The sequence below is a fragment of the Gymnoscopelus microlampas genome (genome assembly GCF_963454915.1).
Source record: "Gymnoscopelus microlampas genome assembly, chromosome: 16".
In the NCBI taxonomy this organism is placed as follows: Eukaryota; Metazoa; Chordata; class Actinopteri; order Myctophiformes; family Myctophidae; genus Gymnoscopelus; species Gymnoscopelus microlampas.
The window spans coordinates 34,869,832-34,931,519 of NC_139953.1; the positions used below are offsets into that span (position 1 = coordinate 34,869,832).

The window sequence follows — 61,688 nt, forward strand, 5'->3', positions numbered from 1 at the left end:
TGGCCATTTGAAAATAGACGATCTAACACGCTCACAATATGCATTGTGAGCTTGTAGATCCACTATTTCCAAAATTATTTTATATATTTCATACATTTGAAAACTTGTGACATTCTGCATAAATATTTTCAATAATTTCTATTTTTGGTACTTTAAGTAGATTTTTATACCAATACTTTTCTACTTTTACTCAAGTAAATGTTGAATTCCGGGACTTTTACTTGTAACAGTATTTCTGCATTGCAGTATTGATACTTTTATTTCAGTAAACAATCTGAGTAATGGGCACTTAACACATCTCTTCTGGGTCTCACAACGCGTCGCGAGCTTGTAGATCAGCTATAGCCAAATAGGGCTGAAGTGGATAATGTATGTTTTGTAATGATGATCAAAATCTACAAAGTAACTAGTAACTACAAATTTTAAATGATTGCAGTGGAGTAAAAGTATAATATTTGCCTCTGAGATGTAGGGAATAGAAGTAAAAGTATTGAAAATTGGAAATACTCCACAATTAAAAAATACCTCAACATTGTAGGCCTACTTAAAGGAGGAGTTCACCCAAATAAATTACTTATTTTCTATCAATTGCACACCCCATGAAGCCTTGAATTCATGGATTTCAATCAAATTATTGGCTTAGGAATGCCACCAAAACAATCATGGGGTGTGCAATTGATAGAAAATAAGTCATTTTTGGGTGAACTACTCCTACTCCTTTAAGAGAAGTTCCACTGCTCCTCAAAAGGACAACTTTATTTTCCATCCTCGATGACGAGCCTACTATTATTATTGCATGTGGAATAACTGCAAGCCAATGTTCAGAGCCATTGTCAGTATTTGTCTTAATTTCTTGAGTTCCTATTTATTTTATTGCCAATAATTCAACTGTAAGCCAGTGTTTTTGAGACATATTGTCTTTTATTGCTATGCAATAAATAGTAAAAAGAAATTCTACATGCATAAATAATAATACAAAAGCTAATAATAAAATCAAATGAAAATAGAAAAGTTAATGTCGAGACCTGTCTTGTTTTAGTAGTGCTGATGATGTCATGAAAAACTGTATTTGGTTAGGTCAAAGCTATGCTAAATCCACCCTTGCCCACTATTAGCTAATATCCGATGACTAGGTCACTTGTGTTGCGCCATAAAAAACAAACGCAACAAACCAAAACAACACAAAAGGCACTGGTCTGGTTCTCCTGGTTTTACTAAGACAGGGTTCAAATCCCTGTGGTGCCCTGCTCATGGTTTGCGTTGCATTTCCATTTCCATGGTGGATTAGAAGCGACTATAGTCCACATAGCACTTCAAACCTATTTGAGAATAGCCGATCTGTAGATCGGCTAGCTATTTTCAAACAGCAATGCAGCTCTCCGGGGAAAAGCTCATTGTGCGTATATGAGCATGAGCGCGAGAAATGTGTTTGGATTAGGGGTTGTAATATTATTAATTTTAAATTGTATTTCCATATGCTGTATTTATTATGCAGGCAATTTAGAGTTGATTTGGTAGTGAGCATGAGCGCGAGAAATGTGTTTGGATTAGGGGTTGTAATATTATTAATTTTAAATTGTATTTCCATATGCTGTATTTATTATGCAGGCAATTTAGAGTTGATTTGGTAGTACCATTTGTAGCGACTTTTTTTGGTCCCTAACATTCATCGAGCTCTGGACTTAGTCAATTTATTTTTTCACCATTGGGTCACTACCGAAACGAAAGTTGGTCACTACCGAAACGAAAGTTAAATCCGAAAAAATCACTAAGTGTGGAGGCCAAAATCGTCCCCCCTAAAACCTGTTAGGAGTACGTTTCAGGCAATTTAGAGTTGATTGGTAGTACCATTTGTAGTGACTTTTTTTGGTCCCTAACATTCATCGAGCTCTGGACTTAGTCAATTTATTTTTTCACCATTGGGTCACTACCGAAACGAAAGTTGGTCACTACCGAAACGAAAGTTAAATCCGAAAAAATCACTAAGTGTGGAGGCCAAAATCGTCCCCCCAAAAACCTGTTAGGAGTACGTTTCAGGCAATTTAGAGTTGATTGGTAGTACCATTTGTAGTGACTTTTTTTTGGTCCCTAACATTCATCGAGCTCTGGACTTAGTCAATTTATTTTTTCACCATTGGGTCACTACCGAAACGAAAGTTGGTCACTATCGAAACGAAAGTTAAATCTGAAAAAATCACCAAGTGTGGAGGCCAAAATCGTCCCCCCAAAAACCTGTTAGGAGTACGTTTCAGGCAATTTAGAGTTGATTGGTAGTACCATTTGTAGTGACTTTTTTTGGTCCCTAGCATTCATCGAGCTCTGGACTTAGTCAATTTATTTTTTAACCATTGGGTCACTACCGAAACGAAAGTTAAATCCGAAAAAATCACTAAGTGTGGAGGCCAAAATCGTCCCCCAAAAACCTGTTAGGAGTACGTTTCAGGCAATTTAGAGTTGATTGGTAGTACCATTTGTAGTGACTTTTTTTGGTCTGTGGTCTGGTCATATGAATGACTTCTTAGTCTATTTTTAGAGGTAAGAAAAATAAAAGCACCTAATAACAACATATTAATTTTTATTAAGCAAAAAGGTAGGCAGAAGTATAATGTGTCATGACGTTAGCACGGAATAGCTGGTAACATCTTAATAGGCTTTGTTAGGTCTTATTATGCTTATTATGCTCTAGGAATTATGTTCCACTAGACCATACCCGGTGAAGGGCGCCCTTCACCATACCCGGTGAAGGGCGCGCGTCCCCTCGTATATATACAAAAAATTGCTATATAAAAGAGCAAAATAGGCTTGCTATTTTCTGTTGCCCTGCAGCAGGCTTGAGTATATTTTTGATGGCATTTTACACCACTAACAACATTAATCAGAGAATCGCACGTCTTTGTCACAACTCGTGTTTTGTCTTTTTTTAACCAACACAGTACAAAGTACTGGACACACAGATGACACACAGGTCATAGATGACTCAGGTCATAAACCTGGAAATACAGGAAAATAAACATTGTATTACCATATATTCATAGCATATATGATTCACAATTAAACAGCAGGTAATGTAGCACAGTCTATCACAGTAGAACCGAAATAGCAGAAAATGACTACAATACCCATGAGGCATTCTGAACCATGAGCCAACAACGCGTCGCCCCAGCTACCATTAAGTTAGTGTCCAAGTTACAATACACAAAATACACCAAAATAATACTTTTCAATGGACTACTTGGGTAGCACTGATAATATTAACCACAGTAAGGTTCATAAAGTGTGTTGATGAAACGTTTACATTGTTGATTAAGTCACGATGACGACGTTAGCATTAGCCGCATGCTAGCGCCAAACGTCCGTTAGCTTAGCATCACGCTAACGGCTCATAGTAACTTTGTTTGGCTAATAAACATTAATCCCAACTAACGCCAACACAGTAATGGATGTAAACATACACAGACATGCTTTGGACATTATTATCAGGTTGCATGTTGGTGGTATGGGGTTCGTTTGGTTTGGCCTCGTTTTCATAGACCTCGTTGCTTGTTTCTCTTGCGAAACCTGTGGCCATGTTTCCCATTGAACCCGGAAAAAAACCCTACGTCCGCTGCCACTACTGCTCCCGGTTTGGCTACAATGGGAAACATGGCCACAGGCTGACTAAATAAGCGATTTAAACGGGTAGTTTCGCTGGCGACCTAAAATATTATGCAGCCGACCAAACCTTAAACATCCGTGCGGTTTAGAATCTACCATTAGTTTTGGGATACGATGTATACAAAAGGGTAAACAGCGGAGCCTTGGCGGACGTTCGCCCGATCCTGGAAGAGAACGACATAGAACCGTTCTTTATGGAGCTAATGTGCATCGTGTGTGTGTTGGTTTGGCCTCGTTTTCATAGACCTCGCTGCTTGTTTCTCTCGCGAAACCTGGCACACAACGACGCATGCGCAGTTTGATCGGAGACCCAAGACCCCATCCACCCACCCACCCACCGTCAGCTTACTAGAATTATAGTAGGATAATTAGCGTATAACTGTGTTTGTTTGTTTCTGTCTAATAGCAGAGAACACCATTTCTAATAACGCCTTTTGTTACGTTTCATTCAATTTCTAATTAAAACAATTAAGGGATAATAGTGGAAAATAAGGGTATAACAACGTTTGTTTCTTTCTAATAAAAAAACATTATTGCTAATTAGAAACACATTATTTGTAATAACGGCTTATTATGTCAAATTAGTGTACCGTAAATTGTGCTGCGACCCACAAAAATAGGTGTGAAGAGAAGTCACAACCTAAACCATAAAACGCTGCCCAAGCCATAACTGAATAAATCACTTGTACATAAATATACTGTACTTTACTTGCACATACATTTACCGTAGGCCTACTTTACTTGCACATATGCTGATATAGATATTGGATAGTGCAGTATGTGTGTATAAATATATTTTTACACACACACACACACACACACACACACACACACACACACACACACACACACACACACACACACACACACACACACACACACACACACACACACACACATTATGTGTGCAGTCTTAATATGCAAAGTGTCATGTGCCAGTGTTTCAGTATTGAGGTAGGGGTGCTATGTGTGTAGATATGTGCTGTGTGGATTTGTTCCTTATTGCATTTTTTTTGTTGGCCAATTGTGGTGCCCTTACAGTAGTCCTATATGACACCTCACAAGGTGTCATGGGTGTGATGTGATGGCGTAATTTCAACTGCTCTGTTTTGCACATTCAGTTTCTATACTCATTATGATCTAATGGGAATGCACATTTTGTAGCCCACACAAGCTTAATACGACAATAGGCAGTATAATGTCTGCTATAAATACGACATCCCCATATTTTGGCAAGAGGCCGTCCCCTATGATCTGTTCAAAATAGTTTATCTCAGCCTCTGTGTCTGGCCTCAGTGGAAATGGATGGCATAATGACCAGGAATCAGCTTAACAGGTGCTGGTGAACTCCCCAGCCGGGTCAAATGAAAAGTAGACCACAGGTCAAAAACAGGTCATCCATACCTGTTCCAGCTAAATCTCAAGGTGTTGACACTCAACACTCACCTACTGTATAAAGTGACAGCTTCTCTGAGCCATTTAAATAACTGAAACGTGTAAAAGTGTATTAAATGAATGACACTTAAATGAATGACACTGATTACATAAAGTACTCACAAAAGGTAATGGCGACTAGAGTTTAGTTTTTCCAACATAATACATTTTAAGCATATGCTGTGTTGTAAAGTCACACAGTTGTGTTCTCTGTATTCTGGAACTATAAAACACAAATTGATGACATTTTAAATTGTCAAATCCTTCAATGAATCTTGCTTTGTCAAAGTGTTCTGACTCTTCTTAAATGCCAACATGCATGTGGTACTTAACAGCTTGATACAGCACAATCATTTAATGTGGTTTAAAAGAGGCCTGACTTGAGTGACTTCTGATATAAAAATGTGTCCTATACCACCATCTACTGGATAAACTCTGCAACAACTTGGTACCAAAAACTCCTGTCAGTTAATTTTTTTTAATACCAAATGGGTTCCCAGATTGGGGCTACAGTAATTCAGATTATTAGATTCTAATTGACATTTTCAAAACAAATAAACAAACCACACAGATACACAAATCATACACACAAACTGACATCAAACAATTCACATCGCAATTAGGCTAACACACGTTCCGTGGTGGAAAAGGCTTGTGACGTGAGGTTAGTTGGATTGGACTGTATCGGCAGTGTCATGTGTAGCTCTAATGCCGCCTCATTCATCCAGCATGGCCTCAGTGCTGACCTGTGTTAAGAAAAATGTTAAGAGAATGCACGCGAGGAAAATATGTTACTGTTAAGTGTACACAATACAATGGATCATGTTAATGTATCCATTTGTAACTTTGAGAGTATACAAATGTAACCAAATGGACCCTGACATGTACCCTTGGTCACACTGAGGATTTGTCAACTTACCCTTAGTGACAGGCAGACGTGATGACAGTCAGTCCAAGCAGGTGACGCCTCTGCATGGGCAGATACTCTTCTGTCACCTCTTTGCTCTTCCTGTTCAGCACAATGATGGCGTCCCTATGACAGAAGGCATTGTTTAGAAAGTTTGGGTTAACCACTTAAATCAGTATATTTGGTTATTAGACATTTTCATGTCAAGGACCCCTAAATGTATTTCCCCACGGACCCCTATCTGAAAATATTTTGTGTCATCTAGGGCCCTTAAGATTTGTGTAAAACGTTTTTTTTTTTTAAATAGCCGATCTAGAAACCCACAAAGAGAAGAAAAGATAACGAAATGAGACATGCTGGAACACAATATTAAATCCAGATGGATCAAGTGTCTAATGAGGGGTGCAAATGTTAAACAAAAGCCTGTTTACATGCTCTCAAAACCAGCACACATGTTCGTTTTAGTAGATGGAATTTCTTAGATGAAAGTTCTCCCATCTAATTTGAAATTTAAAGTTGCAATCTGGAACTTATTTTAATCTGCACAATCTTCCATGGTTGGAGTTGGTCTCCCTACTCTTTGGTGTCAGGTAGGACGGCTATCAGTTGACAACTACTGCCTGAATCTCACTGCGCAATACTGTATTTCACCTGACAAGTGGGGATGCCTTATTCCAGTGGGTTTCAACCTTTTCTGGATCAGGGCCCACTTGACAATCTCAGGGGTGTTCGCAGCCCACCCATCTCACCATCTTAAGTGGTCAGATGGGTGGGCCGTGTTCATTTTCAGAGCATGTTTATTTTAATGATCACTCAATCGATTTTGTTCCGGATTGGATTATTCCTGCCATTGACGAGATTTCTCGTTTTTCTCCGCATGGCTCAGCCAGCCATCGACGAGATTGGACGAGATTTTAGCGGCGCCTTTGATACATTTTGTCATCGATATGTGTTTATAATGTGTTTATAGCCACGTGTCACGTGAAGCTTGACCAATCACTTTGTTGACGCACCTGACCAATCAGAACGTTGACGGTGAACACGGACAAAGTCAGGTATAGAGCAGGATCCGCTCTATACCTAAAGGTATAGAGCGGCTAGCGCCGCTAAAAATAAACAGAGACAAAATTCACATTTTACTTATTTTTGCAATGTTATTCTATGGCAGGGAAGGGGGTAGATTGTGTATATACTCTGGCAGTTAAATTAATATACTTGAAGTTTCTATTTATCACAATGGAAACTCATTTTTCAAGGTTTTTGTATTAATGTTACATTATCAATCAAATGTTTGGCCAATTATTTGGGGGCCCATTTTGCTGCCTTTTCAGAAGAGTGGTATAAATGTGGTCTTGAGTGCAGGAGGCAGGAGACCTCAGGTCTCCTCCTTAGAATCCCAGTCCAGGTAACTGAAGTTATGGATTGCAGCATTAACCACTTGTACCCCAGCATCCATATTCTGGGGGGAACATTCGGCAGAAATAGCTGACCTACAAGCTCAAAATGCCTCCCGTTGCGGCAGACATTTCACAACTTGAGCCCAGCAAAGGGCAATGTTGACTGTGAAATGGTTATGTGTCCACACAACGTCACAACGTGACGTGTTGTGAGCTTGTAAATCCGCTATTCCTGGCGAAGAGATATGGGTTAGAAGGAAACAAGAGAAGACCAAGTACAGTTGCAACTCAGGTCTGTTTCACTATAAGACTAGAGGGTTTAAGTGGTTACCGTAATAACACATTTGACATCCTCAAAGCCTTAATATCCCTGAACATTGATTTAAAATATTTAGACATATCTAAAGACATTTGAGATCTAAATTTTCCAGGCCAAAACAACTAGGGGAAAAAACAGTGAAGACATTGCAGTTTGTCCCAGTCTGTGTAGAAGATGTTGTCATTAAGGAGAACCAGGCTGAGGGTCATATGGGGCTCCTCGGCCCATATGAAGCTCTCTCCTCCTGCTCCCATCTGGTGCAACACACTCCACTCTTCTGGTGCCTAAATAAACAGTTAAATGTTCCCCATTGAGACACTCATTGTAGTGTTTAAAAGAATGCAGTGGTTTTCAAAGTGAGGGCTGCCAGGGGGCGCCCAATTTGCCCCAATTGAATGTCATTGTCAATAATGTTTGAACATTTTGAAAATAGCTGATCGATAAGCTCACAATGTGTCAGCTATTTAAGCTTTTTTTAAATATTTTTTAAGACATTTCCCAATAGGGGAGCCACAGGCTAGGGCTATGTGACATGGACATATTTAGGAACAACTGTGTACAATATCAGAGTTTTTAGTGTGCTGCATGTATTTGAAGGCAAAACCAATGACCACCAGTAATGACAACACCGTACCTGCATCAGCCCAGCACACATTGTTGTCAGTGTCCAGGGCAGACCGAGACCGTCCTTCACCAACACCCTTCTGTTGTGACTCTGCACAGTGCAGCTCTCTATCCTCGGGGCATCCGGTTCCACTCTGTCCAGTACAGCTTTCTAGGGGTTAAAAATAAATAACGATTTAACCCATTAAGACCTGAGGCCGATTCTACAAAATGCCATCTAAATCAGTAGTTCTCACACTTTCAAGATTTTTAAAAAATTGTCAAAAATAGCAGATGTACAAGTCCGCAGCGCGGCACGAAGTGACACGCTGTGAGCTTGTATATCTGCTATTTTTGACAAAATCTAAAATGACACAGAAGCTTTCCTGGTTTGGTGGTTTTAATGGGTTAATTACAGAAGGACAGTTGAAGTCCTTTTATAGATGAGACATCAACACACTATGGATTATTATGGAACCGGTCTGGCTTAAACAAAGCAGGAAGGAATGAAAAGTATTTACAAATATTTAACTTCAGTCTCAAACAAATGTTCCCATTTTTCCTCAGCTACTGTACGCTTTTCTCTACTTTTTTCTTCCATTTTTTTTCAGTTGATTCCTTCATTTAGACACTTTCCACTGTTCATTTTAAAGTCCTCTTAGATATTTGTATATTTTGTTCATCGCAAATAATGTTGCTTAACTTCCCCATTAGACAATAAAACCTCAAACTTACATTTAAACTGTGTAAATCATTAAAATAAAACACTGGATTAAATATTTGATTGTTACCACTTTAGAATAACTATACATTATAACTAGTTAGATCATTCACAAAGTGTTAATGAGTTATCAATGTCTTGTTGAATGTTTGTTAATAGTAGACAACTTCCAGTACAAGAAGACCCTCTCTACTGCCAACTCCTCTACTATCATCAGTACTACTGGAAAAGGCAACACCAGGCCCTCTGTAGATACTGTAGGCTATTTTCGAAACATAACATTTCAAATACTTTATAACAACATAAATCTGGCATAAAATGTTTCAGATGGGGTCAATTTACAGAATACAGCACATTGAGGACATTACCCAGTGTCAAGAGTCCACTATGAGGGCTCTGGGGTTGACCAGGTCTGTGTCGATCAGTACCCTCCTGTCAGAACCTTTCAGACTGGACGCCTCCAGCCTGTCTGTCCCACTGTCCACCCAGAACAAGGTCCTGGACCTCACGTCCACCACCAGGCCCTCTGGGCTAGACAGACCTGGACACAATGTACCAAGTGTTGTTCATAAACATTGACTCTTTGTCAGTGGTGGAAAAAGTATTCAAATGTTTTACTTAAGTAAAAGTATCAATACTGCAAATGTAGAAATACTCTGTTACAAGTAAACGTCCAGAATTCAAAATGAACTTGAGTAAAAGTATAAAAGTATTGGCATCAAAATGTACTTAAAGTGCCAAAAGTAAAAGTATTCATTATGCAGGATGTCCCATTTCAAGTTTTCAAACGAATACAAATCTTTTAGCTGATCTACAAGCTCAGAATGCGTCGCATCACGACGCATTGTGAGCTTGTAGATCTGCTATTTTCAAATGGCCGAGATGTATAGGGCTGAAGTGGTTAATGTATGTTTTGTAATAATAATCCAAATCTCCAAGTAACTAAGGTTTTCAAATAATTATAGTGGAGTAAAATATAAGATAAGTAATAAGTATAATATTTGCCTCTGAGATGTAGTGGAGTAAAAGTACAGAAAATTGGAAATACTCCAAAAATATCTCAAAATTGTACTTAAATACAGTACTTGAGTAAATGTACTTAGTTACTTTCCACCACTGCTCTTTGTGAACAACAACAGTATATCTGTTCTTGAACATGATATCTTTCATCAAAGCCAGATGGTGCAAAATTACATTTGTGGGTTAATTTATGTTTTATTAGTTTTTTATTGAACCTTTATTTAGCCATGCAGGTGAGTCCCATTGAGATGGAAATCTCTTTTACAAGGCAGCCTTGGCCAAGAAAGCAAAGCAGCAATTACAACATAAAATAATAATAAAGAAAACACTTTAAAAATCTCTGAAATGGATGAAGTCTTAAAAGAAAATCCCCTAAAATATCTTGGTAAACATTCAGTGAAATCCAGATTGTTAATTATCTATGTGAGTTAGGGTCCATTTTTACAGTCATTGTCAAAGTAACACTCTGGATTTTGCTGTGTAGAGCAACTTCTGATGACAAGTTGTATCATAGCTCTCTGCTTTCCAGCTTTATGGAGGACAGAGAGAGTTATCTTATATTTCACGCACTCGTCTACACTATAGAGCAATAACAACTAGAAAGGGGCATATCACAGAGCGAATCTCTGCCAGGCTGGGTTGCCTAGCCAGGTTCATGTAAGTCCCGGGTTGCAGCCGTCAGGACTCGAGGAATTTGGGGGAAATAGCATTTCTATGACATATGTCATGACTCATGTATGACATCCACTATGGACAGAAGTGAAAGTGCTTTTGGAGGTGCACTCTATAGAGGCCAGAGAGTGTGAATATAACCAAATGTAACCCACATATGGTCCATTTGTGCATTCTCTGAGTTAGCGCTGGGAGGGAGTATTTACTAGTCTTACGATTCCCAGAAGCCTTCTTCAAGTATACACCCCAAGTGTATTCAAACTGTTTTATTGTTCTTATTCTTATTCTTATTAGGAATAAAGACAAAACAAGAGCATGTGATTTATTTATTTTTTTTGCGTGTAAGAGCGGCTGACCCGCTCACCCGCAGCCCGCATAATTGCCTCTGAAATCCTGACTCGACCCACCCGCGCCGCGGGTTGACCCGCGGGTCCCACGGGTTACGGGTCGGCCCGCTCATCACTAACGGCCACGTTACACTAACCATAAACAAACTCGATACAACCATATATAGGCAAGACCACGGCCATGTCACTCTGACTCAGACATAACCATAAACAAACCCGATATGCCCATATGGAGATTCGGTTGTCCAGAGCCACAGTTCCGACCGTAATGCCCATATATTGCCCAAATAATTTAAATGAATATAATGTTATTCGAATCTGTAGCTGTGTCAGAGGATGTTACGACATAACACACCTGTGGTAATTTTAGGTGGTCTCCCTGCTTTTCTGTTGAGAAATGCATATCCTTTGGTGAGGTAGGACACCAAGTGGTCAACAAGAGGTTTTGCATGAAGCTCAAAGCGTAATATCTCCCCTGCCTAAACAGTCTTAGCTCAGCAGGGGAAAGACCAGCATTCAAAACACTGTTGGCATATAAATCTAGTAGATTGTAGTTTAAAACAGGAACCATTTTGTTTTCATTTGTATCGTACACTCTTTGGAGTTAAACGAACACTACGAATTTGACTGTGTACCTTCAGGGTCAACAACACAGAGGCCTTCTTCTTGACTATCTGCGGGCCTTCCAATGGCAGAGCTCCGATCTTCTGACCCTGAGAGTACAAGATGGCTGGTCTGGGTACCGGCGATGCCACCCCAGAACCAGAACGGACCAGAGGCAGAGGGTTCATCTATGTCACGCTGGAAAGGCCTGTCAGAGAGGTTCAAATGAAAGTTGCTTCAAAACAGATGGCTGCCGTGTGAATAATGGTCTGTGCACGTCAATGAGATCATTAATCACTCACTTCCTCGTTCCCCTACAAGGTTAGTTATAGTTGTTAAAACTAACAAAACAACCAAAACTAGATGCGAGAAAATTTAAACGAGGCTTACTATAACTTACTGAAATGGTATTATTGTACTGTATTTACATAACTAACAAACAATCATAGAGAAAATATTTTCATCTTTGTCAATTTATTTTCATACATTCTTCTTGTGTTGATTCGGATCAACACAAGAAGAAGTATCCCATATTACAATTACAAAAACGAAAACTAACGTTAAAACAAATTGAAGCTGAACAGAAAATGAAAACTTAAAGTCAAAGTTCCAAAAAATGTATCAAAACAAATTTAAAAAAGCTAAATTAAATTAACCTTGCTCTCCAAGGACCTCCTAGTCACAATCCATATCATTTATAGCTTCCATTGAAACCAGGGAAGCGACATGGCTCCAATGTGAATCTCGGACGTCACGTGACCATCCTGTGACGTCAGTCATCTATGATGTACAGTATCTATGACGCATGACTCCAAATTTAGACACGGCTTCAGCACCATCATCTCCACACTGACTTCCATTAAAGAAGATAAATATTTCAAAAATCCACACTGTATAAATATACCCAAGAACTCATTTCAAGGTTTATACAATATATCCTCAGCCTTGTACAGCCCAGTCAAGATATTTTTGACATGAAAATCTCCCTCCTTAAAGCCAGACATTGAGAGCACTGATAATAAGTACTCCCAGTAGTATTAGGAAACACAAGTGCCTGGAACCCAACGGAGCGTATAGTGACCAGAGATGGAGCAGCAGTGATGAGGTCCTCTGTTTTCAGAGCTGCATGTGTCATCACCACTGGCCAAAGATCAAGTTTTGAAATGGACACTTTACTCCCACAGGGCTCTACACTAGACCCCCTCCTGTTTTCACTCTACACCACTGATTCTCAACCTTTTTCATTTCAACGACCCCAGTCTGATATGCCTTATTATCAAACACAGACCCCAATCTGATTGATTTATATATGATATTTTAATCTCTGGGAGACAAATCTACACTGTAAAATCTGTTAATTTAACTCTGAGAGTGTACAAATGGAACCAAATGGACCCGTAAGAGTCCATTTGGTTCAATTTGTACACGCTCAGAGTTACAGACCTTTAAGGTCATGTTGTGAGCTTGTAGATTGACTATTTTTGATGAATGTTTGCCCCAGAATAGAGACACTAGGGTTCAAGTGGTTACGGCAGACTCTTTGGAAGTTCAGATGGTTGTGACACCGCGGCAGTGGCCCATGATGGATGCTATAGTGCTCTCACTCAGTACATAATTATCTGAAAGATAGATGGTCTTCTTCTCGCTATCTCCAGATAAGAGCTGACAGAGGGGGGCAATATACACAATTCAATAGAGAAAAGGAGGGCTGCTGCAGCCGCTAAAGACATTTGAATAGTTAGAAGGAGCTCTTTGGCTCCAAAAGGGGAGGAAAAAAACATCCAAACAAAAACTAAGATTAGCCCAAGGCACTCTTCATGAAGTAAAAAAAAAAGGATTTAATGTCAGGCTAGTTCCTAATAGATCAGTTAAAAACACAAACAATTATTTGTGTCACTTCATTCTTGCCTGCCCCGATGAAGGCCACCTTTGTGCCAAAATATGTTAAACTGTTTTATTAAGAACGAGGCTGACATCAAAGCTGTTTGAACTTGCCTTGGACTCATCTTTGTTTTTGTTTAGAGACACATAAATCATTGGGGAACGATATGATGTGGATCAGTGATAGCAGGGCAAAGGCAAAAAGCAACAAAGAGGAAACGGCTTCGTTGGCCACCCGGAATGTCTGGGTTGTTTGTTATTATGGCATTGCTCTGAAGGGGTCAGCTGTCTAGAATTGGAGTTCCCAAACTTTTGGTGTCTCCCAAAATTACAAAAATACATTAAAAAAAATACACTGGCCAAGTGTGTGTGTGTGTGTGTGTGTGTGTGTGTGTGTGTGTGTGTGTGTGTGTGTGTGTGTGTGTGTGTGTGTGTGTGTGTGTGTGTGTGTGTGTGTGTGTGCGTGTGTGCGCGCATGTTGTATATTTTGTTGAAACCTTGAACTTTTCTTCATTCAAAAGTCCACAGAGCTCGGATAAGGCTGAAAACTTCGTTGAAACCTTTGTTACAGATATGTAATTGACAACTGATGTCTCACAGGTCCACATGGGAGCCGCAGATCTCGAGCCCCACAGGATTTTACTTTTCTTTTATATCTGTAACATTTATTGATTAAGCCCCCCTCAAGAGTAGCACAGAACATTTGCTGTCACTTACCACTGGGAGACGAATCACGTTGTCCGACGTTTCGTGTTGGTGACATCCCTGTCACTCTGTCTGCTGCTTGTCCTGTGTGGTTGCCTGTTTGGGTGAAGTTGAGAGCTTCATCAGCTGAAACATCTGAGCTCAAGTTTCAGTACATCAAGCTCACAACGTGTTGTGTTTCAACACGTTGTGAGCTTGTTGATCAGCTATTTTGGATGAATATTTGCCCCTTAATCACATGCCCAGAGTAGAGATGCTATAGGGTTCATGTGGTTAATACATTTATTTGGTTACACTTAAGCCTTATTGAATACTTTGTTGCACAACAGTGTCACACAAAAACGCAAGCATTGGCCGATCTAAAAGCTTGTGAACATTTCATTTTCACCTATAATGACAGCATGCCCAAAATATGGACACTGGATTGAAGGTGGTTAAAATCATGTGTGGTCTCACTTATTTATTATGATCACTGAGCATGGGTGTTACATATTGTTAAGACAGCCGGTTGCTTTTGACACCCAGGTTTTTATTTTTATGTCCTAACTCAGTATCAACACTCTGAATTGTTGGAAGCTGTGTCCCAGTGCTAAACTACTTCTTTGTGAACATTTAGGATGCCTTCCGTCCTCCTCAGTGGTGGAAAGTAACTAAGTACATGTTCTCAAGTGCTGTACTTCAGTATAAATATGAGGATTTTTTTACTTTACTGGAGTATTTCCAGTTTTCAATACTTTTACTTCTACGCCACTACATCTCACAGGCAAATATTGTACTTTTGCTACACTACAATTATTTGAAAACTTTATTTATTAGGTACTTTGTAGATTTAGATTATTATTACAAAACATACATTTACCACTTTGGCTTTTTGAAAATAGCAGATCTACAAGCTCACAACACGTCGTCGCATCGCAAAGATTTTTTATACATTTTAGACATTTGATAACTTGTGAAACGGGACATTCTGCATAATGAGTACTTTCACTTTTGGTACTTTAAGTATATTTTGAAACAATACTTTTGTACTTTTTACTCAAGTACCTTTTGATTATTACATCATCAATATTATAAACACTTGAACCCCAGCATCCATATTCTGGTGGGGAACATTAGCCAAAAATAGCAGATCTACAAGCTCACAACGAGCTTGTAGATCGGCTATTTTTGGCAAAGAAATTTGGTGTAGGGGGGAGAAAAGAGGTCAAAGTACAGAGCCAAATCAGGTCTGTTTTAAAATAGGACACAATACAATTTACAATAGGATGGAATAGAATATAGAATATTATTGAAACTTTGTCTTTGACACGTGAAATATTATGCCTTATATAGCATCACTTGCACTTAAAATATAATTCCAGTGCCAATAGATCAATGATTTTTTTTATTTCAAGGACCCCTAGTTTGACATGATTTCGTTTTTGTCTCTGGGACCCCAAAGTACACCGTAAAATCCTCAGTGTTAATTTAACTCTGAATTAACATTTTGTACATTATAGTCCATTTGTACACAGTGGGAGTTACAGGGCTGTAAGTGTCCATTCGATTCCTCACAATCAATCATTCAACTGGGGATCCCCCGGAACTGCCTCAAGGACCCTGTTAATAACTTTATGGTGACACTGGCGTGGCCATCTGTCATGAATTTCCTTTTTAATTATCCCATTGTGAGTAATATAATTATGAATGCTTGCAAACTTGAGTAGGCCTAGATGGCAGAACAGGAAATGACTAATGACACATTGTCAAGGACAGTTCAGAAACCTGCCTATCAATGACTCGATGGGGATTCCAAGTTATCTTGCTGGAAGGTTAGCACACTGAAATGGAAGCCATTGTTATTGCATGAATAAATAATAATAATAATAACAACAATTGAAATCCCCACAAATGTTGTCAATGGTAGGCAGGTTTCCAAACTGTCCATGTATGAACGTTTACTAAATGGTGGTGAGGTGGAGAGACATGGAGACTCCTTTTTTATATCACTACAACCCATTTAAATGTCAAATTAGATGGCATTGACTAACATCAACATGTGTGCTTGGTTTGAGTACAAATAAACAAAAGGCTTTATTTTATCATTTTACACCTCTGATTAGACACTTTATCCATCTGGTCTTAATATTGTGTTCCAACATAAAATGTTGTCGTGTCAATTCCCTGATGAGGAAACCCCTCCTATGGTACTCAAAGTAGATTAAAAGCAACGTTAATAAATACCAGCATATACAGTATGTGACTCTTCAAACACAGTAAAAAAAAAAAATAAGCTTGTAGATCTACTATTTTCACTGAATGTTTGCCTGTTTTCGCCAAATGTTCACCTATTATGACAGGCCCAGAAAAGGGACGCTAGGGTTGACTACAGCACTTTGTTTCCATCACTGGTCTATTTCACTTTCAAATAAAATAAACATTAAAAAAATATATATAAAAAATAAATGAAAAAAGTAAAGGACAAATCACGGCCCCCTCACGCATTAGAATGTCCTTCTAATTTATTTTGTATAGGTTCAGGGTTGGTTGCAGTTCCCATACCCACACATGTGTGCCAGTCAGGGTCCAGCTCAAAGCCTGGGTCACACACACAGTGGTGACTGCCAGGCATGATCACACACTGAGAGTTAGGAGGGCAGGAATCCAGCTTCTCCGCGCATTCAGCCACATCTAGGCAGGAAATTGAAAACAATACACACATTCACTAAGAGGTGGATGTAAGACGTTTAATTGTTTCCAACTTTCCATGGAGGACCACAATAGAGAGGTTTACTTGTGCAACCCTCTGGTTCCAAGGATGCATGTCCCAATCCAAACCACGTAATGTCTTATTTCCTATATTCCTAATAATATTACACCATCCCCTATATTCTTAATAATATTACATAATCCTTTTACAGTCACACAACTTCGGTTGCCGAGAATATCTTTAGCTCCTTGTGCTGTAGTGTTGGTAAAATATGAATTTAAGTGTATTCCACTGTTGTACAGTAACAGTGGTCTCGCTGTCTCTCCAGCTCTTTAGTAAACAGAAAATACGTTTTCAGGTTGGGATACCAATTTTATAAAATCAGGAGAGAGAAAGCGTACAGGATAAAAAAAAAAGTTAAATTGGAAACAATGAAACAAAAGAATTGGCAGACAAAATCTGAACTAGAACACTATAAAATTGGAGATAAACTTTCCTTATGGAGTTGCCTTTCCTGATTGGATAACATTGGTATCCTGACATGAACAATTATTTTCTGTTTACGAAAGACCCCTATTACTGAACAAACACTATATAGTGATGATTACTAATACTATCAGAATATAGAGCTTTAACCCATTAAGACCTGGAACGCATCTGTGTCACTTTTTGATTTGAGCTAAAAAGCATTATTTTACACTTTGGCCATTCAAAAATAGCAGATCTACAAGCTCATAGCGCGGCACCAAGTGCCGCGCAATGAGCTTGTAGATCTGCTATTTTTGAGAAATTGTGAAAATGTGTGCAAATCTTGGAATATATATTGTTTTAAAGCAAACATTTTTAATTCAAACCTTTGCTTCTGGGGGTCCCTGGAACAAGAGATGGGGGTCGGCGGCCAAATACATATAATTGTAGAAATGGAACCAAATGTTCCATTTGCACTCTATCTGAGATAGCACAAAGACCTTTACTCTGTAGCTCTGTCCACAGTGTACAGACATCATGTCAAAGTGATGGATACTCTACCATAGCAGTTGCTGCGTCCGTCTCCTCTGAACCCCATGGCACACTGGCAGCAGTAATGTTTTCCAACTCCTGGCACACACAGAGCCTTGGGGTCACAGTAGTGACTTCCTCCACGTCATGGGTTCACCCAGCCAGGGTCCAGGAGCCCCGCTGGAGACACAAGAGACGCCACAATGTTTGCTTTTCTGTTCAATACAGAGCTGTTGGTACTCTGGACTGGCCTGTGGGTCATGTGACGTTCTGCCGCAGCCGATAAGAGAACTGCTATAGTCCCCCGTTCTCAGACACCACAGAGTACACCCTGAGAGACGTGGAGGTCACCACTGGAAAACAGGAATGCTGTCTTATCCATGGATGTATTGAAATAATGTGCTGTATTATCAGTTAGGGCAAGAGGCACTGCAGACAACAGGAAACATGATACTATCACCTCTCCAGCCTGTACTGACCTTAAAGGTTTTTACACACCAGGATCACAACGAATAAACAATACAAACATCGCTGGCGAGTATTTCTTAAGGTATGTCAATTCAATAAAACTAACACAACTGTGGTGTTTTTTTGGCGCTCATTTTTGGCACAATTTTGGTCGGTTTGCCGGATAGGACCTGAATCTTACGAATTTCAGCTTTAAGTTATGAGGTATAGGGCATAGCAGTGGCGGCCATTTTCTGGTTCAACTTAAAAATAATCAATGCATTTTTCCCATTGACATTTCCAAAAATATTTATATCAATTAATTTAAGCCTAGAATCAAGCCATCCAGGGTCCTGGTGAATCATGACCATAAAACATTTTTTTCTGTGATTTTTTTTAAATTTTATATTTAATTATATGATATACTATATTTAATAAATACCCTTTGTTTTGCCGTTTAAAAAAAACGTTTTTTCACAGAATCAAACATTTTATGGTCATGATTCACCAGGACCCTGGATGGCTTGATTCTAGGCTTAAAATAATTTATATAAATATTTTTGGAAATGTCAATGGGAAAAATGCATTGACTATTTTGAAGTGGAACCAGAAAATTGCCACCACTGCTATGCCCTATTGTATCTGTAACATTCAGTAACTGTGTGGCCTAGTGTATATATATTTTACCTGAGTGGTTGAAGTCATATGTTTCCTTGTACGGCTCCAGTTGAACCATGGCACCGGCAGGGAGATGGGGGAGTTCTCCCTGAATAGACACCTCAACCCACAGAGCCTGCTGGTAATCCAGGCCCTTGGAGTGGACTTGTGGGTAATGTTGAGGTTTTCCTTTCCGGAGGAGAACATCAACTCTGCATGATGTGTGAACTCAGCATCTGACACACAAAGTGCATAATGAACATGCCAGCCCACGCTTAACCACTTCACCACTGACCTACAGTACTTAACCACCTAAACCCACAACTCGCTTATTTATTATGATGGTGTCAATCATAATACCCATTTTATTGCATTTTGCGAATGTCTGCACTACAGACATTCACTCATAGCTGCTGGTGTCTATTCGGTGTAATGGGTGCACATCCTAGTTTTTCTATGTTCTGTCAAACTTAAACCATTGAGACCTGAAGCCGATTCTACATGTCTCCTAAATCTCAACAGTATTCTGAAAAACGTATGTTTCTGTATCAGTGGTGTTCAATCTTTTTCATGTCAAGGACCCCCAAAATGATATGTATTTGGCCGCGGACCCCCATCAAAATATTTTGTTCCAGGGACCCCCCAGAAGCAAAGATTTGAGTTACACATGTTACAAATGTTCACCTGGGGGCGGAGACGGAGAGGTCACATGACGGGTGTATTAACCCATTAAGACCTGAGGCCGTTTCTGCAAATGCCTTCTAAACCAGTTGTTCTCACATTTCAAGATCTTTCAAACATTTTCAAAAATGGCAGATGTACAACACAGTGCAGCACAAAGTGACGTGCTGTGAGCTTGTATAAGTGCTATTTTTGAATAGCCAACGCTAAAATCTAAAATGATGCTTTCCCGGTTTTATGGGTTAAGGCACACATGGGCAACATATGGCCCGGGGGCCGGACCCGGCCCTTTGACCATTTCAATCTGGCCCGCCAAGTCATAAAAATAAATAAAACCCCCCCCCCCCCCCCCCCCAAAAAAATAAAATAAAAAAATCTATATTTTAAAAGACTGCCATATGTTACTGGTTTTGAGACAAATTAATTTCACTCCAATTAATAGTAATTAATATTTGCCATTTGAGTACATACCTGCATTCCTCCATCCGTATGTACTCAAATGTTTTATGTTTATCATGTAACAGTGAAACAGTCTGCCGATAATCCATATATGATGAATTCAATGTGAATGCAATGTGTTTTATCAGTGACCTATGGAGTGGTGCATATTAGATAAGATGAGATACCGCATTGACGTGGATTGTTTTATGTAATCTTTTCATTGTAATCTCGTACAGAGTACACCTGAGTGATACAAAAAGAAAAAGAAAGATCAACATTTTGTTGATGAACATACTTGTTGTGAAAGCAAGGACCTTATTCTAAAGTAGTCTGGCATGTCTACCAAATTCATGCAGTTTTAACATCATTCAGCACTATGTGTTTCAAGTTTAAATTCAATTGTACAATGTATGGCCCTTCACTCATTTTATCGAAGTCAGTATGGCCCTCTGGAAATAAATGCTGCCCACCCCTGGGTTAAGGTAATATGTGCACATGTGTGAGAGTGCATGCATGCATGCAGGAATACATACTGATAACAATTATGTATTAGTATTTATGTTGTATGTAAGCACATAAGTTAAACCCCACAAGTATAGGGCATAAGTAAGGGATGAATCCCTACACCAAATCTCTCCACCAAAAATAGCAGATCTACAAGCTCGCAACGCATTGCAACGTGTGTTGTGACCTTGTAAATCTGCGACAAATGTTCGTCTATCACGACACACCCAGAATCAGGACGCTAGGGTTCATATGGATAGCCAACCTAACCTTGTGACAGGCACTGTCTGTCTCCCATTCCCATAGTATCCAGATCTACAGTGGCAGCAGATTCCATGTCGGTGCTCCGTACAGAAGCTGTCCTTGGCAAGTATAATGTCAGCCTGAATCAAGAGTTACCTTCTGACTGAAAGGAGGAGGTTTCCTTCACATCTGTGACCTCAGCCATCACAGTGTTGCTGCGTCTGTTCTCCCCCAGGCTGGGGGAGAACAGTGAAAATAGCAGAACACATTGCATCGTGACACATTTCTCTCTTAAATGACAACAGCTGTATTGCAACTGGACCTAATTTTCCAAGTTGAAGTTGCAGCAGGTTCCTTATTTCAATTTATTCTTTTTGTTATGGGGTGTCTAATATACGGTGCACCTGCAAAAGAGCTTTCACTTCTGCCCTTAGGGGTCGCCACAAACATGAATACTTGCATACAAACTCTATTTCCCCCGCAGCTTCCTCGTGTCCTGACAGCTGCAACCCACAACTGACACAACCCAGTGGGTAGGCAACCGAGCCTGGCGGAGAGCTGCGCTCTGAAGAGAGCACTTTTCTTGTTAAACGATGTGAAATCATACTTCTAGCAGAGTTTTTCTTCGACAGTTATAGCTTTGTCCATGGCACTTACAACTCAGCTTTGTAGTGTTTTGCAGTGGTGTAAGTACATGTACTCAAGTACTGTACTTTACTTTACAATTTTGAAGTACTTGGACTGGAGTACTTCTAATTTTCAATACTTTTGCTTCTACTTTACATCTCAAATCCAAATATTGCACTTTTACTCCACTACATTTATTTGAAAACTTTAGTTATTAGTTACTTTGTATATTTGGATTATTATTACAAAACATAAACCACTTTATTAACCACTTCAGCCCTATTTAAACTTTGGCTATTTTAAAATAGCCGATCTACACGCATTGTGAGCTTGTAGAGCTGCTTTTTTCAAAAGGTTTTCAATAATATTTGAAAAACATGTGAAATGGGACATTCTGCATAATGAGTACTTTTACTTTTAGAACTTTTAAGTATATTTTGATGGCCAAGCTTTTGTACTTTTACTCAACTAAATTTTGAATACTGGAGTTTCACTTGTAACAGAGTATTTCTACATGATACTGTTGATTGATCTTTGCTCAAGTAAAAAAAATGTAATACTTTTTCCACCACTGGTGTTTTGTAGAATATAAAAATACATGTTTATGGGGATGTTGTACTGGTTGGTGGTGTGCAACTGATTGTGATGGGCTGATCTGTGCCAAAAATGCCAGGGCCTATTTTTCATCCCAGTCCAGCCTTGGTTCAGCTTGGATTCACTGACCTGCACTCAAGATTCAAGAGATTTATTTTCCATTTTCTCCCAAGTACATTGGAATTCTTGAGCGTAGCCCACTAAGACTGTGAGACTGCTTAAAAGTACAGAAGGTATACAGGTAAAAGGCAAGAAAATAAAAATGTAACAAGTTACAATACATCCTGAGAGAAAACAAAGTAATAAAAAAAAGTACATGAAAGTTCTTCAATAGCTAAAAGAAACATTTTATCAAAAATATGCACATTTGAAGTTCAGTTCAGTTTCAATTTCAATTAGGCCTACACTCTAGACTAAACACTATTTGGTGTGTGGAATTGTTTTCCTGTCCACAGTGACTGGGACAAACTGTTGAGACAACCTGTAGCTTAATGTGGATGGAGATGCTCTCTGGTCTGTGCTGTCTCAGGTTGTATTCTCCTTCCACATGAGTGTATAATGTTTTTTGTTTGGAAAAACCTCTAGACCTGCTTTGGACAAAGAGACAAGGGCATAATTCAAAAACATAAGAACTGTGTTTTCTTTGTGCATCAGGTTAGGGACTTATCGGTGAGAAAGTGTGTACAGTCATGTTAACCACTATAACCCCAGCATCCGTATTGTGGGGAAAGCTTTCGCTGCGACACGTTGTGAGCTTGTCGATCGGCTATTTCCAGCGAAAGAATGACTGGAAGTGATGCCCATAATTCCGTCAATGCCCCATGGGACACTGGAAACTCATGGTTTAAAGCCCTGAGGGACTCTGGTCAACCATATGGGGTTTAAGTGGTTAAGATTTAAAATTAAATTAATTTTTAAAATGTTTTAAATACCACATCATATCACAGGCTTTACTCAATAGATTACATATTTCCTTGCTCAAGTGGTGTTTGCTTGTGTTTTATGATAATGATGCTCTTCTTGATCCCATTTCCAAATATATATATATATATATATTACATTTTTGTGTCAGGATTTATCCTTGCCCTCGACATGCCCCCTATATTCCCTCTACTTTTGTCATGTAATCTATTATTAGTAGTTTTTTTTAAAAGTGTGTTATTTCCCACAATGTCTGGTGGTCTAGTGCAGGGAAACCTAAGCGAAGGGTGCCAACATTGGCACAGGGGAGGGTGATCACTGGCATAAGTGTGAGAGAGAGGTTTTTTTCTTTTAAAATGTAATATTCAAAAAAGGTTTAATCCGTTAAATTAAGTCCCCTCATATCTACAGTATAATACGAATTACATCCTGCGCATAATTCTACGTCACACAACCTCCTAACTCTGACTGGGGAGAGAGTCTGGGACTCGAGATGGTGAGGTTATGATCATCATCATTACATCCTGATGTGAAAGAATTCAAAGAAAATATTTCTAAAGAAAACAGTATAGGTTCTTATGTATCCACAAGTTTCCCAGGGCATTATGGGCATCACTTCCTGTCGATTTGATCAGGTATCAGGGATCACATCGACAGGAAGTGATGCCCATAATGCGCTAGGAAAATGTGGATACAGCCTATGAACAATCAAAATCAGATGGAAATATTACATTTTGATGTGTCATAAAAAAAACGTTATGTTGATATGGCACACTGACTGTCAAGAAAATGAAAAGTTGGCACTTCATGTCAAAAAGGTTGCCAGCCCCTGGTCTAGTGCCGTGCGTCTTGGTCTAACTCTCTGGTCTTGGTGCGCAAATACTGTACGCACGAACGAGCTTCCCGATCACTTCGTGACTCATGCGTGTGATATCATCTCATCATGTACAAGTACAACCATGCGGTCTTCCCCGGAAGCCACACTCGGCGTGTGGTGGGGGCGTGGCACCAGGCTACTTATCAGCTGTGTGCCTGTTAATCATGAAACATTTACACACGTCGCGGTTTAGAGCTATTACCAACTGAGCCAGTCCCGGAGCCCATGCGGGGGGTTTCCTTATCCTTCCCAAATAGCTACACACATGGCACTAAATTATTCTTCAGATCCCAACAAATGCAACCAGAGCCCCAATCTGGAGGACACCGTCAGCCCCATGATGTCTGCGGTCATGTTCTCTGCGGGGGCCGCGGGCAACATCATCGCTCTGGTGCTGCTGGATCTGCGGCGCCGGAGGAGAGGCTCGTCCCTGTTCCAGATCCTACTGACGGCGCTGGTGGTGACGGATCTCCTGGGCACGGTGTCGGTCAGCCCCATAGTGCTGGCCTCTTACGCCTGGAACAGGACGCTGGTGTCGATGAGTCCCGGCGGCGAGGTGTGCAAGTACTTCGGCTTCAGCATGACCTTCTTCAGCCTCTCCACGCTGTCCGTGCTGTGCGCCATGGCCATAGAGCGCTGCGTCTCCATAGGTAGGGCGGCTGTCACGATTCATTACACATTTAAGTGGATGATTAATTGTCACGCAGATAATGGCGATTTTTTAAAATAGGCTATAATCACAAATTGCGCTGGGCAGATATGACAAATAACTTAAATAATATGCAAAGAAAAACTACAAATTATTGACATATTTGATAATATACTTTCAAGAAAATTAGCAGAAATAGCTGATCTACAAGCTTACAACACTTTCTCAAATAAATGCGATTAGACCAGGGGTCTTCAACAGGGGTCCGGGACCCCTAGGGGGTCCTCAGAGGTACTACAGGAGGGCTGCCAAATCTTTGTGGGATTATTATTTTTTTGTACATTAACCACTTGAACCCTAGCATCCCTTTTCTGAGGAGAACTTTAGCCAAAAATAGCCGATCTACAAGCTCACAACGCCTAGGTGTTGTGAGCTTGTGCTTGTAGATCGGCTATATTTTAGGCAACGAGGTATAGGTGTAGAGGGAAAAAAGAGCGGACCAAGTATACAAAAAAAGTTTGATCTAAACACAATTTTAGATATTTTTCCACGATCACAACACCAGAGGAAGCTCCACGGATCATGTTCAACCCAGATTTGGCACAACAAAGGGAATGAATGAACTCATTCTCATGCTATACAACAAAAATGTGGAATGCCCTACCTAAAGGAGTGTAAAACCCTACTCACTTTCAAAACTGGCCTAAAGAGACACCTTCAGGAGGTTGCAATTCCAACCTAACCCCCTTAACCTACCCCCCCCTCTTTTCTTGTACATATTTCTTATGTTTCATACCAGTAACCTGTAAGCTGATCGTATGACATTCTGTATAGTAGTGTATATCTGTCTGTCTCTTATGTCATCATGATTTGTGTGCGTGGGAACTCATTTTAAACAAGCTTTAGTGCTTTTATGAGTTATCCAGTTTAGTAGACCTTGTATTGTGAATTGTACTTCCATGTACTGTTTCTCATGTCTTACTAAATAAAGTCAATCAATCAATCAATCAATCAATCAATCAGCTGGATTAGACGATTATGTGTAATAATTGTGACTGGCCTATCTAATCCATAGGTTCTCCCTACTTCTACGAGAGGCACTTCAACAAGAAGCACTGCGGCCACGTCGCCCTGTCGCTCATCTACGTCACCTGCTTCTTGTTCTGCGTGAGCCCCATCGCGGGCTACGGCTCCTACGTGCAGTACTGCCCCGGGACCTGGTGCTTCCTCAACATGCACCCACTGTCGGACCGCGCTGCCAAAGTGTACACGGGATTCTACGCTTCCTTCACGCTGATCATGATCTCGGGCACCGTGGGATGCAACGTGTCCGTCATCTACTGCCTGGTGAAGATGCACCGGAGGCACAACGCGCAGCGCTGCAGAGGGCGACCGCAGCAGCAGCCGGGGGTCCGCCGCAGGTCCTCCTTGTCGGAGGAAGTGGAGCATCTGTTGCTGATGAGTTTCATCACGGTGGCTTTCATCCTCTGCTCGTTCCCTATTGTGGTAAGAGCTTTTGTTTTGAGTCGAGATTTCATTTCACCTGCAGTTCCTTTAACATCCTTATCATAACCATATAGGCTAAAGATCTGCAAATCTGACTTTAATAAGCTTACCAGAGCTTTTGCAAGGCCATGCAATCAGTGTCTGACAATATATATATATATGGATATATGAAGCATCCTGAATCTTTGGAAAGGGATGTGTATTTGGATCAATTTCCAAACTGTAATATGAGTAGCCTATTAGAGTTTGGAATTATATTCATTATGTATGAATACAAACTTTATAAACAAGAGTTCAGAACATCTTACATTTCTATAGGGCTCAATTGGTCATAATAATTATATGTGTGCATGTATATAACATATAGCCTATGGATGTATGCCATTTGGTTGGTATTCCAAGTCCCGTCTTACTGTGTCTGTCTGTCTCCATGCTTATTGAACCAACCCCATAGCTCCGAGTCTACATAAACCTCGGCAGGATGGAAGATCAACACAAAGGCGATCTACACGCTCTCCGCCTGCTGTCCTTGAACTCCATCATCAATCCCTGGGTTTTCATCATCCTCAGGCCTTCCGTTCAAAGGTTCATCTGGAATAAGTTGCCCTGCAGGCGACACAAGTCCAAGCTTACCCCAGGGATAGCTCTCACTGTTCAGCCAACGGTGGCCACTAGGGGCCCACCCGCGCCTCTCCTAAATCAGGCAGGGGACAGGGGATGACACCATGTGCATCATTCTGGCCTGTCAATGACCTGTGTTACATCGCACCAAGTGGTGTCCAGGGACCACCAGAAGTGGACCATTACAGCTCTGCAACTCTGAGAGGGTACGAATGGTCCGTTCGGTTCCATTTGCACCCTCTCAGAGTTGAAGTAACACTGAGGATTTTACAGTGTAGATTGGGGTCCCAGAGACCGTGGGGGTCCATGGCATAATGCATGTCAAGCCGGGGGTCCTCGAAATTAAAAAGGTTGAGAATCAATGGTGCAGAAGATCCTGGACTCATGGTCTCAGGGTGAATCTTCACAGTGTGTAAGAGAAGGAGATACTCCTTACACTGTGAAGGTGTCCATGTTCAAGCCACGTTGGCATTTTGCTCCATTAGAACTGCTTGATGAGATTCTTTATTTAATTTACTGTTTTATTAATGGTGCTATCTTTTTTTTTTTTTACTGTGTCTATGTTTAACACTTCCATATTTCCTGTTGGTGGTTGTTTTTGCCCCGTAAAGCAACGTGTAAACCTTGTTTTAGAGGTGCTGAAGAACAGTGCAGTGAAATAAGTAATGGATAAGAAAGGACTGTTGCACAGGTGTACTACAGGGGTGGCTATAGCGGTGGAAAGTACATTTACTCAAGTACTGTACTATTTACTCAAGTACTGCACCTATTTAAACTTTGGCTATTTGAAAATAGTCAATCTACAAGCTCACAACGTGCCGCGATGCGACGCGTTGTGAGCTTCAAAAGATTTGATACATATTACATACTGTACGATACCTTGTGAAACGTAAACAAAATGTAGTACTTTTTTCACAACTGGCCGTAGCTTAGTGGTTCGACTTGCTGTCGGTCTTTGGTTTGCCCACCACGGCCTGCCCAGTATATTTGTCAACGTGTCCCTAAGCAAGACACTTAACTCACTTAGCCAGATGATCCGCCTACTGATAGTGACATCAAAATTCAATGAATGGGCTAAAACTGGGAGCAGACCATTTGTGAATTGAAAAAATAACAGCTTCACAACCAATGCAAAGACATCATGATATCCGGGTTGGTTTTCAACGCAGTGGCCGTAGATTTGTTACCGCTCGTTTTATCTGCCACCCAAGCCTATTCATTGAATTTAGATATCCCAAGACGTGTGATTGTGATGTGCAGTGACTTTCCTTGTCGGCTAGATCAGCAAAATGTGTGTAAACATTTGCAAGCTTGTTGTTGAAGCTCAGAGAAACAGCACTCCTTGCTGTTGATAGCTTATTCTGCTCATTTGTACTCAATGTATATATCACTCTGGAAAAGACCTTAAGGAAAATGTATACATTGTAAATGTGGTTTATGCATACGACACATGCTGTGTTTAGGAAGTTGTCCTGTTTGCATCCCGTTTACTTCAAGCTCTGAAGTGCTATGTCCCAGAACGTGAAATGATGCTTCATTTATATTCCGTCGTACTACAGTGTCGCTCACTGAAATAGCAGATCTACAAGCTAAGCTTGTGCATTGCTATTTTTGGAAAGTGACACATCATGCCACAAAGTAAATTAGTCAGGCTTAATTGAGTCAGTCAGAACAGTGAAAAAGGCCACAAATGCAGGACTAACTGAGAGGTTAGCTGGTCATAGGCCAATTTTAGTCAAGTGACACTGATTCATGGCATAACACAGTACATCACTTAGCATGGCTTTCCAACTTAAGGATATCCATGAAATTGTATTCATTCAGGATCCCAGAAACACATCAATCATCAGCCTGACAGATATATCGGTTGGCCTATCACAGGCATATGATGCAGAACATCATTATCATGTACAGAATATGTCCTGATCGATATGCGCTTTTGTACAGAACATAATGGTGAAAAAAATACTTGGGGTAATTCAGAAATGATTGTGTGTGTGTTTTAATTTTATTTATAGTTATTTATAAGGATTTAATTGAAGTTTACTGTTTCAGTGCACTGATATCATTTTGAACAATAAATTGTATTGTTAAACTAAAATATCCTGCCCCGGGCTCCATTACATAACTTGGTCATGGTCACAAGTGTTTATATAAAGAATATTGGACAATATATTGATTGTTTTACTCCGTAATATCAGTATTGGCATCGCCCCAAAGAATCCTATACAGTAATACATATTTTTAAGTAATATGACCTTTGTTGGTAATTCATGAGTATATTTAGCTTAAACCGTTTCACCCTTGTTCTTGCATTCAATCCAACAACAGGATGTAACAGACGTCTGTTCACAATGCACCCATTATATGGGATAGTAGGACTAGTGCCACTTCCTATGGCCTTTCACATGCAGCTGAATCCTCAGGTGGCATACTGGCTTGGAAAAAAGAAAAAGCATAGTAATTTTTACAGATGTCAGAAACTTGACAGAAAACGTATGTGATTGCACTGACATTTTAGCATGTTCTATTAAGTTACGAAACAGACAATGAAAAGCCTGTTTTGTCTACTTATTTTACCAAATGGACACTCCTATTTGGGTCAATCTCTGAGGATTTTACAATGTACTGCCAGATATTTCTGGTTTACTTAGTCTCAAATCCTTTGCCTGGGAGCATCAGATAGCAACGCCTCTGTGTCTATAAATATAGACAAAACCGCTTGGCGAGAACAGTTTTGATGTTGTAGGATCACACCATGCTCTGACAGTATACTTTGTTGACCCCCCAGGCCAGAGGTCTACTTGGGCCCCTCCTATTTTCCCACTACACCAAATCTTCTGTGTTGAAATTAGCCGATCTACAAGCTCACAATGCGTCATGTTGTGACATGTGCTTGTAGATCAACTACTTTCGCTGAATGTTCAGATGTTCTGTGGCTGCACTTGTTAATAGCTCTGAATGAGAAAATCTGTGAAATTCCTAAGACGTGAATCTAAGACTGTGACAAACTCAGTGATGGACTCACATGTTTTACTTAAGTAAAAGTATCAATAGAGTAGATTAGTAGATTTACTATGTTAGAAGTAAAATATGGATAATGTATGTTTTGAAATCATAATGAAAATCTACAAAATAACTAGTAACTAGTTTTCATATAATTGCAATGGAGTAAAAAGTACAATATTTGCCTCTGAGGTGTAGTGGAGTAGAAGTAAAAGTATTGAAACATTAAAGTAAAAATACAGTAGCCTACTTGAGTAAATGTATTTAGTTACTTTACACCAATGGACAAATTGCCCACATGGTGGGGATAACAATAGATAACTAACAAAATAAATGTCTGAGGATGAACTCCCGCTGGAGTTTTCCTTCTGCACTCCTACTCAACTTTCAACTACTGGAGGAAAAAAAGACTTACTGAAAGTTTGATATGAGACAAAGCAATTACTGCCATCGATCTATTTAAGTAACAAACAATGTTATTCTTTCTGTTATTACATTGTCACAATGAAAACAATGTAATTAGTTATATTATTGTGTGTGCCGGTAAATTGAGGCTTTGTACATAATTCCACTTCGGCCCTATACATGTTTTAGCAAAAATAGCCGATCTGCTTTTCTTTTTCACTTTTTTTTCTTTTTTTTTTAATGAAATATTGACATGCAGTGGTGTAAAGTAACTAAGTACATTTACTCAAGTACTGTACTTAAGTACAATTTTGAGGTATTTTTTTTTTTACCTATTTCCAGTTTTCAGTACTTTTCACTCCACATCTCAGAGGCAAATATTGTACTTTTACTCCACTACAATTATTTGAAAACTTTAGTCACTGGTTACTTTGTAGATTTTGATTATTATTACAAAACTTACATTAACCACTTCAGCCCTATATACATTTCGGCCATTTGAAAATAGCCGATCTACACGACAAATTGTGAGCTTGTAGATCTGCTATTTTCATAAGATTTTTTTTTTTTTTAACTTGTGAAATGGAACATTCTCATAACGAGTACTTTTACTTTTGGTACTTAAAGTACATTTTGATGCCAGTACTTTTGTACTTTTTCTCAAGTACATTTTGAATTCCAGACTTATACTTGTAACAGAGCACTTCTACATTGCAGTATCGATACTTTTACTTAAGTAAAACGTTTGATACATTTTTCCACCACTGATGACATGCCCAAAATAGGGACGCCAGATTGAAAGTGGCTACTGAGGGAGTAAGGGTTGCATAACAGTCAGCCAGTGCAAGACGGTTTGCATCATCGGGACGTCAGTTCTCTTGCTATCTTGTCTGGGTGAAGAGGCAACATCCTACTAGCTCTGTTCCCAGGCTCTCAGAGAGCACTGGAGGTTTGATGAGAACAAGGTCTTAGCCAACCCCAAGCAGCTTACTGGAGTATCAACTGATTCAAGTGTTTATGTGACGTGACACAGATGGTCTTCCTGGCAGCCCATTACTTATACTTGTGAGGAGAACATCCAAAGTGTTGTTATGGATGACCGGGGCTGTTTGTTTTAACTCATTTTCCCAGTTCCTGGGACATGGCATGCGTAGTGGTGGGGTGGGTGGTAAGATAAACAAGGTTGAGATTGAAGTTTCCTTTCGCCCACTTTGTTCGATCCACGACATTTATAATGGAACAATAACACACATGTTGAAACACAAAGTCTGTCATTCAAATTATTCTACTGACCTTCCCTCTACATTCCTCATCCCTGATGATGTCTTTTCTCCAGAAACATTGCACTTATTCATCATCAACGGAATGAAATCACCCTGTATTATCTGGCAGAGAGAGAATGGGAGAAAAGAACATTTTCCCAATGTGCTTTGTGGGTTATGTTTAGTTTCATATGGATGCTATTTTCCACCATAACACAATTGTGCTCCTAACCAAGATCGTATTGGAACTGTGTGAGTTACTACTGTGCAAGTGCTATGAATTAAATCCATGAGGAAGTGGCTCAGTCCCACTTCTCTGTTGCTTCACCTTTTATCCAGTTTCAATATGACATGTTGTGACCTTATAGATTGGCTATTTTTGCTATTTAAAAATGTTTTGGCTGAGTGGTAAACCTTGACCAATACTCACTTGTGCTAATGTGATGCCCACTAAAGTGCAATCACATTAGTGCAGATATAGGTAATTATTTTTGTTTTACTGTGTTTTGAGAGTAATTGTCATGTATTGTTTCCTTCTGTATTTCTATGGTACCCAGGGGGCAAAGGGGGGTGTGCTGCATTTGCCCTGCCATCAAAGGTTGGCCACCAGAAATAATATCTATGACCCTCTAGGATCACAATCTATATGGACAACCCGGTCAATTTTTTGCTGGAAATCCAATATGTCCGCCTCAATATTGGCCCCTATCAGAAAATAGCTTTGGCGATAACGTTTGAACCAGATGGGCTAAAAATGCAAACTTGGTGTCTATTTCATGGTTTCAGAGCATGAGAAACTCAATGGAATACTTATCTTTATGATTAGGTGTGTCTGGACCTTTACTTTGCGTATTTCCAAGATGGACGCCACCCGAAAATGAGTTTTACTATGACTTTTACAGTGACAGCTAACTGTTATGGCAAAAAGTCTGCTTTTTAAGCAATATGAACACATTTGGTCAGTTTGAGCTTTCATTTCTATGTTGTCAATATGGCTGCAGTCATAAATAATGTATGGTATTACATTTTTGCTCAGATTCTATCTATAGTTGTGGGGATGATTGCAGTGAAAAATCAGAGAAAAAGCCCACAATGTATCTTATGTATCATTTTAATAAACTAACTACAATATAAACAGACACATGCACACTCCAAGACTTGCCAAAAACTTCAACTTTAGGGCTATACAAATTAACATAGTGGTATGCATTCAAGTAACATAACAAAATATAGACTACTTAGTGACAAACAGAGTAAAAGCGGATTTGAGGTTGCCTACAAAAGGTTCATTTTGACCTCTATGGTGCTGTATTGCCTGCTTCTAAAGCCAATGATACTATGGTACAATGCTATTCACTGTCACTGTTGTCACGTGTTGCACTGATCCTGCTGCATCGTGTCTCCAGTCCCTGGCAACGGCATCCTAAGTAGCATAGAATTTCCTTCTTTGCACAGGAACAGTTTTTCTGGCAGCCTTTGATACAGCTGCATGATATTGCCTTGTTCATTGACACAGGCCAGGCTGGCTCGGTAGATGCAAGGGGGACTGCATTGCTAGCACTGAGAGACCATCCATACTCTGCGAAAGAGGGAATATCCGGCTTGGCGATGTGTGCACATTTATCTATTATGGTTGCTAGAGCAGCTCTTCTCAGGTGCAGGTCAAAGGCATTCTCTGTCGGGGGCAGCAGCTTTAAGAGGGTTGATCTATTATTGAGGAACTTGTACACTCTAAGCTTACTCAGGTCAAAATCCTCCGGGTGGTCCGCTTTGGATGTATATACAGCAATTGTGAGGTCTTGTGCCTGATTGATGACGTCATCTGAGAGGGAATCAGTGCAGGGAGATCCAGACACATGCTGGCCTTGAACCATGCCTTCTTCCCAGTGAAGAAGGGATAGCTAGTGGTATCTCTGCCACTTAAACAATGGATAAAGGGCAGGGCACGACACCGTGCGAGCCCCAGTGCTGATACCATTTGATGGATAGGAAGGTAGGAATTCTGCTCTGTTCTCACCCACAGCTCTGGAAGGCATCTGAGATGGGTTGCTTTATAGTACAGTAAAGGCACATGATGATGATGTCTGTGTCATTGGCATGGATGACAACTCTGTCAACTTTGTCATTCTGGACACTGTACAGGGTGTGGAGTATTATTCTTGTATCAGCCTCCTGTTGTGTGGATTCTAGTGCAGGGACATCTTCAATAGACCCCTCCTTGATCACCACACTCATTGTCTCTTCTTTAAACCCCCCACCCAGGTAAAGATGTGTTGGAACAAGGGCCGACTTAAGTTTCACATTTTCACACCATTCGTCACAGAGGAAACTCAATAGGTTTGCCTTGTTAGCTGACACAGCAAAAAACTCCCGAGGATCTGGAGCTGTGTAATGCATACTGACTTCATATTCTTTGGAAGGTTTTGGTCGAGCATATCTGTGTTCTTGCTCAGCTGTCTTAAGACTAGGTCCACTGTACCGGTCACAACAGAAGTGAATGATCTCTGTGCCAGCAGGCACATCATTCAACAGCAGACGTTGGTATTGTTCAGCGATTGTTCCAAATGCTTCACCTTTCAGGAACGACCAATGGCGTATGGCATACATGGCATCAATAACTACTGCTGTTTTTCTGTCTTATGTAGGCAGGTCAGGGATGAATGCAACTTTGGTCTCCTCTTTCAGGACCTTCACAAGGCTTGCCTTGGTACCTGTTTCATCCTGCCATCTTCCTGGAAGAGGGAAGGGGGGGAAGTCACTGCACTCGTGGTTGCCTATAAAGTCAACAAGGTTGAGTTCTCCACCACTGGCTATGATTTGGGTCATGCGCAGGAGGGCAGTAATTTCATTGCTCTTGCCAGGTGCTGAGGTTTTCCCCTTCGATTTTTTGGATTTTGTGTTTTGAGTGTGGAAAGTGTTAAGCTTCATTATGCTTGTCTTCTTCTGATCACTGGACAGTGATTCACACAGTGCCTTCAGACCCAGTTCTTTCACACTCATCAAGTCGTCCTTGACTGTGGAATCAGCACACTGTCCTGTAGATATGTTGATCATGGATGATGTGCTCACTGTAAATGGGTTAGTCTCCACTGCTGCCATGACCTTGACTACCATCTCTGCATCCCGGGTTACACGACTCTGACCAGACTCATGGTGTGGGTTGGAGGAGTGGAGGTGGAGCATAGACTTGAGCTCTGCAGAGACAGCTGCAGTGAGTGGTTTTGTGTAGACCCATTTTGTCCGGGCAGCAGGGCTGAGTGTAATGCCATCCAGACCGCTTGCTTCCTTGGCATCAGCATTATAGGTCTGCTCCAGTAGCATGTCAAGAGCAACACTGTTGTGGCTGCCATCTGCTCGTCTGCCAACAAATACACCTGCCATCAGTGCTTCATGTACCTCTGAAGCTGTTTCTGGTAGTTTCTTCATCTCAGCCAAATACAGAGGTAAAGATTGCTGCCCGTACTTGTAGTGGCCTGCTGCAGTGAGGTAGGGTAGCATTCTTGCTGATTCACAGAGATGTCCTGTCCAGTCACCTTCCCGATCGTAGTAGATAAACCTTTGGAGAATATCTGACATCTCCAGGAAGGTTGCCCAGAGGACTGCAGTTGGTTGCCCATTCAATGATTCCTGAAAAAGCAGCAGCTGCTCTCCTAGGACTGCCATCTCTGGACGCCTCGCCTGGATAGCAATGCAGTCCCCCTTGCATCTACCGAGCCAGCCTGGCCTGTGTCAATGAACAAGGCAATATCATGCAGCTGTATCAAAGGCTGCCAGAAAAACTGTTCCTGTGCAAAGAAGGAAATTCTATGCTACTTAGGATGCCGTTGCCAGGGACTGGAGACACGATGCAGCAGGATCAGTGCAACACGTGACAACAGTGACAGTGAATAGCATTGTACCATAGTATCATTGGCTTTAGAAGCAGGCAAGACAGCACCATAGAGGTCAAAATGAACCTTTTGTAGGCAACCTCAAATCCGCTTTTACTCTATTTGTCACTAAGTACTCTATATTTTGTTATGTTACTTGAATGCATACCACTATGTTAATTTGTATAGCCCTAAAGTTTAAGTTTTTGGCAAGTCTTGGAGTGTGCATGTGTCTGTTTATATTGTAGTTAGTTTATTAAAATGATACATAAGATACATTGTGGTCTTTTTCTCTGATTTTTCACTGCAATCATCCCCACAACTATAGATAGAATCTGAGCAAAAATGTAATACCATACATTATTTATGACTGCAGCCATATTGACAACATAGAAATGAAAGCTCAAACTGACCAAATGTGTTCATATTGCTTAAAAAGCAGACTTTTTGCCATAACAGTTAGCTGTCACTGTAAAAGTCATAGTAAAACTCATTTTCGGGTGGCGTCCATCTTGGAAATATGCAAAGTACAGGTCCAGACACACCTAATCATAAAAATAAGTATTCCATTGAGTTTCTCATGCTCTGAAACCATGAAATAGACACCAAGTTTGCATTTCTAGCCCATCTGGTTCAAAAGTTATCGCCAAAGCTATTTTCTGATAGGGGCCAATATTGAGGCGGCCATATTGGATTTCCAGCAAAAAATTGACCGGGTTGTCCATATAGGTTGTGATCCTACTGGGTCATAGATATTATTTCTGGTGGCCAACCTTTGATGGCAGGGCAAATGCAGGTTTCCAAAAAAAGGGGGGGTTTGCCCCCTGGGTATGGTGATTTATCTTGGTTTCACACCAAAAGAACAGTTTGGTCACTAGGTGGCAGTGACCATGGTTCATCCGTGATTCACCTTCTGGGACTGGTTCTCAATCTTTTCTGGATCAGGGGCCAGGGCCCTCTTGAAAACCTTGAAAGTGTTTGCGGGCCACATGCATTTTCAAAGCCTCTTTATTGTAATGATCAATCAATCGATTGTGGCCCCGGCCCACAGGTTGAGAACCATTGGTCTAGACTAGAGCGCAAGCGCCTCTCTTTTCTTCTCATAACTGAGGAGACTTGGTAAAGGAGAGCCACGTTTCCCCTCTCACATTTGTTCACATTTTAACCTGTCTTCCAGGTAACTATTCTGTAGCTGGCATTAGGTGCCTTAGCCTGGTAGGCTACTTGTAACACTAGCATACAGTAGGCTGGCTGTGTTTCTGTGCAAGTAGAATGTTTTTCCTGTAGTATTATTTCAGGCCTATTTTATCCAGAGCTTTCCAAATGAGAGCACATCATGTCCATGCTGTCACTGTTTGGCAAGTTTGACTGCGTTATGTGCAAAAGGTGGGTTAATGATCAGAGAGGTGGAAAGAAAAGGCAAGGCAAGTTTATTTGTTGCTAGCCTACACCATAGGCTATTACAAAGGCACAATAATCAGTATTTAGGTAGGTTGTAATGTAAATAAAAGACAGTGGGAAACAGTTTCTTTTTGGTTTCTTTTTACATTGGTCACCAGGTTTTGTTTGACCTCTGGGAACAGTTAGACCATGCAGTCCCACATGATCTGAGACTTCTTCAAGTGTTTTATTTCTTGTGGTTTAAAGACGGAAAAACAAGTCAGAGGTTTTAAGGCATTTCTGTCTTTTTTTGCATTGACCATGAAGTCAGGACCCAGTCCAGTATACGAAATAATACATAATAACCCCCATTAATGTCAGTTACTCTTTGTTCATGACCCTGTCCGACCAACTCATGCCCCAGTTTATTTTTTATATTTATTTATAGCATCCTGGCATATCTCAATAATGAGGAAATACTGTACCAAGGGACATGGTCAGTCCATTGGATTCTTGCAAAAATATTAATTTATTGTTGAAATGACAGTTTTGCTTCACCACTGGCTGAGTGGTTTAAATGGTGGTTACAGCAAGATAGCATGTATACTTTCCAAAACATTATGGCAGGTTTTGTTACATTGGAGTGGACATAATTGTATATCTTATGATGGTGTTCAATCATCATATAGGGTATATACTGATACCCAAATCCAACCTTTGATGCTGAGTGACAAGCAGTGCACTGGTATGACCCGGCCGGCATGGTATCAAACTCCAACCTCTTAGTCTCAGGGCGGACACTCTAACCACAAGGCTACAGAGTTACTGCTGTAAGCATACATTATTTTTTGCCATACTGTAATTCTGTGATTTTCAGAGGAAATAACATACATTTCTGGAGGTCAGTCCAGAAGTAGTAGTTGTAGTGGTGGTAATAATAATAATAATAATAATAATAATAATAATAATAATAATAATATCATTATTATTATTATTATTATTATTATTATTATTATTATTATATAGTAATAATATAAAGTCAACAATTCAGTGTGCTGTCTGAAAAGGATACACAGTGCGTTTCATATTAACATAATATCTAAAAACTATACAGACTTGATTCATCCAGGATTCATCTGACTTGACTGTCAAAATTGTAAACAGCAATGTGGGCGGAGACTTCAAGCAAAACACAATGTGACGTCACCAGCGTGCGACCCATCAGACATACAGTGCGGCGTCAACATGGCGGTGGCGGTGGCAGACAGCAGGGATAAGGGTCTTCAAGACTACAGGAAGAAACTACTGGAACATAAAGAGATAGACGGGCGGTTAAAAGAACGTAAGAAACCAACTGTGTTCCGATAAGAGAACAACTTTCAGAACTGTCTTTATTTTGTTCAGAGGACGTGCTGACTGTACGTTATAGCAGCTAGCCGAGGTAGCTATAGATAGCTTGTGCTTTGTCATGCTAGTGGGCATCTCCATAGAATGAATGGGTCAGTGATGCTAGCTTAATGCTAACGATGACAAGTGCAGCAGCGTTGGTGTGAGTGTGATAATCTTTCTTAAGCCTAAATACAGTTGTTTTCAAACGTTTTGGTTTCGGGGAGAGAATATAAATGGAATTTGGTCCATTTGTGCTACGCTCTCAGAATTACAGACCTGTAAGGGTCCATTTAGAACCCCCTCAAGTAGCCCTGAAACATGACTGTCATGTGAATCATGGCTACCCCTCAGACAAGTAGCCCTAAGTGTCCCACTTAGAGCAGTGGTTCTCAAAGTGGGGTCCGGGCCTCTTCGGGGCCCCCCCAGGGGACCTTGAGGGGGTTCCAGGGTGTCCCCAGCTAAAATGATAGTTGGGAACCAAATGGACCCTTGTTAAATGCCAAATGGGGGTCCGCTTGCTAATGTGTGTCAATTTGGGGGTCCTTGACACGAAAAGGTTCGAGAACCAGTGACTTAAAAAAACAGTGGCCTAATCATTTACCTGTCAGTGTTCTTGTCGGTAAGAGACACTGTCATATAAAATTGTTCAGTTCGTATTAAAAGGGAATAAATAAGCATTGCTTCTTCTGTGAAATTATTGGGTAATGTTGGGATGTTTTGTTGAATTATTAGTTATTGGAATGTTTTTGTTTTAGATAAATTGTATTCTTAAAATTGTAGTTAAATACAAAATAAAGCTTCAGTGTCACTTGCAGTGTCATGTTGATCAGTTCATGCAATGAGATTTTGACTGGTTTATTGGTATATGATTATGTTGCTTTTGTTTTATAGTTTTTTTTATTTTTACGTTTTTAGTATTGTGTCTTATGGTAATGTTTAATTCCCTGTATTTGATTGTTTTTTTTAGATTGTTGTTGAAAATTTGCACTTGTGCTAGAACACTCAAGCAATGCATCTGGTCTTTCCAATTCCAATGCGATTGTGAATTGAGATAAACATTTGACATTTCAATGTTGAAATTCTGTTTACAGTGCGAGAACAGCTCAGAGAACAGAACAAGCTGTATGAGAAGTCAGAGAATGACCTGAAAGCTCTTCAAAGTGTTGGACAGGTAAGCCTCCCTATGAAGAGCTAAAATAAGAAAGATATACTAACTCATATTTGATCTCTGTACCGTCTCTGACATTGTCCTCTGTCTTATAGATTGTTGGAGAAGTGCTCAAACAACTGACTGAGGAGAAATGTAAGCTTTTGCAACCTTTTTAAAGATGAATGTGTTTGGCTTTGGGTTCACTTAGTCCCATCTGTGACCTCAACTTGAACAGCGTTATGATCCAGGAGTTGGGCTGCTGGTGGTATAGAGGTTTTTTTATACCTATTTTCCAACATATCGAAAATTGGAGGTGGTGACATCATGACAGGGTTTTTTACAGCCTGTGCAGATGCAGAATTTCCAATAAAAAAACTGCTGCTGTTAAATTCTGCATAGCCCAATTGAAAAAGCTGTTTCATATCCTATCGTAATATCATTTTACTGACCAATTGTTGTTACTACAGACATCAGTAGGACTGTGTCGGTACATTAAAATTTGGAATATGACGTTGAAAAATAGGTTAGAAATACCTCTGTTTGCTCCCGGCACCCCAAGAACTGGAGGCTAATGCTAATGTGACCGAGTCCCGAGCTACAGCAATGGGTGAGGCCACGGATGGGGCTAGGGTTCACTGTGCTCTCTTGTACTGTATATACTGCAGATTGAAACTGAAGGTAAATTGAGTGGAAGATGTTGTTTAACCAATGGTTCTCCTTACAGTCATTGTCAAGGCTACAAATGGACCTCGGTATGTGGTTGGATGTCGCAGACAGGTGCGTAGATTAATGGAAGGTGTTAGTTCTAAAGTGTTCCTGTTTCTGTACTCAAGGTATTTGTACATTTTCAATGATGCTGTATTTGATCTGATATACTCTTCTTCACAGCTGGATAAGTCACAGCTCAAGCCAGGCACCAGAGTGGCACTGGATATGACTACACTGACTATAATGAGGTAGGTGGGGGGAGGGCAACGATAATGTGACCCGTTTCTACTAACTCTTGCTCATTGGGAACCTGTACAATTGCTTTGAATTGTCATTATGAGCCACAAAGTGATGTGCAAGACTATTGTAGTGTTCTTATTTGATTGCTTTAGGATGGTGTACTCTGCTGTTCTGTACTAGACTCGCTGTGCATTACAGTTAAGATGGTTTCAAATTGACAACAATAACAACAGTGAACATTCCTACCCAACTTCCGTTCTGTCTTTTACATATGAAGTAATTTAAAAAGATTGTTATAATGTCCATCAGTAGTTAATTAGTGAGAAAAAGATGATACTGGAAGAAATGGTCTTGTGTGCTTCTCCCTTCCCGACCCTTTCCATTGTTGTCTAACATTATGTTAAAGTGGTTGATGATAGCATTCTCTCTTGATAAGATGACCTTAACCACTTAAGCTCTCTATACTTTGTTGTATGATGAATAGCAAAAATAGCGTGTCGCATCATGGTGCGTTTTGTGCTTGTAGATCTGCTGTTTTTGGATGATTGGATGAAACTCTCATTTACTATTTGTGATGGCTGTGTTCATGTAAAATGTGTACCCTCATCTTTCCCCAGGTACCTGCCCAGAGAGGTCGACCCCCTGGTCTACAACATGTCTCATGAGGACCCTGGCTGCGTCTCGTACTCGGAGATCGGAGGCTTGTCTGAACAGATCCGTGAGCTCAGAGAGGTATGTCATCAAGTAGTAATGAGTTTAGAGCAGGGGTCTTCAATGTTTTTTCAGGCCAAGGACCCCTTAGCTGAGACCGAGATGAAGCAGGGAGTGGACCCCCCACTATATATTGTATAAAATTGTTATAAAACTTTTTCATAGATGGCTCCCTAGACTTGTTTGACAGCACTGTCAATGTGTAGCGTTGTGTTGGATTCATGTTAATATGTATTTTCAGACCGTAACTACTTTAAAAACATGTATTTGGTCTGCTCTTTCCCCTCTATACCAAACCTCTTTGCCGAAAATAGCGGATCTACAAGCTCACAACGGCGTGGTAAGCTTGTAGATCTGCTATTTTTGTCTAATGTTCCCCTCAGAATAGGGATGCCAGGGTTCAAGTGGTTAATGTAAAAAAGAAAGTTCCTATGACACACAAAGATTTGGCGGCCCCCCTGTAGTTAATCTGTGGTTGAAGACTCCTGGTTTTGAGATTTGCCCGAAGCTGAGCCAAATAGACAACTGGATATTGGGTCAAGTTGTACTGTATATCTAAGAGAACTTGTCCTTCCAAACATGGTGTTTACAACAATCTTAATTTCCATGTTAGGTGATTGAACTGCCTCTAACCAATCCTGAGCTGTTCCTGAGAGTGGGAATCATCCCTCCAAAGGGCTGTTTGCTCTACGGACCTCCAGGTGAGATGATGCATGCCAGCCAGTTATAGACGTGCGTAGCTCAAATAAGAAGAGTAAACCCTAGTACTGCATGCATTATAGGTTTCATTCTCTCCAGTGGGTTTAGTGTAGCACAGTAAAAGTAAAATGCCTTCGGAAACAACAGTAAGCACAGATGATATTGAAAGGTATTTTGTATATGTGTCCACTAAATGATATATGAGTCATAAGCTAATTAGATATGGGTCCCTACAGCTGTCTCCAGCTGGTGCAGAATGCGGCTGCTAGACTTTTAAGTCATGCATATAGAAGGTCACATACAGTATCACACCTGTGCTTGCTGCATTGCATTGGCTGCCAATTGACTGCAGTAATGTTTTTTAAATTATTTTAATCACATATAAAGCTCTCCACGGGCTGGCCCCAAATTATTTAACCGAACTACTGCGCCCCAAGGTCAATGTGAGATTACTTGGACAAAGGCCTTCTCAATGTCCCTACAACGAGGCTGAAAACAAAAGGGCAGTGAAATGACTTACCACTGTCCTTAAGAAATGCAGAGTCAGTCGATGTCTTGAAAAAGCTGCTAAAAACATTTTTCAATTAACCTTACCTTACCTTATCTTATAGTGTACTGTATCTATTACCTCTTCTGTGTCTTTCTCTATGATTGATCTCTTATGTTATCAAACAATGCTTTCCATAGGCACTGGGAAGACTCTTCTAGCCAGAGCTGTGGCCAGTCAACTGGACTGCAATTTCCTGAAGGTGAAGAGCATCACCATATTCATATTTACATATATTAGTATAATCCGAGTTACTTTGGAGCTAGGCTGCACCAGCGCTCCTGTTTTCCGACCTAAAGGGGCGGGTTTAACATCTCCGGCGAGAGAATGCGTGTGATCCCATTGGTTCACCGATCTGTCCGTCAGCACCCGCCCCATCAACACAACATTACGAGCAACGCCCACTGCACTCTGGTTGGTTGGGGAAATGAAACACTTCCTATATCGGGTACACCAACGCCCTGGTCCAGGCTTTTATTTTTTAGCAAAACTAAACAATGAAAGCCTGGAGATCGAGGCTACTTTGAAGCACAGAATTGTTTTTCTTTGTACTCTACTTGCATGAGCATTTACCCTGTGATTTGTTGACTAGGGTTCATGATGTTGTTTACTCTTGCACTTTGTAAATTGCTCTGGATAAGAGCGCCTGCTAAATGCCTGAATTTTAAATTGAATAATGTATTGAAATGAACAGAAATGCCCGAGATATCCACAATGACTGCAGACCAAAAATAATCAAAATTAATATTCAGCAATAGCACACTTTACTTATATTGGCTCCTGACCTCACGGACAACGCAAAAATCAAGTCCTGTTGTTAAAGTTTTTGAAAACCACTGCCCTGCCATATGCGAGCAGCGATGTCTAAATATGAACCTCAGACTATGTTGTATTGTTTTTGATGATATATTGTTTACATCAGTGGTACTCAAAATGGGGGCTGGGGACCCCCAGGGGTCAGTGTTCCATTTGTACACTCTCTTTACAATATAGATTGGGGTCCCAGAGATAGAAAATGGTATCAAATAGGGGTTTGTGACCTAATGCATATCAAACTGGGGGTCCTTGAAATTAAAAGGTTTGAGAATCATTGGTGTACACAGCGGTCATTGTGGTTGTTTGTGTGTGTGTGTGTGTGTGTGTGTGTGTGTTACAGGTTGTGTCCAGCTCCATTGTGGATAAGTACATTGGTGAGAGTGCACGGTTGATCAGAGAGATGTTCAACTACGCCAGAGACCACCAGCCCTGCATCATCTTCATGGATGAGATCGATGCCATTGGTGAGTTAGTTCACTTAGACCGCTTTGAGGTCGGGATGTTTTAGAAGGCTCATTTCTTTCATTCGTATCACCAGTAGAAATGAGTAATTGTTTCTTTCTCCGTTCATGTGTTTTTGGTTGATTATTGTATCACTGTGAAACAACAATTAAACAAACCATGGATGTGTTATTTATTTATTTGCTTTTTGCAAGACATTCCATTTAATGTTCCTGCTCCCACAGTTCTATGTACTGCTTTTTTTTTAATCCCTCTACGGCGACAGCCGTGGCCTGAGGCATTATGTTTTCGGGTTGTCCGTCCCACCGTCCTTTTTTGTCCACCTTGAGGGAATGTCATTACCTCTGGCACAAACATCCACTTGGATTCAAGGATGAACTGATTAGAATTTGGTGGTCAAGGTCACTGTGACAACATTTCACACAAATGTCTTAATTGAATAAAATGATGAAGTGAAGATTTTGGTGGTCAACATCACTGTGACCTCGCATTCACCCCATTCATGAATGCGTTATCTCAGGAACGCCTGGAGGGAAATCTAATTTGGCACCCGGATGAACTAATTTACAGGTCAAGGTTACTGTGAGTCAATGACCTCACCCAACATGTCAAAATAGTGATAGTTGGCCCGTACCGCTGGCGTAGTGGTCCGGGCACCTAGGCGCCAAAGTTGCTGCATGTCACTCCCCATCTCTCTCCCCATTTCCTGTCAACCTACTATCGAATCAATAAAGGCATAAAAAAGGCCCCAAAAAATCTAAAGAAAATACAATAGTGATAGCCAACATTTTTCTACAAAATATATAACACCCTTTATTAAATTCCTTCAGTCTTCAATATTATTTGAATGTAGACACGCATGGATGTCAACTGCAATTGGTTGGTAGAGGCATACAAACTGCAATGCAGTGTTTCTAAAGTTTTTTTTTTTTTTTTTTTTTACAAAGTTCAGTGAATGATCACCATCACTCTTTGCTCCTCTGTCAGTCTTTGTGAAATCAATCCTTCAGTTTCCCTCCTCAATAGTTATTTCTCTTTTTTTCACTTGGATTTATTTCATCTTCTAGTATCATTTTACATTCAGGTCCACTGGCTCTTTCCTTGATTGATCTCACAGCTGTTTGCTTGTAGAATTGAAGTTTATTTTATGGTTTCAGTTCTGCTCTGCTGAATGGTAAAGCTTCATCTCTTGAAGGTCAAATGAATGTGTGATCATGATTAATGTGTTTCTTCCTTCATGTCTTTCAGGTGGCCGTCGTTTCTCAGAGGGAACTTCAGCAGACAGAGAGATTCAGAGAACTCTTATGGAGGTACTGTCTGTGTCTCACTTCCATTTCCTATTAAGGTTTAGAAGACCGCTTGAGGGAGAACAGGTTTTAGTCATCGGTAACCACTTTGGCATTCCTATTTTGGGCATGTCACTTTATTGTCAAAACATTTCCAAACATTTTCAAAAATAGCAAACATTGCCGATATATACAAGTGTGTAGATCTACTATTTTTGATACTTTTGCGCCACACTGGGCATACAATAAGGTATAAACTAGGAGGACATTGATGAAAAAACAAAAAAGATGAAATATGGAGGTTACAAGGTTTTTGCCCGACAGCGAAGATATGTAACAGTCATGCAGCCCTAACAATAAACATGTATTCCACATCACTCATTTGAATCCTCTGTGCGATACTCAGCTGCTGAACCAGATGGACGGTTTTGACACCCTGCACAGAGTAAAGATGATCATGGCCACTAACAGACCTGACACTTTGGATCCCGCTCTGCTGCGTCCTGGCAGGCTGGACCGCAAAATACGTAAGCTCACCGCTTCTCACTAGACCTGTCACAATTGTTACATAATCACATGATCGCAATTATTTTTGCATAATCGTGTCCATGCTGAAAGATGTTCATACATTTCCCAGAAATAGTGTAAATGGCAGACCTACATATATATGGGTCGGGTTCATGCTATGCCTATCTGATTTTACTGTAGTTGTTGGTCGTCGTTTTCTTGCATTTTGTCTTTTCTGCTTCTAGGTGTGATCTTAATATGAACACTCATTGTACCGCTGTGTTTTCATGAAGGTGGACTAAAAAAACGTTTTTATATTTTTTCTGTTTGTACAGATATCGAGCTGCCCAATGAGCAGGCTCGTCTAGACATTCTGAAGATCCACGCGAGTCCAATCACCAAACATGGAGAAATAGGTTTGTTAAAACGCTGCATGACTTATCTCTCTCCACAATGAGACATTGTTGTATCTTTACGTACCTCAGTGTTGCCTGTCAAAATTAACGCTATATCGCAATTGTTGGAGCTACAGTAATCACAATTATTTTACATATCTCTAGAATCATTTTCATTCATCTGTATAAAAAGCTGGATGAAATTAACAGAAATGTCATATTCCCATCTTTATTGCTACGTCATTGCCCATGCCCTTTAGCCACTTGGAACCTGGCACCACTATTGCTGAGTGGAAAGCTTTTGTGGAAAGTTTTGGAAAGCATAAGGCTGTATTAAGAATACAGCCTGTTTTGACCATGGTACATTATTTATTTTGATGATTAGTACTAGGGATGGCCAAATGGAGACATTTTGTTAACCGATTACCGTTAACCGATTGCCTTAACGACTAATTAATCGATAACCGTTAACACATTCCCTGCCAGAGTTTATTCATAAGGTACTCACCCACTGCCAGCGTTTTTGAGTTTTATAGCCTTTTGAACCGTTCACAAAAAAATTATATCCATTAAAATCCGCGATCGGATGGTGTTTATAAACAGCAACGACGGACGTACGAGCCCTCATAATGTTTACACTTTTTTTTTCTTTTTCTTCTTCTGTGGTATCAGCGGCCAAAAGAGGCTGCAAACGTCATATCCGTTTGGCTGTGACGTGGCTGTGACGTTTCCCCACCGGCCATCTTAGATTAGCTTAGCCTCCGATCGGCTATCAGATCGTTTTTAAACACAAACAGGATAACCGTTCGTCGATCAAAGAAAAGAAAATACAACCGGAGCTTACCATTCGTTTTTTAAACCGTGTGAAAACCATGATCTTTAGCCAAAACCAGGGAAAAACTGTTTTTTCAAGATAAAAAACGAACCGGAAACGGTTGTCGGAAATTTTCTCATATGATGGGTCGGAAGCGTCATGGGGAAAAAAAAAAAATCAAGGATGGTACCCAAACATTTTTTTTTCGTTATCAAACCACATAAAAAGACGATCCCGAGATATCTCGGGATACGCAGGTAATGGGTGGATTTAATGTCCCGAGATATCTCGGGATTGGCAGTATATGTGTTAAGAAAAAAAATGAGTTTTTTTATTTATTTTTTTATGGCCAAAATACATTTTATTTCAAAGGGCCAAGTCTACACAGTTTGTTTTGTGTCTCCAGCAGAGTTTCTAGTGTCTCTATCTCTCTCTGGAAGAGGTTGCACATGAACTCTGCAGCCGCACTGAGGCGCTCCAACACAAACAATACAAAGACGAGGAAGAAGAAGAATAAAGTGGAAGTTACGTGTGGTTGCAGGTGTAGACTTGGCCAAAAAACAATTACCGGTAAAAACATTTTTGGCCCTTTTTTCATTTTTTTTTAACGGTTAATTTTAATCGTTAGTATTAATCGGTTGGCGATTTAACGGCGGTTAACGGTTATCGGTTGGCCATCCCTAATTAGTACTGGTCATTGTTGATTTGTATATTTCAGAAATAGGCTTTGTATGTTTAAGTTATTTGTCATATCTACCCTTTGCAAGTTTTGTTTACAAAACCTAAAAGGCCAATAGAAATATATATTTTTATTTATATATTCCATATGTTGTACAATGCCAAAAAAACTATTAAATCATGAATTGCTATTATGTTTATGTTAATCAGCAACTAAAATGATCATGACTGCCCTACTCAGCGGGGGCAAATATTTCTCCATTAGTCTACTTTAAACACATTGTTCATTATTACTGTCTCACCAGATTATGAAGCCATCGTGAAGCTGTCGGATGGATTCAATGGAGCCGATCTAAGGAATGTGTGCACAGAAGCAGGTAGGGTTGGGATTGTTTTTCAAAACTAATCTGAATCCATTATTAAATCTGTCAGCTTATTGAATCCAAGAGAGAATCTCTTAGATAAATAAACAAAATAGTTTGTAATGCACTCAGTGCAGCAGCAAAATGACTTTTGCCCGAGATGGTGTAATAAACATGATTTGCAGATATGCTGCTTTTATTCATCATTAGGGTCAACTATATAAATTGCAGCCTTTGTAAATTGCTGCCTTAACTACATCAGTGTTTTAATTAACCAAATGGCCTAGCCCTAGATCCTCTCTACATAAAGTTTAAAAAAAATATGGCACTCTTACTTCTATATGATTCTGCATGTGACATGTTTAAACACATTTACTCTGACCCTGTCGTATCACGAATACTGCATTTCCCCAGTAGTTTGTTCATGTGTGCCACACTAATTACAACATTTGCAAAAATGTATAAAATAGAGAGGATTAAGAGAATCTGTTAGACTGAGCTGAACAAATCATACTTATTTAATCATAGTTTATACTGTGTGATCATATATTGTGATTGGATCGGTAGGTGCAGATTTTATATTGGCTGCCAACACCAGACTAGCATTTGAGTTATTTTCATTTAGAATATAATTTGTGGTTGAATAGTCGAGGTGTTTTCATTTACAAAAGCATAAAGTGCAATAGTATTCCCCAAATCATCAGTTAATAGTGATCACAATATATCTTAACAAAATAATTATTACTAAATGAATCAGCTACATATCCCTAACCATAGGGAATTTGACTATATTTACCTCATCAACAATATATCCACAGATGCAGGGCTGTCGATTATTTTCTCTGTATTTATTCAATTGATTACTTTTTTTGATTAATCAAGTTCAACAAATTGACAATTTAAAAAAAAAAAATCAACTAAATCTAGTAGTCGATTAATCATTTACACGCTGTTTTATACTTCGTCATACAACAGTGCCACCAAATATAGCCGATCTACAAGCTCGATTAGGCATGTTGAGCTTGTACATCTGCAATTTTTTGCTATTGTTCACTATTCTGTCATCCATGACCCCAAAATCAAATATCTTATTAAAATATTTGTTTTTCTATTTGTTCCATTAACTGTTGACCTCTACACAGATGTCTCTTAATTTATGTTGACTTTGTGTTTGTCTGTAGGTTTGTTTGCCATCCGTGCGGACCGTGAGTACGTCACTCAGGAGGACTTTATGAAAGCTGTGCGCAAGGTGGCAGATTCCAAGAAACTGGAGTCCAAGTTGGACTATAAGCCTTTATAAGCCTGTATAAATGCTTCTCTGTGTCGGTTTTTATTTTCTTTAACCACGTGAACCCTAGTGTCCCTATTGTGTGGTGGATAGCAGATCTACAAGCTCACAACGCATCACAATATGACCGTTGTGAGCTTGTAGATTGGGGGGAAAGGATAGATCCCGGAGGGACTGAATTATATAGGGTTTAGGTGGTTAAGTTGCAAGTTTTTAAGGTGGGATATGCCTTTTGCTGTGTTGTATCTATCCCATATCAAGGCCAGAAAAAGAAAACAATTTGTTACTTATTTTGTATGTTTGTGGAAAGCGACATTATTATAGTACCATTTCTTTACAGTTGCCAACAAAGTGACCTCAAGTAGTACATTCACATACATAATATACAATATACATTTACTTCATGCTCTAAGTCTCAAGTCTGACTTTCCTGTTATGTATCTGAGATACTGGCATTCATCATTACATTTGTATAAAATATAATAAAATTAAGCCCTACATTATAACACCATTGTTGTCTTATTTTGTTTCAGTAGATATGGCTGTTAATCACCTTGGAGCTTTTTAACATTTATCAAACATAAGCTGGGGCCTATTACACGAAAGGAGAATTAAATAAGACTGGATTTAAGTCAAATCCAGGTTTGACAAATTCTGGTCCGTACAGCCTGGGGCCTGTTCCTCAAAAGGGAATTAGAGCTTAGCCTGGCTTTAACACCTATCCTGGCTTAATTTAGCCAGGATTAGGGCTGAATCGGTTCCTCAAAAGCTGAATTAGCTTGAAGATTAGTTTAGCCAGTTCATCCTGGCTAAGTTTAGCCATGACCCGATTCCTCAAAAGAGAATTGAAGCAATCCTACCTTAGTTACCATGGCAATTTAGCTGTGAAGTTAGCCTGGTCAGGAGCAGGCTAACAGCCAAGCTTACTTAATCCAGTGCCTTGTTCTTCAAGTTTTTCCACAGTTAATTCAACACATGTGTTTGAATATGGACTCATTTTAATGACCTTGCATTCAAATAAAATGAAATAAATACAATAAGATATAATCAAATTAATGATATTACTGAAATAGTGTGACCATGAATCATAATTGTTTCACAATGACTCGTGATATGTCATTGTCACTCTGTTAATACTATAGTATATATTGTTGTTAGATGTTTGATAATATATTACAGATTTTTTTTAATATAAAAAAAAAATGTCTATATATTTATATATATATATATATATATATATATATATATATATATATAATTATTTTTTTACGGGTTTAAAAGAGCCTCTTCACTGAATGTAAGTCAATGAGGAGCATATTTTAAATTATCAATTTCTAGTCAATGGAGAAATTATTTTTTATTTCTTGTCCACCTTTGGAGTTACATCATGAACTACACAACCCAAACCTCTACCAAAGTGGTCTTGCAAATGTGGGGTTATTGCGTGTCCCAATCCTTTTTGGGGGGACGATTTTGGCCTCCACACTTAGTGTTTTTTTCGGATTTAACTTTCGTTTCTGTAAAATAAATTTTACCGAAACGAAAATAACCAATCAACTCTAAATTGCCTGAAACGTACTCCTAACAGGTTTTTGTGGGGAGTATTTTGGCCTCCACACTTAGTGATTTTTTCGGATTTAACTTTCGTTTCGGTAGTGACAAACTTTCGTTTCGGTAGTGACACAATGGTGAAAAAATAAATTTACTAAGTCCAGAGCTCGATGAATGTTAGGGACCAAAAAAAGTCACTACAAAGTACTACCAATCAACTCTAAATTGCCTGAAACGTACTCCTAACAGGTTTTTGGGGGGACGATTTTGGCCTCCACACTTAGTGATTTTTTCGGATTTAACTTTCGTTTCGGTGGTGACCAACTTTCGTTTCGGTAGTTTGATTACAAAATGTAAGTTGTGTAAAAAATAATCTGACTATACTGAGTTGTTATTTGTTTGTTTAAGTCAGGCTATACTCTACTCAGAGTCATAAGTTTACAAAATGTACTAAAGTACAGTGAACATCTGTGCGGTTTGTCTTCATCACTGAAAATAACGTACATGTAAACTGATATAAAACTGCAGTCATGTGCAGTTGGGGTGAAGAAACACAACCATTTCACTCCTAATAACACCTATTTGATTTGACATCCTGACTTGCTGCTGTGGCTGAGGCTTGAACCTGTTACCTGCAGCTCACTAGTCAGTGACTCTATCCATTCACCTACAGCTGTTTCCTTGGAATCTGTGGTTCTGAAACGTTTTGTTGTCAACCCCCCAAATTGACATGTATTTGGGCAGTGGACCCCAATGTGAAAAGATGTAGTGTCAGGGCCCCCCATGAAAAAGATTTATATTTATGCTGTAACACATTTTTTTAAAGTTATTTGTCTTGTTTGTTGTTCAAGTCAAAGCACCAGGAAGGCTGTACTTGTCAGCCATCTGTTAGCTCAATGGGTTGAGACGCAGTATTCATGATCCAGAGGCCATGAGTTCAAATCCCATTGATGTCTTTCCTATGATTCTTTCCTTTGCAGACTGGCTTCCAGAAGATCAACTGAAAACTACCAGGAAGGCTGTATTTGTCAGCCATCTGTTAGCTCAATGGGTTGAGACGCAGTATACATGATCCAGAGGCCATGAGTTCAAATCCCGCTGGTGTCTTTATTGTGATGCTTTCCTTTGCAGACTAACTTCTAGAAAAACAAGTTAAAACCACCAGGAAACCTGTAACTCTCAGCCAACAGCTTAGCTCAACTGGTAGAGCGTCTGTCCAATAACATGACTTGACTGGGTTCGATTCCCACTCTGAGTCATGTGTCCCCGGTAAATTGGGGCAACGGATAAATTGACTGATATCCTTCGTGATGCTTCCCTTTGCAGAATAACTTCTTGAAAAACAAGTTAAAAGCACCAGGAAACCTGTAACACTCAGCCTACAGCATAGCTCAACTGGTAGAGCGTCTGTCCAATAACATGACTTGACTTGACTTGAGTGGGTTTGATTCCCACTCGAGTTAAGTGTCCCCGGTATCTTGGGGCAACGGATAAATTGACTGATATCCTTAGTGATGCTTCCCTTTGCAGACTAACTTCTAGAAAACAAGTTAAAACCACCAGGAAACCTGTAACTCTCAGCCAACAGCATAGCTCGACTGGTAGAGCGTCTGTCCAATAACATGACTTGACTTGACTTGAGTGGGTTCGATTCCCACTCGAGTCAAGTGTCCCAGGTAACTTGGGGCAACGGATAAATTGACTGATATCCGTAAAATAACTTGTAGGAGTGTGCTGGTTCAAATCCAGTCACCACCTTAGTAACTGAATTTATCCGCTGCCCCAATTTACCGGGGACTTGACGTTAGTGGGAATCGAACCCTCTCAAGTCAAGTCAAGTCATGTTATTGGACAGACGCTCCACCAGTCGAGCTCAAGTGTCGAGTCAAGTGTCCCAGGTAACTTGGGGCAACGGATAAATTGACTGATATCCGTAGAATAACTTGTAGGAGTGTGCTGGTTCAAATCCAGTCACCACCTTAGTAACTGAATTTATCCGCTGCCCCAATTTACCGGGGACTTGACGTTAGTGGGAATCGAACCCTCTCAAGTCAAGTCAAGTCATGTTATTGGACAGACGCTCCACCAGTCGAGCTATGCTATTGGCTGAGAGTTACAGGTTTCCTGGTGGTTTTAACTTGTTTTCTAGAAGTTAGTCTGCAAAGGGAAGCATCACTAAGGATATCAGTCAATTTATCCGTTGCCCCAAGATACCGGTGACACTTAACTCGAGTGGGAATCAAACCCACTCAAGTCAAGTCAAGTCAAGTCATGTTATTGGACAGACGCTCTACCAGTTGAGCTAAGCTGTTGGCTGAGAGTTACAGGTTTCCTGGTGGTTTTAACTTGTTTTTCTAGAAGTTAGTCTGCAAAGGAAAGCATCACAATAAAGACACCAGTGGGATTTGAACTCATGGCCTCTGGATCATGTATACTGCGTCTCAACCCATTGAGCTAACAGATGGCTGACAAATACAGCCTTCCTGGTAGTTTTCAGTTGATCTTCTGGAAGCCAGTCTGCAAAGGAAAGAATCATAGGAAAGACATCAATGGGATTTGAACTCATGGCCTCTGGATCATGAATACTGCGTCTCAACCCATTGAGCTAACAGATGGCTGACAAGTACAGCCTTCCTGGTAGTTTTCAATTGATCTTCTGGAAGCCAGTCTGCAAAGGAAAGAATCATAGGAAAGACATCAACGGGATTTGAACTCATGGCCTCTGGATCATGTATACTGCGTCTCAACCCATTGAGCTAACAGTTGGATGACAAATATAGCCTTCCTGGTAGTTTTCACTTGATCTTCTGGAAGCCAGTCTGCAAAGGAAAGAATCATAGGAAAGACATCAATGGGATTTGAACTCATGGCCTCTGGATCATGAATACTGGGTCTCAACCCATTGAGCTAACAGATGGCTGACAAGTACAGCCTTCCTGGTAGTTTTCACTTGATCTTCTGGAAGCCAGTCTGCAAAGGAAAGAATCATAGGAAAGACATCAATGGGATTTGAACTCATGGCCTCTGGATCATAAATACTGCGTCTCAACCCATTGAGCTAACAGATGGCTGACAAATACAGCCTTCCTGGTAGTTTTCAGTTGATCTTCTGGAAGCCAGTCTGCAAAGGAAAGAATCATAGGAAAGACATCAATGGGATTTGAACTCATGGCCTCTGGATCATGAATACTGCGTCTCAACCCATTGAGCTAACAGATGGCTGACAAGTACAGCCTTCCTGGTAGTTTTCAATTGATCTTCTGGAAGCCAGTCTGCAAAGGAAAGAATCATAGGAAAGACATCAACGGGATTTGAACTCATGGCCTCTGGATCATGTATACTGCGTCTCAACCCATTGAGCTAACAGTTGGATGACAAATATAGCCTTCCTGGTAGTTTTCACTTGATCTTCTGGAAGCCAGTCTGCAAAGGAAAGAATCATAGGAAAGACATCAATGGGATTTGAACTCATGGCCTCTGGATCATGAATACTGGGTCTCAACCCATTGAGCTAACAGATGGCTGACAAGTACAGCCTTCCTGGTAGTTTTCACTTGATCTTCTGGAAGCCAGTCTGCAAAGGAAAGAATCATAGGAAAGACATCAATGGGATTTGAACTCATGGCCTCTGGATCATGAATACTGCGTCTCAACCCATTGAGCTAACAGATGGCTGACAAGTACAGCCTTCCTGGTAGTTTTCAATTGATCTTCTGGAAGCCAGTCTGCAAAGGAAAGAATCATAGGAAAGACATCAACGGGATTTGAACTCATGGCCTCTGGATCATGTATACTGCGTCTCAACCCATTGAGCTAACAGTTGGATGACAAATATAGCCTTCCTGGTAGTTTTCACTTGATCTTCTGGAAGCCAGTCTGCAAAGGAAAGAATCATAGGAAAGACATCAATGGGATTTGAACTCATGGCCTCTGGATCATGAATACTGGGTCTCAACCCATTGAGCTAACAGATGGCTGACAAGTACAGCCTTCCTGGTAGTTTTCACTTGATCTTCTGGAAGCCAGTCTGCAAAGGAAAGAATCATAGGAAAGACATCAATGGGATTTGAACTCATGGCCTCTGGATCATGAATACTGCGTCTCAACCCATTGAGCTAACAGATGGCTGACAAGTATAGCCTTCCTGGTGCTTTGACTTGAACAACAAACAAGACAAATAACTTTAAAAAAATGTGTTACAGCATAAATATAAATCTTTTTCATGGGGGGCCCTGACACTACATCTTTTCAGATTGGGGTCCACTGCCCAAATACATGTCAATTTGGGGGGTTGACAACAAAACGTTTCAGAACCACAGATTCCAAGGAAACAGCTGTAGGTGAATGGATAGAGTCACTGACTAGTGAGCCGCACGTAACAGGTACAAGCCTCAGCTACAGCAGCAAGTCAGGATGTCAAATCAAATAGGTGTTATTAGGAGTGAAATGGTTGTGTTTCTTCACCCCAACTGCACATGACAGCAGTTTTATATCAGTTTACATGTACGTTATTTTCAGTGATGAAGACAAACCGCACAGACGTTCACTGTACTTTAGTACATTTTGTAAACTTATGACTCTGAGTACAGTATAGCCTGACTTAAACAAACAAATAACAACTCAGTATAGTCAGATTATTTTTTACACAACTTACATTTTGTAATCAAACTACCGAAACGTTTTTGTGTCACTACCGAAACGAAAGTTAAATCCGAAAAAATCACTAAGTGTGGAGGCCAAAATCGTCCCCCCAAAAACCTGTTAGGAGTACGTTTCAGGCAATTTAGAGTTGATTGGTAGTACTTTGTAGTGGAGTACATTTTTTTTTTCACCATTGTGTCACTACCGAAACGTTTTTGTGTCACTACCGAAACAAAAGTTAAATCCGAAAAAATCACTAAGTGTGGAGGCCAAAAAAAAAATGTTCCCCCAAAAACCTGTTAGGAGTACGTTTCAGACAATTTAAAGTTGATTGGTAGTGACTTTTTTTTTGGTCCCTAACATTCATCGAGCTCTGGACTTAGTAATTTTTTTTCGTTTCGGTAGTGACACCATTGTGTCACTACCGAAACGAAGTTAAATCCGAAAAAATCACTAAGTGTGGAGGCCAAAAAAAAAATGTGTTCCCCGAAAAACCTGTTAGGAGTACGTTTCAGGCAATTTAAAATTGATTCGTAGTGACTTTTTTTTTGGTCCCTAACATTCATCGAGCTCTGGACTTAGTATTTTTTTTTCCGTTTCGGTAGTGACACCATTGTGTCACTACCGAAACGAAGTTAAATCCGAAAAAATCACTAAGTGTGGAGGCCAAAAAAAAAATGGTTCCCCCAAAAACCTGTTAGGAGTACGTTTCAGGCAATTTCAAGTTGATTGGTAGTGACTTTTTTTTTGGTCCCTAACATTCATCGAGCTCTGGACTTAGTTTTTTTTTTCTTCGTTTCGGTAGTGACTCCATTGTGTCACTACCGAAACGAAGTTGAATCCGAAAAAATCACAAAGTGTGGAGGCCAAAAAAAGAATTGTTCCCCCAAAAACCTGTTAGGAGTACGTTTCAGGCAATTTAAAGTTGATTGGTAGTGACTTTTTTTTTGGTCCCTAACATTCATCGAGCTCTGGACTTAGTATTTTTTTTTTTCGTTTCGGTAGTGACACCATTGTGTCACTACCGAAAAAATACTAAGTCCAGAGCTCGATGAATGTTAGGGACCAAAAAAAAGTCACTACCAATCAACTTTAAATTGCCTGAAACGTACTCCTAACAGGTTTTTGGGGGAACATTTTTTTTTTCCGTTTCGGTAGTGACACCATTGTGTCACTACCGAAACAGAAAAAAAATCACAAAGTCCAGAGCTCGATGAATGTTAGGGACCAAAAAAAAAGTCACTACCAATCAACTTTAAATTGCCTGAAACGTACTCCTAACAGGTTTTTGGGGGAACAAATTTTTTTTTGGCCTCCACACTTTGTGATTTTTTCGCCGAAACGAAAAAAAAATGACTAAGTCCAGAGCTCGATGAATGTTAGGGACCAAAAAAAAAAGTCACTACCAATCAACTTTAAATTGCCTGAAACGTACTCCTAACAGGTTTTTGGGGGAACAATTTTTTTTTTGGCCTCCACACTTTGTGATTTTTTCGGATTTAACTTCGTTTCGGTAGTGACACAATGGTGTCACTACCGAAACGAAAAAAAAATACTAAGTCCAGACCTCGATGAATGTTAGGGACCAAAAAAAAAGTCACTACCAATCAACTTTAAATCGCCTGAAACGTACTCCTAACAGGTTTTTGGGGGAACAATTCTTTTTTTGGCCTCCACACTTTGTGATTTTTTCGGATTTAACTTCGTTTCGGTAGTGACACAATGGAGTCACTACCGAAACGAAAAAAAAAAAAACTAAGTCCAGAGCTCGATGAATGTTAGGGACCAAAAAAAAAGTCACTACCAATCAACTTGAAATTGCCTGAAACGTACTCCTAACAGGTTTTTGGGGGAACCATTTTTTTTTTGGCCTCCACACTTTGTGATTTTTTCGGATTTAACTTCGTTTCGGTAGTGACACAATGGTGTCACTACCGAAACGAAAAAAAAAATACTAAGTCCAGAGCTCGATGAATGTTAGGGACCAAAAAAAAAGTCATTACGAATCAATTTTAAATTGCCTGAAACGTACTCCTAACAGGTTTTTCGGGGAACACATTTTTTTTTTGGCCTCCACACTTAGTGATTTTTTCGGATTTAACTTCGTTTTGGTAGTGACACAATGGTGTCACTACCGAAACGAAAAAAAATTACTAAGTCCAGAGCTCGATGAATGTTAGGGACAAAAAAAAAAGTCACTACCAATCAACTTTAAATTGTCTGAAACGTACTCCTAACAGGTTTTTGGGGGAACATTTTTTTTTTGGGCTCCACACTTAGTGATTTTTTCGGATTTAACTTTTGTTTCGGTAGTGACACAAAAACGTTTCGGTAGTGACACAATGGTGAAAAAAAAATGTACTCCACTACAAAGTACTACCAATCAACTCTAAATTGCCTGAAACGTACTCCTAACAGGTTTTTGGGGGGACGATTTTGGCCTCCACACTTAGTGATTTTTTCGGATTTAACTTTCGTTTCGGTAGTGACACAAAAACGTTTCGGTAGTTTGATTACAAAATGTAAATGGTGTCACTACCGAAACGAAAAAAAAAATGTTCCCCCAAAAACCTGTTAGGAGTACGTTTCAGGCAATTTAAAGTTGATTGGTAGTGACTTTTTTTTTGGTCCCTAACATTCATCGAGCTCTGGACTTTGTAATTTTTTTCCCGTTTCGGTAGTGACACAATGGTGTCACTACCGAAACGGAAAAAAAAATTGTTCCCCCAAAAACATGTTAGGAGTACGTTTCAGGCAATTTAAAGTTGATTGGTAGTGACTTTTTTTTTGGTCCCTAACATTCATCGAGCTCTGGACTCTGTAATTTTTTTCCCGTTTCGGTAGTGACACAATGGTGTCACTACCGAAACGAAAAAAAAATTGTTCCCCCAAAAACATGTTAGGAGTACGTTTCAGGCAATTTAAAGTTGATTGGTAGTGACTTTTTTTTCGGTCCCTAACATTCATCGAGCTCTGGACTTTGTAATTTTTTTCCCGTTTCGGTAGTGACACAATGGTGTCACTGTAAAAACAGTACATTTACACTGTACACTGCCATACAGAAAAGTGCAGCCTTGAGTAATTTCACAGTTCTTCTCAATTGCTTGGGTGCATTTCCTGAATCTCTAAACTCATTCCCAAATCTCTGAGCCAAATTCCCAAAACAGTTAAATCGTTTCTCATAACAATAGACCATCTGTGCTAAAGAAAATCTAATGATTAAAATGATAACCACATGTGTTAAAATGTACTATGTCAGTGAATTGCTAGATCAATTTTACCAAATGTATAGTGCCATATGATCATTCTGTAAATCCTGACACAGAAAATGCAAACTTTGCATGTAAAGGATTGTGTGCATGATAGTGTTGCTGTAAGTAGAAATTTCACAGCATGCCAAGTTTACAGTGATGCAGAGCTGTAATGTGCATTAGTGTGTTATTAGAATATTTTTCTATAAAGTCACTTTAATATGTTTTTTTGGGGCTTGTTTCTAAAGTGTAGTTGCTTATCTTTATTGGGCTTTTTTCCTAATGTTGTTTAAACCAGTGGTTCTCAAAATGTCCATGACCCCCCAACTTAACATGTATTTGTCCAACAAAATGCCCAACAAAATGCTGGTGACGAAAAATGCTGGTGACGAAAAATGACGAAAAATGCTGGTGACGAAAAATGACGAAAAATGCTGGTGACGAAAAAATGCTGGTGACGAAAAATGACAAAAAATGCTGGTGGCGAAAAATGACGAAAGATGCTGGTGACGAAAAAATGCTGGTGACGAAAAATGACGAAAAATGCTGGTGACGAAAAATGACAAAAAATGCTGGTGACGAAAAAATGCTGGTGACGAAAAATGACGAAAAATGCTGGTGACGAAAAAATGCTGGTGACGAAAAAATGCTGGTGACGAAAAATGACAAAAAATGCTGGTGACGAAAAAATGCTGGTGACGAAAAATGCTGGTGACGAAAAAAATGCTGGTGACGAAAAATGACGAAAAATGCTGGTGACGAAAAAAGGCTGGTGACGAAAAAAAGACGAAAACTGCTGGTGACGAAAAAATGCTGGTGACGAAAAATGACGAAAAATGCTGGTGACGAAAAATTGCTGGTGACGAAAAATGCTGGTGACGAAAAATGCTGGTGACGAAAAATGACGAAAAAATGCTGGTGACGAAAAAATGCTGGTGACGAAAAATGACAAAAAATGCTGGTGACGAAAAAATGCTGGTGACGAAAAAATGCTGGTGACGAAAAATGACAAAAAATGCTGGTGACGAAAAATGACGAAAAATGCTGGTGACGAAAAATGACGAAAAAATGCTGGTGACGAAAAAATGCTGGTGACGAAAAATGCTGGTGACGAAAAAATGCTGGTGACGAAAAATGACGAAAAAATGCTGGTGACGAAAAAATGCTGGTGACGAAAAATGACAAAAAATGCTGGTGACGAAAAATGCTGGTGACGAAACAATGCTGGTGACGAAAAATGACAAAAAATGCTGGTGACGAAAAATGCTGGTGACGAAAAATTACGAAAAAATGCTGGTGACGAAAAATGACAAAAAGTGCTGGTGACGAAAAATGCTGGTGACGAAAAATGACGGAAAATGCTGGTGACGAAAAAATGCTGGTGACGAAAAATGACAAAAAATGCTGGTGACGAAAAATGACGAAAAATGCTGGTGACGAAAAATGACAAAAAATGCTGGTGACGAAAAAATGCTGGTGACGAAAAATGACAAAAAATGCTGGTGACGAAGAAATGCTGGTGACGAAAAATGACGAAAAATGCTGGTGACGAAAAAACGCTGGTGACGAAAAATGACGAAAACTGCTGGTGACGAAAAAATGCTGGTGACGAAAAATGACGAAAAATGCTGGTGACAAAAAATGACGAAAAATGCTGGTGACGAAAAAATGCTGGTGACGAAAAATGACAAAAAATGCTGGTGACGAAAAAATGCTGGTGACGAAAAATGACGAAAAATGCTGGTGACGAAAAAATGCTGGTGACGAAAAAATGCTGGTGACGAAAAATGCTGGTGACGAAAAATGACAAAAAATGCTGGTGACGAAAAAATGCTGGTGACGAAACAATGCTGGTGACGAAAAATGACAAAAAATGCTGGTGACGAAAAATGACGAAAAATGCTGGTGACGAAAAAATGCTGGTGACGAAAAATGACAAAAAATGCTGGTGACGAAAAAATGCTGGTGACGAAAAATGACGAAAAATGCTGGTGACGAAAAATGACAAAAAATGCTGGTGACGAAAAATGACGAAAAATGCTGGTGACGAAAAAACGCTGGTGACGAAAAATGACGAAAACTGCTGGTGACGAAAAAATGCTGGTGACGAAAAATGACGAAAGATGCTGGTGACAAAAAATGACGAAAAATGCTGGTGACGAAAAAATGCTGGTGACGAAAAATGACAAAAAATGCTGGTGACGAAAAAATGCTGGTGACGAAAAATGACGAAAAATGCTGGTGACGAAAAAATGCTGGTGACGAAAAAATGCTGGTGACGAAAAATGCTGGTGACGAAAAATGACAAAAAATGCTGGTGACGAAAAAATGCTGGTGACGAAACAATGCTGGTGACGAAAAATGACAAAAAATGCTGGTGACGAAAAATGACGAAAAATGCTGGTGACGAAAAAATGCTGGTGACGAAAAATGACAAAAAATGCTGGTGACGAAAAAATGCTGGTGACGAAAAATGACGAAAAATGTTGGTGACGAAAAATGACAAAAAATGCTGGTGACGAAAAATGACGAAAAATGCTGGTGACGAAAAAATGCTGGTGACGAAAAATGACAAAAAATGCTGGTGACGAAAAAATGCTGGTGACGAAAAATGACGAAAAATGCTGGTGACGAAAAAATGCTGGTGACGAAAAAATGCTGGTGACGAAAAATGCTGGTGACGAAAAATGACAAAAAATGCTGGTGACGAAAAAATGCTGGTGACGAAACAATGCTGGTGACGAAAAATGACAAAAAATGCTGGTGACGAAAAAATGCTGGTGACGAAAAATGACGAAAAATGCTGGTGACGAAAAATTACGAAAAAATGCTGGTGACGAAAAATGACAAAAAGTGCTGGTGACGAAAAAATGCTGGTGACGAAAAAATGCTGGTGACGAAAAATGCTGGTGACGAAAAATGCTGGTGACGAAAAATGACGAAAAATGCTGGTGACGAAAAAATGCTGGTGACGAAAAATGACGAAGAAATGCTGGTGACGAAAAATGCTGGTGACGAAAAAACGCTGGTGACGAAAAATGACGAAAACTGCTGGTGACGAAAAAATGCTGGTGACGAAAAATGACGAAAAATGCTGGTGACGAAAGAATGCTGGTGACGAAAAATGACGAAAAATGCTGGTGACGAAAAAAATGCTGGTGACGAAAAATGACGAAAAATGCTGGTGACGAAAAAATGCTGGTGACGAAAAATGACGAAAAAATGCTGGTGACGAAAAAACGCTGGTGACGAAAAATGACGAAAAATGCTGGTGACGAAAAAATGCTGGTGACGAAAAAATGCTGGTGACGAAAAATGACAAAAAATGCTGGTGACGAAAAAATGCTGGTGACGAAAAATGACGAAAAAATGCTGGTGACGAAAAATGACGAAATAATGCTGGTGACGAAACTGGTGACGAAAAATGACAAAAAATGCTGGTGACGAAAAAATGCTGGTGACGAAAAATGACAAAAAATGCTGGTGACGAAAAAATGCTGGTGACGAAAAATGACGAAAAATGCTGGTGACGAAAAATGCTGGTGACGAAAA

General features: G+C 39.9%; 2 protein-coding genes across 2 annotated transcripts; both read left to right on the forward strand.

Annotated features, from left to right (window-relative positions):
• Nucleotides 1-24,208: 24,208 nt before the first annotated feature.
• Nucleotides 24,209-26,819, forward strand: ptger2b (prostaglandin E receptor 2b (subtype EP2); the record flags this gene model as incomplete). The annotated part of the gene is made up of 3 exons (XM_084082185.1): nt 24,209-24,593; nt 25,668-26,098; nt 26,553-26,819. 3 exons carry the CDS (start codon nt 24,209-24,211, stop codon nt 26,817-26,819), a joined length of 1,083 nt encoding a protein of 360 aa, XP_083938311.1.
• Nucleotides 26,820-37,879: 11,060 nt separating this feature from the next.
• Nucleotides 37,880-49,199, forward strand: LOC311063327 (26S proteasome regulatory subunit 10B-like). The gene is made up of 14 exons (XM_084082703.1): nt 37,880-37,983; nt 39,122-39,201; nt 39,294-39,333; nt 39,905-39,957; nt 40,069-40,136; nt 40,746-40,860; nt 41,453-41,540; nt 42,226-42,287; nt 43,242-43,365; nt 44,612-44,673; nt 45,056-45,176; nt 45,492-45,572; nt 47,349-47,420; nt 48,587-49,199. Exons 1-14 carry the CDS (start codon nt 37,887-37,889, stop codon nt 48,703-48,705), a joined length of 1,182 nt encoding a protein of 393 aa, XP_083938829.1. The 5' UTR covers nt 37,880-37,886; the 3' UTR covers nt 48,706-49,199.
• The last annotated feature ends 12,489 nt before the right edge of the window (nt 49,200-61,688 follow it).

Bases quoted from the DNA above. Each gene is read 5' to 3' on its own strand.
- LOC311063327 (XM_084082703.1), top strand. From the start codon at position 37,887: ATGGCGGTGGCGGTGGCAGACAGCAGGGATAAGGGTCTTCAAGACTAC. The intron at 40,861-41,452 runs GTATGTCATCAA...TTTCCATGTTAG, and splicing joins AGATCCGTGAGCTCAGAGAG to GTGATTGAACTGCCTCTAAC. The intron at 42,288-43,241 runs GTGAAGAGCATC...TGTGTGTTACAG, and splicing joins TGGACTGCAATTTCCTGAAG to GTTGTGTCCAGCTCCATTGT.